The sequence below is a fragment of the Zingiber officinale genome, chromosome 2A, assembly GCF_018446385.1.
Source record: "Zingiber officinale cultivar Zhangliang chromosome 2A, Zo_v1.1, whole genome shotgun sequence".
Lineage (NCBI taxonomy): Eukaryota > Viridiplantae > Streptophyta > Magnoliopsida > Zingiberales > Zingiberaceae > Zingiber > Zingiber officinale.
This window is the reverse complement of record NC_055988.1, coordinates 148,439,304-148,511,392: the sequence shown is the minus strand read 5'-3', so window position 1 is coordinate 148,511,392 and position 72,089 is coordinate 148,439,304. Positions and strand designations below refer to the sequence as shown.

General features: G+C 34.7%; 3 protein-coding genes across 10 annotated transcripts in view; 2 read left to right on the top strand and 1 right to left on the bottom strand.

Moving 5' to 3' along the window:
- LOC122042611 (pentatricopeptide repeat-containing protein ELI1, chloroplastic-like) overlaps positions 1 to 3,859 on the top strand; it is a 3,913-nt gene extending 54 nt beyond the window's left edge. The window contains exons 1-2 of one of the 2 annotated variants that reach the window (XM_042602805.1): positions 1 to 2,187; positions 2,778 to 3,859. The exon at positions 1 to 2,187 is cut by the window's left edge and continues 54 nt beyond it. In XM_042602805.1, the coding sequence (XP_042458739.1) occupies positions 20 to 1,579 (1,560 nt within the window). In that variant the 5' untranslated portion in view covers positions 1 to 19 and the 3' untranslated portion in view covers positions 1,580 to 2,187; positions 2,778 to 3,859. Of the gene's footprint in view, positions 2,188 to 2,765 lie in introns of both variants that reach the window. The other variant, XM_042602804.1, reaches the window with a different exon arrangement.
- An 11,765-nt stretch (positions 3,860 to 15,624) lies between these two features.
- Positions 15,625 to 43,392, bottom strand: LOC122042610. Of its 7 annotated transcripts, none has more exons than XM_042602799.1 (13): positions 43,245 to 43,369; positions 42,516 to 42,820; positions 41,391 to 41,587; positions 40,439 to 40,567; positions 35,897 to 36,048; positions 27,860 to 27,953; positions 26,918 to 26,988; positions 26,748 to 26,854; positions 20,806 to 20,927; positions 18,736 to 18,824; positions 17,752 to 17,811; positions 17,118 to 17,222; positions 15,625 to 15,979 (listed from the first exon to the last, which is right to left on the bottom strand). In XM_042602799.1, the coding sequence occupies exons 3-13, from the start codon at positions 41,560 to 41,562 to the stop codon at positions 15,869 to 15,871; spliced, it is 1,212 nt and encodes a 403-aa protein (XP_042458733.1). In that variant the 5' UTR covers positions 41,563 to 41,587; positions 42,516 to 42,820; positions 43,245 to 43,369; the 3' UTR covers positions 15,625 to 15,868. The 7 variants fall into 7 exon arrangements, with proteins under 7 accessions (XP_042458733.1, XP_042458734.1, XP_042458736.1 ...); XM_042602800.1 differs by having other exon boundaries at positions 42,528 to 42,820; XM_042602802.1 differs by having other exon boundaries at positions 42,548 to 42,820.
- A 27,273-nt stretch (positions 43,393 to 70,665) lies between these two features.
- LOC122042609 (LRR receptor-like serine/threonine-protein kinase RPK2) overlaps positions 70,666 to 72,089 on the top strand; it is a 7,664-nt gene continuing 6,240 nt past the window's right edge. The window contains exon 1 of the mRNA XM_042602795.1: positions 70,666 to 72,089. This exon is cut by the window's right edge and continues 2,138 nt beyond it. Coding sequence (XP_042458729.1) covers positions 70,845 to 72,089 — 1,245 coding nt within the window. The 5' untranslated portion in view covers positions 70,666 to 70,844.

Genomic DNA, 72,089 nt, shown 5'->3' with positions numbered 1-72,089 from the left:
GAACTCGAGCCAACATTCCATGGCGAGCAGAAATCGCCGCCTCCTCCTTCTTCTAGAGAAATGCCAGAGCATGCGACACTTGAAGCAGACCCAAGCCCAGCTCGCCGCCGCCGGCATCGCCGCCCACCCTTTCGCCGTCAGCCGCCTCCTGGCCTTCTGCTCCCACCCCGTCCGCGGATGCCTCCGCCACTCCCGCCTCCTCTTCCGCCACGCCCCCGCACCGACTCTCTGCATCCGCAACACCATGATCAAGGCCCTCCTCCTCCGCCAACACTACGCCGAGCCCTTCCACATCTACCGCCGATTGCTGCGCGACGGCCTCTCCCCGGACAACTACACCCTTCCTTACGTCCTCAAAGCGTGCGCCGGATTGAAGGACGCCGTAGCCGGCGCTCAGGTCCACGCCCACACCATAAAGCTTGGATTTTTCGCTGACACCTTCGTCTGCAACACGCTCGCTCTGGTGTGCTTCGCATGCGGTGGCGATGCCGTTTCTGCCAGACAGGTGTTTGATGGAATTCCCCAACGAGATGCCGTGTCTTGGACTGTCATGATTTCTGGCTATGGTCAGCTGGGGGACGTCGAGAATGCCCGGTTGCTGTTTGACGAATCTCCACTTAAGGATCATGGGATTTGGGGGGCTATCATTTCTGCCTATGTGCAGAATAACTGTTTCAAAGAAGGTCTGTCTATGTTTCGTCTAATGCAGGCAGCAGGCTTGGAGCCTGATGAAGGAGTTTTAGTGACCGCACTCTCTGCTTCCGCTCAGATTGGAGCACTGGATATTGGTATATGGATTCATCAGTATATGAATCGATCCGGATTGAAAATGAGCATCAAATTGTGCACTGCACTGATGGATATGTATCTAAAGTGTGGGAATTTGAATTTGGCTAAGAAACTATTTGATGCAATGACATCAAAAGATACTGTTTGTTGGAACGTGATGATTCTTGGACTAGCAATTCATGGCCATGGAGAGGATGCACTTAAACTGTTTGCTTGCATGATGAAAGAACAGGTGAAACCAGATGATGCGACATATATTGCCATATTGACGGCTTGCAGTCATTCAAGACTAGTGGAAGAAGGCTTACAAGCTTTCGACAGCATGAACAGCTATGGAATTGAGCCCAAAAGTGAACACTATGTATGCATGGTAGACTCTCTTGGCCGAGCTGGGTATTTCAAGGAGGCTCAAGAAATCATTGGAAGGATGTCTGGGGATGTTAGTCCTGCAGACAAGGCAATCGCATGGAGGGCACTACTGAGTGCTTGCTGGAATCATGGTGACACACGATGTGCTGAAGTTGCAGCAAGGCATCTCCTAGAGTCGGAAGTCCGTAGTAGTGGTTATGTTCTTCTGTCAAATATCCATGAGACATTAGGGAAAGATGGTGAAGAAGCAAGGAGAATAAGGAAATGCATGAAGGACAGAGGAATACTTAAATTGCCTGGCTGCAGCTCTATACAGGCTGGTGGGCATGTTCATGAATTTATTGCAGGTGAGCAGATGCATCCAGAGATAAAAGAAATACATTCAGTGCTGGAGACAATTCATGAGCAATTTTTGGGCTAGACTATTGATGAAAGGAATATATTAGGTACTGGAGACGATTCGTAAACAATTTTGGAGCTAGATTAGTGAGGCTGATTTACATATGATCTAGGATATGTGATGTTTAATCTGCAGGCCTTTGCTAAATGCTAAGTATAAGGTTGGTTCTGTGTTAAACTCCTCGTTGCCTGCAACATAATAGTCCCTTCATAAGTCACTGAAACAGGTGTTTCCAAGTGAAATTTGTGTTCTTAGATAATTCTTGCAACATTCATTTTCTTGGTCAAGCTGGATCATTAGTAGAATGGCCACCAATACTACTACAGGAAGGGAGTAATGGCTAATGGCTCGGAGTGCTCTTCTCCGCACTCGCTGGAGCTGCAAAGAGATGCAGATTGGCATTGCTTCTGGAGTTTTACTAGAATTGGATGTCCATAGAGGGGTTTGTGTTGTCTGTCAATTATTATGTTACATGAAAGTAAAGCAAGTAGAAGAATGAGTGGGAGGAAGGACAAGTGGGTGCTTAAAATAAATAATTGCAGCTTTATACAACTTAGCAGGTACTTCATGAATTTATTGCAGTTGACCAGATGCATTCAGGGTAGAAGAAATATGTGAATTTACAGAAGGTAAATTGTTACCATGTATCATGCATGATATTAAATTTTTGAACTTTAGGTGCTCGGTGCATGCAATCAAATAAGCTCCTAAAATTTGTTCTTTAGTAGGCTGAAAGAAGAGTATCTATGGCAAATTTCATCTTTATATGAACTCATATCTTTTATGACACCTATGTTGGTAAAAATTTTATTTTCTCTCACTTGAAAAGCTATACCGTTTCTTACAGTTGCTTTATTTCATTGTTTTGTTCTTTTTATAGAAGCTTAGTGCTTAGTTGCAATGTTAACATTGTCTTTTGCATTACCTTTAGGTGTTTATCTAATAAGTAATAACTTGTATCTTCCTTGTTGAATTCATAATCTTATCGTTTCATCCTATCTGAATTAATTTGTTTTCATTTGATGGATCTTAATCGGTTAGCTCTGGATCTCTTCATGAAAAGCTCTCAAAAACATAATTCCATGATAAAAAATAATAATGCCAACCAGAAACCTAGAGACATCATCAACCCTCAAAGCAGTAGCAGCATAAGTAATGGTTAAAAAAAGTTGACGACTGTACTTGAAGCTTACAACCTCCATTGTAGTTTCTTTCACAGGAAGAAGACATCGAAATGCCAAGGACACACATCGAGAATCTCAGAAAGAAAGAACAAGAGAGGATGAATTGCCTACCAAACCTACTCTGCATGCAAGAACAGATGAATCAGGAGCTAACTATCCACAAGCTGGTGGCAGCTGCAGTTTTTTTCAGTTGTGGAGCGGGTTCGGCCCTGTGTGGACGAGCCGCTTCTCAACTCCATTTCTCGAATCTATATCCCCAGAGACCGGTAGAGGTGAAGGCACACTCATTACTTGATGGCGGTGCCGGCGGTGATGTAAGAATTCCCTCGAGGATGCCTTTGAAAATCTAATCCATGTTGTCAAAGAGAGGAAGAGGACGATGAAGGCAGCGACACGAAGAGCTGCCAAGGGGGAGCAAGAACACTTCATGGCTCTCAGTGGGAAGTCTCCATTGCAAGGGAAGGCTAGAGGAATACAAGAGCAAAAGGTCCATGAGGATGTTGGAGGTCTCTAATTAATGCAACAGTCCAATAGAATAGGCCAAGACAAACAAGCATGGCACTGAAATCTAGATTGCATATAATTGAATGGTGTAATCACTTGTCTGGCCACTTGTGTGTCATTTGGCAGAGTGGGCATTTGGTTGTAATGACTAATGAGAACCCAAAAGAACATCTCTGACTGGTTTGAGATGGCCTAATAATGATGGGTGTTTCTTTTGTTCATTCAGAAACTGGACATCAAGTAGCTCCTGTGTCATCAGTGAAGGGCATCCGACCGAACCGATTTTCGGCCGGCTTAGTCAAAAGCATCGAGAAGCAACGGAACTTTCTTTGATCGGTCAGATATCGAAAACAAATGTGCACGTTTTAAGTTAGATGGAGGAGACTAGAATGGGCTTAAAAGAGGTGGACCATTTGCTATTGCTGATTGAAAGGATCATGTTAAATGCGACAGGTTGTAGAAAGGACGAGAGGACCATTTTGTTGATTTCTGTTTTGGTTTAGATTGAAGAAGGAAAGACGAGAGGAGAATTGTTTTTTTTTTTTTGGTAAAAAAATTAATATTAAAAGTACTCTTTTTAATTGAAGGGATAGACTGTGACGGTGTGATTGCATGTTTTATTTCTAAAATATCTTTTATTTTTATCGTTATTGTAGCAGATACGAATAATTATAATAATGTGGAGAAGTTTTTCTGTGTCTGTTATAACATGTAACACTTAATAATAATATATTATTGTAAATGTAATGCTGTAAAATAATTTACACTTACTCAACTTTAATATATTTTTTTAATATTATTTTAGTGGCCAAAACGGTTATATACGTAGCAATTTTAATAAATTTTTAAGTTATAGTAATTTTAGTTAAAGTTTAATATGTAGCAATTTTTATTATTTTTATTTTTTTAAATTACTTTTTATCTTTAGTAATAATAGATGAGTATTATTTATTCTTAATATGAGTATTATTTCTTTTGTCAACTCATTTATTGCATGTTTTTACCTTATTAAAGAGAAATTTTAATTAAAATATTTGAAATAATACATAATAAATGCAAATGTTGTTTTTATGTCAATTTATTGCTCATGAATAAATTCTACTGAGCTATTTTAATTAAAACATACCATTTAGATATTTAATGTTTCTATATTATGCATTACATGAATTATTAATTGTTTTATATTTAATTATTCAGTGAGATAAAATTTGAATCATAAGAGTTATATAATTCATGTATGGATTTATGAACATCTTATTTTTCAAATTTTAGACCAATATATCAAAATTTTATTTGCTCTTTTTAAATAGATAAAAACATCAATCAATAGGATCTTTTCAAATTTGAAAAATGAGAATAATTTTTACACTAGTTCTTGATTTTTTTTCCCCCTCTTCATTTTAACATCTCAACTTTAATTAATTTGGATTTTAATATGTTAATGCTATAGTTATTTTTCCTAATATTTAAACAAAAGTTTTAAGAAAAAAACTGCTAGAATTAAATTGTTTTAATTAATTAAATTAATGCATAATATTTGCATAGTGGCCATGTAGAAACATAATTGTGATATAAATAAAATTGTAACATAAAAATAATTTTGTAAATTTACATGATTTAGTTTTAGAAACCATAATTTATAAATATAATTTCTTATAATAAATCTATTCTATTATATATGCTAAAAAAAAATTCAAATAGTTCAAATTATGTATTTTAATTACGTGTTGAATAGCCAACTATAAATTCTCATATGTTTTTCTATTTTTAATTAATTTAGATAACACCTCATCCTTTTTAATTAATTTGAAATGTAAATGTTGTTGGAGGAAATTTAAAATTAATTAAATGGCCTCATTTATTGTGATAAGATTTTATTACATTAAATAATATAATGCAATTAATTACTTACGTTCAAAGTAATTATTTTAATTTATCTATAGGCACATTAATAATTTTTGATTAAATCATATTAATGACCTTTTTTTAATCTAGAATCAAGAATTTTAAATTCATAAGAGTGTTAGAAGAGAACGATTAAAGCCTCTAGGTTTAAGTTAGAAATTCTCCATAAGAAGAGAATATGGGAGAGAATATAAAATCCTCATTCATGCTTTGACATGAAAAAGTTGAGGATATGAGATTAGTCTAATTGAAACGTATTATCAAACATAAAAAAGAGGGAGATTATTTGTGTAATTTTCCCCCGAGTCAAAGTTGATCAGGTTGGCTAAGCTTGAGTTAACTTAAACTTGAGGCTATGTAAATAGCTCGTCTGGCTTCGTGAAAGATGACTTGCAGTGGAAAACATGAAGCGAAGCTTCACTAATATTAACGCAAGGATTTACTTGGTACCCACCTCAAATAACTTGTCTCGCTTCGTGAAAGATGATTTGTAGTGGAAAACATGAAGCAAAGTTTCACTAATGCTAACGCAAGGATTTACTTGGTATCCACCTCAAGAAGAGGTGACTAATTCAAGGATCTCCTCTCTCACATATCCACTATGAAATAACTCCTCGGAAATACTCCGGAGATGGAGAAACTTTGTACAAAACTCTAATACAACAAGAAGAAAGGAGAAGCATATATAAATGAAATCTTACAAGATTTGCAATAATGAAAGTCTAGCTTGCTCTCTTCTTATTTGGAAATGTTTCTTGATGCTTGGAAATGCAACAGTACTTTGCTCCAAGAATCTTCAAGAACCGGCGATCAGAATTGGAGAAGATGCAGAGAGGGGAAGTTCTATCTAGCTGTTTGAAGCGTCGAAGCTTTTATCTACGTTCCTGCGTCAACAGTCATATCTCAATCGATCGGTTGATCGATTAGGGGCATCTGGATCGATCAGCTGAATCATCCAGATGGCTTCTATGGTCGTGCGAGATACTCGAAATCGATTGGAAGCCTTCCCAATCGATTCTACATAGTATATACTATTCTTCACGAGAAAGCCTTCCCCAATCAATTAGGAAACCTTCTATGCTCAAGCGATTTCCTCTCAATCAATCACCTGATCGATTGTGATCCTCGCATTAAAAGGCACTGTCCAATCGATTGATCTAATCAATTAACATGGTCGGAACCGATTGACCAATCGATTCTACCACCTTCTGTTCTCATGACAACCTGTCCTAATCGATTGGTCAATCGATTAGGTCAAATCTAATCGATTCAGAACTGTGTTCTCCCAAGAATCTCCTAATTGATTTCCTAATTGACTAACTTAGGAACAATCAGTTGCTCCAACCCTAGCTTACTTAATTCAAGTCTAGGGTTCGCTTGCCCAATATCTGGTCAACTGTGACTTGCTCGGACTTCGTCACCAAGTGTTTGATCAATCCTTTGACCTACTTTGACTTTTCTTCTCGTGATAAGTGTCTAGTCAAACTTGACTCACTTGGACTTTCGAACACCAGATGTTCGGTCAACCTTGATCCACCAGGATATCCACTACCTGGATTCACTCACAAGGACTTTCTCACCGCCTAACTTTGCTCACTAGGGCTTTTCATCTGTTTTCACTCACTAGGATTTTTTCCATCTATCTAATTTCACTCACTAGGGTTTTTCACCTAACTTTACTCACTAGGACTTTTCTCATCTACCTAGTTTCACTCACTAGGGTTTTCACATGACTTCACTCACCAACGCTTTTCACATCTTCCTAGCTTCACTCACTAGGACTTTTCAACTGCCCAGTTTCACTCACCAAAACTTTCCGTACTAAGTGTTTGGTCAACACTGACCCACTAGGTTTTTCTTCTTCTGCACATCAAAACTATCCTAGGGTACTTATAATCTCCCCCTTTTTGATGTGCATCAACTCAAGTTCAAGTTAGGGTTAAACATAACATAACTAAAATGTTAACAATGCAATAATATAACTAAATTAGATAAAATGTTGCTTGCAATTTTAAATCCAAAAAAATCCTAACTCACTCTTTGATCACATCAAAAAATAGGAAAGAATACACTAAAGTGTTAAATGACTTTTAAAAAAATATTTCTAGGGGTACTTTACAAATATTAATAGTAGGATAATATTTATCAGAAATAATTTTCAAACATATAGTTTTCTAAGTATTCAAATTTCTATTTACTTTTAATTTTTAATTTAAAAATATGATTTTCATAAAGCAATAGATAATATTTGAAAAAAAAATTTAAAAAAATTATAGGGATAGAAAATATTATGTTTCACCGTAGAAGAAAAAAAATTTCAAACATAAGCCTGAAATTTTTTTAATTTTTAATATACCGTTTTTGTTAAAAAAAAAAAAAAAAAACCTTAACAGAAAAGAGGAAATTTCAAATATTAATACTTTTCGTTAAAAATTTACTCAACATTAAAAGAGATTTTGAAAAAAAAATATGTTTGTAGATTAAATCATTGGATAGTATAGAAAGAGATCTTAATTCAAAATACGAACAAAAAAAATATTGAGACAATTTCTATTGAATGAAATTTAATCTAAGAGGAATTTCGGAACCCAATATAGGTTCCTACTTATTAGATTTATTAAAAATTTAGGAAATACATAATTTTTAGAAATTTTCCTAATTTGTCCTTTGTGATTTCTAAGATATCAGTAGATTCTACCATAATTTTTAAATTTTAGCTTTTTAAAATCATTTGAGCATGCATGATCATTTTTTAACTTTTCAATTTGTATTTTGAATTTTTCATTTTCTATCAATTAAATTTTCAAACATATCTAATGTACAAAATTTTGCTAAGTTTAATTTTAACCTAGCATTATCTTTTTCTTATTGTACTATATTCTTTGAAAGTATTTTAATAAATTGAAAAGACTGTTCAGGAGAAAGTGTGCATACCTCACTTACCTTATGTTGTGATGCTCCCCTTTTATCGGAGTTTTCTTCTGAGGAACCTCCCCCTTCATCGTAGCTTTCTTCTGAGGATCCTCCCCCTTCATCGATATTCATTTTTGTACTACTTTCATCGTCATCTTTAGGTTGGTATTCGGCTATTAGCATTATTTTATTGTTCTCCTCGATCTCAGATTCCTCTGAAGCGATGTCCATCGAAGGGTCAGATTCTTCTTTTCTTGACGCTTCATGGTGTTCCAAGAACTTTTCCCAAAGTTCTTTTGCACATGTATAGTAGCCAATTTTTCGAGTTCCTGCATAGGTAGAACATTAAGTAGATGAAATTTAGCCTTACCATTGGTCATGAATTCATTTCTTTGTTGTCTGTTCCATCGGTATTCCTCGAGTTCTTTTTTGTCTGTTGTTTTGTGTACTTTGAAATCATTTTTGATACTTAACATGATGTCGAAGTCTGTTTTGAAGAAGACCTCCATTTTGCGTTTCCAGAACTCAAACTCCTCCTCAAAGGTTGGTGGATATATGCTAGGTCCGATCATCATCTTTGTACTTCAGTCGACGGTTAGTCCTTCTGAAGTAGTTGGGCTCTGATACCACTTGTTGGTACAGCAGGGGTCGGCAAGAGATGGGTGAATTGCCTGTATAAGATAAAATTAAAAAAAAATCCTTCTCGTTCTTTCAAAGTAGATTAGTAGAACGATAGCACAATTATAATAACAATAAATGAACAACTAAAAATAAAGAGTAGGTAAAAGGCTAGAGGTTTACTTGGTTACAACCTATATAGTTGTTAATCCAAGGCGTTGAAACAACACTAGCAGATCTCCTTCGTTGAAGGCGGAGAAGCCTTTTATACATTTAGAACGCTCAGAAAGTTACTAGGAAATAAATACAGAAGTTGTTCAATATTTTCTAGCTCCAGGGGTCTTTTTATAGCTCCTGGAAAATCCTATCTGCAGCTTGAAGGCGCCTCCAAAGAGGTCCAAGGCGTCTTCCATAGGATAAGTTTTATCCGCTGAGGATAAAACTCTATCCATGGTTAATGGCTATCAGAAGGCACCTTCTTACTATTCATTGAAAGCGCTTTCCAACCATGGAAGGTGTCTTCCACAGAGAGGCGCGGAGGCGCCTTCAACCCTATTGCAAGCGCCTCCAGCAGCTCTTACAGCATCCCATTTGCTCTTCCGATGCTCCGATCATCTGGGTGATTTATTTCTTTCGAAATTGGGCTCACCCAGACTCATCTTCCAGCCTTCTTCTCGAGCAGGCTTCCTCCCCGGCTACTCATCCCTCGAATGCCGCGCACGTTCTTCTCATCCACTGGTGTACTCTTCCGCAGCATTTTGTCCCTCGGATGTACCAAACCCGTTAGCTCCTTTCCCGTGTCATCCTTCTCGCTTGCTGCATCTTCCGCTCAACTTCTTGTATTTCTAAACTCCTGCATACTTAGACACATGAATCAAAATGCCACAGAACCTAATTGAAATTAGTTGATCACATCAAAACTACCCTGGAGTACTTGCACCTTTAACCGTCAATCTCTCATATGAACAATTGCACCTGCAATCTATTGGGATATGTTCGATGTCGGTACGTGCTAGAACATGTTTCGTAAACATGTGCAGCAGAAAATAAAAATAATAATAATTTCTAATTATTATATCACACATACCACACACACATAAGGATATAATATGCCAAATATGATCGCATAATTAAAATTTTATAAAAAGTAAATTTACGCTAGGTATACCTTACGAATGACTTGTAACGAGAAGGATATTAACCGTAGCGATGTTGTCGAACCTCACCTTTATTCGTATTCCACTACTAGAAAACTAGGCTTTTGAGACACAATAAAATATGTCTTAAATTATAAATTTAGTGTCTCAATGATTTTGAGACGGTGATGAGACAGTAATATAGTCGTCCCCAATACAAGCTTCTCAAAAAAATATTGAGACAATTGTACTGTCTCAAATGCTATTTAAGACGGTGATGAGATAGTTTTTCAATTGTCTTAAAAGTATTTAAGACAGTTTTTGTTTTGTCTCAAATGTTATATCTTATTCCGTGAAAAAAACTAGAGATACTAAATTAAGATAGTAATGTGCTTCAAATAGAAATGAAGATAGTACATTACTGTCCCTAATGTTTTAACTTGTTAGATGCAACATTTACGATGAAAATTAATAATCTTAAAAGAACATTTATTATACAAATTAATCTAAATCAGATTTATTGAATTGTTATTTCAAAACAAAAGGAAAAACTTTCTCTTTATAAATTAAAAATGATATACATAATATAAAATTCTACAACATTAATTGAATTGCATCCAACATTCATCCAATAATAGAAATATCTACATATCCATCATTAATTTGATACGAAAAAAAATTACTACTCCCATGAAAATTACAAGAGAGAAAGTCTAAAAAACAACTCCTCATGATCTAAAGATAACTTCTATAAGCCTTTTTTATCAGAATCTTGAACATTAAAAAAAATCTTATTAGAGGTAAAGATGATTTATAATATATACAGTTCAGAAAAATCAATAAATAGAATTTTTCAATAAAAATCTCATCATCTAACACATAGTCCTCTTTCTTGCAACTATGTATATATACAACACAAACAACTTTAAGTTAAACAAACATATTCATCTCGTAATAAGAAATGATGGTTCATGTGTTTGTCAATATCTTTGTGCCCTTCAAGTTGTTGCACCTGTAAAATAAATTTATCTACAACTTAAAAATATGTACTAGTACACCAAAATTGTTAATAAAATAAAAAAAATCTTGTGAAAACAATTACCAATGTACCTGTTGGTTACCCATTCCTTGTATATGTGAAATAATATTATCTGCAATCCAAATAAAAAATAGTGTACGTATCACAAAACTATCAAAATTCATTATAAAAGTCAGTTATTTAAATAAATTAAAAATACCTTTTGATTACTAAATATTCACTAGATTCCATACGAAGATGAGTCAATGGGGATTCATGATTCTCTAACTTTGATTAAAGTGCATCTATTTGGGATTTCATTTGATTTAGAATAGGAGTCACTACTTTCATACACTCTGCTACAACTTTTTCTGTAGCCATTATTATTAACTCATTTGAATCATTATATGATCGAATAAAAGTTACTTCTTATATCACAACTAAATATTTACTACATAGATAGCACTTACAAGTACAATTAAATTTTAACTAATGAAAGAATAGTACCTTTTCTAGAAGTTCTCTCAAATGTGATAAAGCTCTAACTTCAGAATTATCAATATTCAGTGCCTACAAATGAAATTATAAAAAATTAAAAGTACATCATGACATCAAAGGATTGACCACCCATCTTCAATTGTAATGCAAAAAATCATCACTAGATTTATTTATTTTCCAACTTCTCGTGTATGTGAAGTTTTTCCTCTAGTAAAATAACACAAACTTTCCATTTCTAAGAGAAATACTAAAACTACTATTTACTTTCGACTATTGCAAGCTAACATTTGGGGGGTGTATCAGGTAGATTCACTTAATGGTTCTCATTAGTTCTTAAAAGTATGCTTGCTTTGTTTGGTATATAGTTAGTAGTAATATTAAAATTACTGAGTTTGTAAAATTAATCATACTGACCTTTTATCGAAAATCTTCATTACAATAGGATGAGGAACTAAATTTCTTATCTCTCCCTCGCATCCAGTCAAACTACTAAAATCAAATCAAAAGTAATAAGAGATATACCATGTAAATTGATTTACTCGGTACAGATCCAGGAATCAGAGTTAGGAGAGGCTTGACCCGTGCTCACAATTTTAAATCTAGAGTGCAAGAGACAAAAATGAGTGCAACAAACAAAAATTCAAGTGAATAATAAGACATAATAATACTTTCAATTTAGCCTTTTTTTTCTTTCAGTAGCATGTCTATTCTTCACCGAGTACAATAAAAAAATTGATAGCATTTGCTATTCGTTTAATAAATTACCAAACAAACCACTCTGTTTCACATGTTGATAAAAATGAAAAAATAAAGAAATACTTTTAAGCTAGCTAAAAATTATCCACACAGACATTTTATACATAATGCCTTCAAGTGGGTCCACCAAATTCTAAACTTGGTTTTCATACATGGAATCTATTTCCGACTTCATGTTTGTAAATCACTTGTCCTTTTCTGAACTATTTAGAGCCTCTTTGTAATCAGCAGGTTCCTCATCCTCAATGAGTAGCACGTCATTCGATTCTCTCACAAGAGATCCATATCTCTCGGGAATATTGCATGTCCTACCTAATCTACGAGGAGGTTGTATCATAATCGGTTGTAGTTCTTGACTAGGCATCTCATTAATGTTTATTGGAGTCTCTTGAACTTCATCAAGTTCAACCATACTTTCACTTTTCTTCCTGTAAGAGAAATTCTTTCTCTAGGAAGGTAGCATGCCTTGAAACAAACACCTTTTGTTCCAAGGGGTGATAGAATTAGTAACCCTTAGTTTCCTTAGGGTATCTAAAAAATAAACACTTATCAGATTTTACGTCCAATTTGTTTGATATAATTCTCTTCACATAAGCAGAATACCCTCATATCTTCAAAGAAGATATGAGGGGTTTCTTATTAGTCCGTACCTCATATGGAGTAGTTGAGATTGCCTTCGTCGGGACTCTGTTTAGCAAGTAAACAACTATCATTAGTGCATAACCCCAAAAGGTTTTGGGAAGATTTGCACGATCCATCATTGACCTAACCATGTCCAACAAGGTTCGGTTACGCCTTTTCGATACACCATTATGTTGTGGCGTATATGGCGAAGTCCATTGAGACAATATATCATTCTCCCTTAGATAATCTTGAAACTCTTGCCTTAAATGCTCACCACCTCGATCAAATGGAAATATCTTGATATTTTTACCAAGTTGTTTTTCTACTTTATTTCTGAATTCTCTAAACTTTTTAAAGGCTTCAAACTTGTGTTTCATTAGATACACATACCCATAATGAGAATGACCATCGATAAAAGTAATGAAGTAGTTATAACCTCCTAGTGCATGAGTTGGCATTGGTTTACATACATCGATATGTATGAGCCCAAATAATTCATCAACTCGTTCACCCTTTCCAGAAAAAGATAACTTTGTTATCTTACCATTAAAATATGAATCGTATGTATCAAATGTATCTAATTCAAATGATTTGAGAACTATAATCTTTTATAATTCGGGCATGCATTTCTTGCTTATATGGCCAAGACGGCAATGCCACGAGTAAGAGGTTAATTGATTATCTAATCGGACGTATTTATTGCTCGTATCTATATTAAATGCGTCACTAAATGTATCTAACGCGTAAATGTCATTGCATAAAGTTTCAGTGCCATAAAGAACAACATTCAACGTTATATAATAACAATTATTACTAAAAGTCAAATGGAGATCTTTTCTATTTAAGCAAGAAATAGAAATAATGTTCTTTATTAATGCTGGAACAAAATAACAATTATCTAGTTCTAAGACAAGTCCACTAGGAAGCTCTGACAAGTATGTTCTGATGATAACTGCAAAAACCTTTTTTCCATTTCCAACTCGCAGACTTGATTCTCCCTTGACAAGTCTTCTGCTATTCCTTAACCCCTGTATGTCATTACATATATGTGAGTCACACCCAGTATTCAATATCCAAATGTCAGAGGAAATAACATGACAATCAATAACGAAAATACCTGAAGAGGATGGGGCATCAGATGCCTTATTCTTCTTCACGGAATCAAGATAGATCTTACAGTTTCTTCGCCAATATCCCATCTTGCCACAATGATGGCATGAACCCTTTTGTGTCGGTTCTACTGTCTTGGCTTTTTTGCTCTTCCCCTTAGCCTGATGTTTTGGTTTCCTCTTAGAACCTTTCTTGGAGGAGTCTACTAACATCACAATTTTCTATTCACCTTTAACAGAAGGCTCCACAGTCTTGAGCATGTTAATCATCTCGGGGATGGTCGATTCTAAATTGTTCATCTGATAGTTCATTACAAATTGTAAATGATTTTTCGATAAACTATGTAGAATTAAGTCAATACTTAACTCATGATCAATCATAAAATCGAGTGATGCTAAACGCTCTATGTAGCCATTCATCTTTAGTACATATTGTACTGCAGACAAACCCTCCTGCATCTTTAAGCAAAAGAGAAGCTTAGAGATCTCAAACCTTTCGGATCTAACTTGCACATCAAATAGCTCACGAAAATGATAGATACTATCATAATTATTTTGTGTTATCCATATTTTATTTTATTCTTTTGCATGTAATTTTACTGTAAATATAATCAAATTAAGGTTCGACTGATTTGATCGGGCTCAAATTTAAACCATTTCGAATTAAAATTCAACTCTACTCAAATCAAAGTTCAAATCATATGAATCAAAATCGATCATAAATTTCATTTTAAATCGAACTCAAACTAAAATTATTTTTATTTTCAAACTTCAAATCGAATTTGAATATCATTGTCAATATTTCCATACTATTGGGGGAGTGGAGAGGAGCTCCATCACTCATTGCCCCTTCTCCACCACTTTCCTTTTTTTTCTTTTCATCTTCTCATGCAAGATAATTCACACTAAGATTATGCATGCTCAGGAGTGATCTGCTGTGCGCCCAAGTGGCAGAATTGGCCGATGACTGCCACATAGGCGTGCACGTGGGCACGCAGCAAATCACTGCTCTATGCCTAGGCAAGATTCCAGTTCTTCGAAAAATAGAGGAATCAAGTCTACCTTTTCTACTGTTTATCTAACGGACCGAATGGGAATCCGCAGATGATAGTGCAGAAAGAATGTAGGTTGATTTTGCTTCCACCGAGATATAGATGAAAAGAAAAGAAAGGGTTGACCAATGAACAGAAATACCATGACACCCTTGACTTCCATGATCAAAATGGTGCTTGGTAACGATGACATCGCGAATGTAGGAGTGGACGACAAGCAAAGTGACCAATATCACCATTGCAACAAATCTGATAATGTCAGTCCTGAAGAAGCAAGCACCGGAGACAATCATTGGCTAGGAAAAACATCTTGACCACATGAAGGCTGAGTGACTACCCATGTAGCAAAAGCAAAAGATGTTGCTCAAAGCTTGATGAGCATCAGCCAACATGTCCAAGGTGGACTAGGCCCCGTCACCCTTCTACACTATGACCAAGACAAGAGGAATCTCAAATCAGAGGGAGGGCTCTATTCAAACATTGCAACGGAGCCAAGCGAGGGGGAAAAGAGCTGACGACTGGAAAGAATCACAGTGCCACGAGCTACGGCAAACTGACGAAAGAGGTCAATACTTATGTCAAATGTGAAGTTGCCTTGGACAATCAAGGAATTTTTTATGAGCGACAAAAGAATGAGTCACCCCTTTTCTCTCCCCTCTTCTTCTTTATTCTTTCGTCCAAAGTAACGACACCATAAACATAAAGTGACCGCCATCAAGCACATAACGAGAACATCTCCATAAGATTTCTATCCAACAAAATGCTTGTGCTCAAATAATTGGGGGATTGAGAAGCCATGACAATAAAGATATCAATATTAGGCCCGGGGCCCTTGGATGTCACCACCAACGCAACACGCGGAGCTACAAAATTATTTTCATTTGCATGCATTAAAATCTAAAATTGAAAGCTCTGATTAGCACTAGGAGCTATGGATGTAGATGGGTTTCTCCAGTTTAATTGCAAGCACCAAAGTCGATCCGAGATTGTAACTCATGTTTCCAGTGGGTTGAGTTTGTTTGCATCCACAGGAACATCAAGCCCAAAACTTATTAAGGAGTTGAGCATCGCAGGGATGTCTCTGTTTAAGGATTCAGCTAGTGCCTGGAAAGTAAAATGGAGGGTTTAGCCAATGTAAGGAAAGCTAGAAGTTATAAACAAGTGAAATATTTACAGTTACTATCAAAACAGACTGACAAGTTAGGCAGTTGATTAAAAGATCTACTTTTGGAAGGTACCAAAATTAACCAATAATAAAGGGGAAAAACAAATGGGCAAAAATGGTACACAAATAGACCTTCATTGAGAAATTGGCAAACCATGTCATATTTTCAAAAACTCCCTATATGGGAAAAATAAAATAAAAAATTGCAGGCTTGCCACCACTGTACGAAAGGATCTGGATCATTTGCCCTAAAGCAAACAATTTGATGTAAACATGGGGTTGCTGTTTGTTGGAGCTTTGATGGGTTCTGCAAACAAGAGGTTTGTTTGGGTGTTTACTGATAAGGTGTTTGGAACAATTATGTCAAGACAAACTGAAAGTTTCAACAAAGGTCGGTGCTATGTGTACAAGACAAATTACAAAGAAGTGGGCCTGCTTTCTCACTGTGGCTACAATATTATGCTAACCGTTTTTAGGCACTTCTTGCAAACCTTGCAACGAACACGACTCAAAAATTTACCTGTTGTCAGATAAATGGGTTGAAAACAACAGAAACCAAATGACCCATGTGTCACATTAATAGAAACTAGCTTCTATAACTTCAAGTGAGGAATTGGAGGCATGCTACTTTCAAGGAACCATGCAAGTATCAATAAACAGAAACTGAGAGAGGTGGGTGTTTCATGATATTTTGATTGTACACATCTTTGCTATTTTCTCTTTTGCAGATATTGTATGAATAAATGGCTCTAGCACAGAAAAACAAAAAAAAAAGATTGAGGTAAAGCCAAGAGAGGTGGGTGTTTTGTGATATTTGATTGTACACATCTTTGCTATTTTCTCTTTTGCAGATATTGTATGAATATATGGCTCTAGCACAGAAAAAAATAATAATGAGATTTGAGGTAAAGCCAAGAGAGGTGGCATGTTATTGTTCCTGAACCAAACCAGGAAAGGTTCTTCAGATACCAACTATTTCAGGTAAAGCATGAAGAATAGAAAAAATAAATTAAAAAATAATAATAATAAAAGGTAGATGACATAGTGAGATTTGAGCCAATATCTCATCCAGATTACCTGTTTGTTTTCCTTGTTTTGAATCTTTATAATGTCCAATGGCCATTGACTAACCAGTTTATGCAGTTCCTCTGCTACTTGTGGCTTCTTCGTTTCTGGCAGATTCTGTGGAGCATGGAACAGCAGGTGTCACTTACCATTAGAAAGAATTTTATTCTGGAAAAATAAATAAAAAATAAAGAGACTTAAAATTGAAGGAAAAAAAAAATCTGCTACTTTACTAATAATTTGTTGTTCAAATAGTTGTTTTCTTTCAAAAATTTAAACTGTAGCTTGAATTTCAGTTACAGATTTGAGGGTAAATAAAGTTTCTAAAAAAGTCACACAAACAATGAGACTTTTGAATGAGTACAATCTCACATAAATGATGAAAAAGACAATAAGAACAACACTAAAACTTTCCACATCTTTTCTTAGATAAATTTACTAGAGAATTACTGTCAGAGGCACATGCCTCAGACAACATATACATCATATATTGTCTTAAACTTAAAAGAGTACTCGTTAGGGTACATCCTCATGAGTGTATGATAGGAATGACTTCAACCAATTGTTATCTTTGGCTAACATACTACAATGTAAAAATAAATTAGGATATTTTGTCTGAACAAAAGTGATCAAAAGTTGGTCAAACCTGGTAAAGGAGATGAATGGTAGCAGCAGCAGTCTCTGGGTTATGTTCAAGTAGATATCCCTGCAATAGTTTTATGAAAAAAGGCAATAAACTAAGTTCATTCCCAAAAAAAAATAAAACCATAATGCAATAGACACAATATTTGTTAGTATCAAAATTACTGAATAAAAGAGGCAATGATTTTACTTTTGGAAGGAAAATTATCCATGATTCAAAAAAATAAGTAATAGTAGAAGTCAATTAATTTTAAAAAGGAAACTAAAATAAGAAAAACCCTGGATTTGTTAAAATTGACTATGCCACATTTATTAGAAAAAATTATTGGTCATACCAACAAACTTGTTTATTCACCATGGCCCTAGTTATTTTTCTAAGTAAATGAAAATGAAGTACAAGACAATGCAAAATCAAACAGAGAAAAAGCAATTTAAAAAGAGTGCCCATGAGATCTTCGTATGTTTAAAATCTTGTGACATCTTTCTCTATAATAGTGCCTCTATCTCTCAAGTTGTTAGTAACTTGGTAAAATTACTTTCATTCTACAATTTATTTTCCTTAGATCAGCAGTCAGCAATATAATGGTAGATCTAGATGCAATAGTTGAAACATATCACATAGAGAACAATACTAGTTTATTTTATGTACTTGCTCCTCTAACTTCATTACTCTTCCTTTTACTCCTCTCCATTTTTCCTTTATTTGATTGTCAAATTTGACTGTAATAGGCAAAAATTGAACAAATTCAGATGATTTTCATTTATAAAAAATGCAAAAACATCTGACATGATAATTCATAAAACAGTATGAATTAAATCAGATAATAATTACAAAAATTGAATGATACTGTGAAGTTACAAGAAACTGGTTGTCTACTACAACAGATTCGAAGTACACTGACCATACATAAATGTAGGTCACACCAATAATATATAAGTACAAACAAACAATAATTAGGAACCGTAGGTATCCAATAAGGATAGTTACCATAGCACAGGAAAGCCCACTCAAAACTGTTGGTTCTTTCCAAGATTTTGCTCTCAGCTTCTCAATTTTCCAAATAGATTGAGCATCTCCTGTGTACACAAAATCAAAGGTAATATTGACAAACATCTAATGTAGACATAACAAAATTAGTGTTATCAGAATCACAGATTTTGCATTTAATTCATGTGATTGATTCAATTCACCCCCAAATGATTTGAATTGGTGGGGTTAATTGGAAGTGGTCATGAATTGATCTGAAAATGGTTCCATCTCGATACCAATAGGTCTGACTAGATATGAAGCAGTCTGATTAATGGGCCAAAATAAATTAGAATCAAATATCAAAAAAAAATATATATAAACAATATTATAGGGTTAGCCCACATCTCGTTTGGTCTCATGTCCCTCTTCATGTGGTTGATTCCACGAAGTCACGGCTCCTCCGCCAGTCAAATCAACCTTCAATTGCCATCACAGCTGACCATCAGTGTCGGTCATCACCACTTGCAATATAATTGACCTCCACAGATGCTCCTTCCACATGTAGAAACAACAGCAACAGCATTTGTCAAATGTGAGACCAGAAGCATTCTCAATGCCAGTGTCCTTCAGTCCATTTTTTTTTTGTTTGTCTAAGAAATGCTAAATGCTAGCATGTAGTAGACACTCCAAATCCATGGTGCTTCTTCACATTCCAGCTACAGTGCTTCTTCACAAACTGACCATGGTGCTTCTTCATGTTCTAACTTTTGCACTTCATAACATTTTACCTGTGATGCTTTGCTGTGCAATAGAGTGGTGCTTCTTCACTGTGCATGTTACATCTCTTCGTGAAACAAAATTCGTTGTAAATTGATGTTATTCTGTTTTTCCAATCTTCTGGACTGGTGACTGATAACTTTGATGTTATTCTGTTTTTCCAGTCTTCTGGACTGGTGACTGATAACTTTGTGTCTTCACAGTTCACATAAATGAATCACCTTTTTGTTTTGTTTTGTTTTGTGTAACATAAATCAAGTTTATTTTCTGTTTCACCTTAAACGGATTCAAGAAATCAAAATGTCTCCAAAGAAATAGAAAGTTAATGTTACATGGGAACATTGTAAAAAAGTTGCTAAAGGAAATCAAATGTGATTGGAATGTAATCACTGTGGAAACAAATACTGGGTTGGGAATCAAAAACCATTTGACTGGCATAAGACATGATGTTCTACTATATTCAAAAGTTCAAGCGGAAGATAGAAATCATTTCTTATAGATTTTAGTAATACCCACTCATTATAATTGACTCATTTACAGGAAAAATTATATTTGTTTCCAATTTACTACATTCTCATACTTTCTTTATGGCCATTGTATAATGGTAGCAATGGGTTATTGTGCTTTATTATCAATCATAATATGGTTTGAAACAGGATATTCTTTCTTTCAACTTTAATAAGATAAGAGTTTTTTTCACTTATTCATGTGTTTAATATGAACCTTATGATCACAATTTGATATGATTTATAATTTGCAAAATACCAAAACGCTTTATGATTTGTGTAGATAGATATAAACACAGTGTTCATGAGGTGCTTCAAAAAATCATTGTGAACATCTAATCTAGATATACAAAAATGATCTCATGGTATCATGCTTCAGATATATAAATAATGGTTTCCTGAAGTGCTACAAAAATCAGTACCTTCAAGAGTTTATTCATGCAAAAAAAAACAATCAAAAATAAATCTTTTCAAAACCTGCTACAGAAACAGAGAAAGGAAGCATACAAACAAAGCATGCATGTTTGTTTGTATAGCATGAAGTATGATGTGAGGAAAGAACCCCATGAGATTCTTAGTTTAAAAAAAAAATAATAGCAATGAACACTATATTTGTCCATAACAATTCCAAATCAGTAAATTGGAGAAGTGTGAAGAACATTACCCCACCCTTACTCCAAAAGCACTTTTATTTTAGTTATTCTAACATCACTTTGAATAGTAAATCCAAATTGAATCATATTGGTGCAGGAAACATGGGCATATCTATTACTCCTACAGGAAATAAAAAGGTAGAGAATCATACCAATTTTTGCAGCAAATTCCATCCAAATATCAAATGTTGATGGGCGAAGTCTTACCCTAGCACTGATAAACTTTGTTGCATACTTGGAGATAAGAGCCCAATTATTTGTGTTGTAACAGATGCTGTAGCCAGCCACCGGACATTTTGCATTCATATTAAGAACATTAGTAAATCTTAAAACATAATGCAAAGTTTTTACTATGGGGCATGAAATAATGCATAAAATTCTTCACATGCTTTCAGCATGTCCAAGCAAGATAGTTCATTCATATGTATTGAAAAATATATGATATGTAGAGAAACATGTAAAGAACCATGTATCCAAAAAAGGGGTTAGATATTAGAAGAAACTAAAATTCTGAGAGATTTAAATGAAAAGTTATCTGTACCAGGAATTAGAATTTATTTACAGGTGATGAGTTATTTAGCTTTACAAGAAATGGCCAGCTAGATCAAAGAGGTAGAATTAGTTGTACGTCATACAATAATATCAAACATTTTGCCCACCACTGTAATCAATATAGATTTAACAACTGCAGGGATTTAAATAATTTTCTCACTCCAACCATGTAGTATTCTACTTTTAGTTTTCACTAAAGGTGTAACGGGTACTGCTATTTGGGTCATCTTCTTTCAACAAATTAGCTTGAATTTCAGTTACAGATTTGAGGGTAAATAAAGTTTCTAAAAAAGTCACACAAACAATGAGACTTTTGAATGAGTACAATCTCACATAAATGATGAAAAAGACAATAAGAACAACACTAAAACTTTCCACATCTTTTCTTAGATAAATTTGCTAGAGAATTACTGTCAGAGGCACATGTCTCAGACAACATATACATCATATATTGTCTTAAACTTAAAAGAGTACTCGTTAGGGTACATCCTCATGAGTGTATGATAGGAATGGCTTCAACCAATTGTTATCTTTGGCTAACATACTACAATGTAAAAATAAATTAGGATATTTTGTCCGAACAAAAGTGATCAAAAGTTAGTCAAACCTGGTAAAGGAGATGAATGGTAGCAGCAGCAGTCTCTGGGTTATGTTCAAGTAGATATCCCTGCCATAGTTTTATGAAAAAAGGCAATAAACTAAGTTCATTCCCAAAAAAAAAATAAAACCATAATGCAATAGACACAATATTTGTTAATATCAAAATTACTGAATAAAAGAGGCAATGATTTTACTTTTGGAAGGAAAATTATCCATGATTCAAAAAAATAAGTAATAGTAGAAGTCAATTAATTTTAAAAAGGAAACTAAAATAAGAAAACCCCTGGATTTGTTAAAATTGACTATGCCACATTTATTAGAAACAATTATTGGTCATACCAACAAACTTGTTTATTCACCATGGCCCTAGTTATTTTTCTAAGTAAATGAAAATGAAGTACAAGACAATGCAAAATCAAACAGAGAAAAAGCAATTTAAAAAGAGTGCCCATGAGATCTTCATATGTTTAAAATCTTGTGACATCTTTCTCTATAATAGTGCCTCTATCTCTCAAGTTGTTAGTAACTTGGTAAAATTACTTTCATTCTACAATTTGTTTTCCTTAGATCAGCAGTCAGCAATATAATGGTAGATCTAGATGCAATAGTTGAAACATATCACATAGAGAACAATACTAGGTATCCAAATGATTAGGAACCGTAGGTATCCAATAAGGATAGTTACCATAGCACAGGAAAGCCCACTCAAAACTGTCGGTTCTTTCCAAGATTTTGCTCTCAGCTTCTCAATTTTCCAAATAGATTGAGCATCTCCTGTGTACACAAAATCAAAGGTAATATTGACAAACATCTAATGTAGACATAACAAAATTAGTGTTATCAGAATCACAGATTTTGCATTTAATTCATGTGATTGATTCAATTCACCCCCAAATGATTTGAATTGGTGGGGTTAATTGGAAGTGGTCATGAATTGATCTGAAAATGGTTCCATCTCGATACAAATAGGTCTGACTAGATATGAAGCAGTCTGATTAATGGACCAAAATAAATTAGAATCAAATATCAAAAAAAAATATATAAACAATATTATAGGGTTAGCCCACATCTCGTTTGGTCTCATGTCCCTCTTCATGTGGTTGATTCCACGAAGTCACGGCTCCTCCACCAGTCAAATCAACCTTCAATTGCCATCACAGCTGACCATCAGTGTCGGCCATCACCACTTGCAATATAATTGACCTCCACAGATGCTCCTTCCACATGTAGAAACAACAGCAACAGCATTTGTCAAATGTGAGACCAGAAGCATTCTCAATGCCAGTGTCCTTCAGTCCATTTTTTTTTGTTTGTCTAAGAAATGCTAAATGCTAGCATGTAGTAGACACTCCAAATCCATGGTGCTTCTTCACATTCCAGCTACAGTGCTTCTTCACAAACTGACCATGGTGCTTCTTCATGTTCTAACTTTTGCACTTCATAACATTTTACCTGTGATGCTTTGCTGTGCAATAGAGTGGTGCTTCTTCACTGTGCATGTTACATCTCTTCGTGAAACAAAATTCGTTGTAAATTGATGTTATTCTGTTTTTCCAATCTTCTGGACTGGTGACTGATAACTTTGTGTCTTCACAGTTCACATAAATGAATCACCTTTTTGTTTTGTTTTGTTTTGTTTTGTGTAACATAAATCAAGTTTATTTTCTGTTTCACCTTAAACAGATTCAAGAAATCAAAATGTCTCCAAAGAAATAGAAAGTAAATGTTACATGGGAACATTGTAAAAAAGTTGCTAAAGGAAATCAAATGTGATTGAAATGTAATCACTGTGGAAACAAATACTGGGTTGGGAATCAAAAACCATTTGACTGGCATAAGACATGATGTTCTACTATATTCAAAAGTTCAAGCGGAAGATAGAAATCATTTCTTATAGATTTTAGTAATACCCACTCGTTATAATTGACTCATTTACAGGAAAAATTATATTTGTTTCCAGTTTACTACATTCTCATACTTTCTTTATGGCCATTGTATAATGGTAGCAATGGGTTATTGTGCTTTATTATCAATCATAATATGGTTTGAAACAGGATATTCTTTCTTTCAACTTTAATAAGATAAGATTTTTTTTTCACTTATTCATGTGTTTAATATGAACCTTATGATCACAATTTGATATGATTTATAATTTGCAAAATACCAAAACGCTTTATGATTTGTGTAGATAGATATAAACACAGTGTTCATGAGGTGCTTCAAAAAATCATTGTGAACATCTAATCTAGATATACAAAAATGATCTCATGGTATCATGCTTCAGACATATAAATAATGGTTTCCTGAAGTGCTACAAAAATCAGTACCTTCAAGAGTTTATTCATGCAAAAAAAAAAAATCAAAAATAAATCTTTTCAAAACCTGCTACAGAAACAGAGAAAGGAAGCATACAAACAAAGCATGCATGTTTGTCTGTATAGCATGAAGTATGATGTGAGGAAAGAACCCCATGAGATTCTTAGTTTTAAAAAAAAAATAATAGCAATGAACACTATATTTGTCCATAACAATTCCAAATCAGTAAATTGGAGATGTGTGAAGAACATTACCCCACCCTTACTTCAAAAGCACTTTTATTTTAGTTATTCTAACATCACTTTGAACAGTAAATCCAAATTGAATCATATTGGTGCAGGAAACATGGGCATATCTATTACTCCTACAGGAAATAAAAAGGTAGAGAATCATACCAATTTTTGCAGCAAATTCCATCCAAATATCAAATGTTGATGGGCGAAGTTTTACCCTAGCACTGATAAACTTTGTTGCATACTTGGAGATGAGAGCCCAATTATTTGTGTTGTAACAGATGCTGTAGCCAGCCACCAGACATTTTGCATTCATATTAAGAACATTAGTAAATCTTAAAACATAATGCAAAGTTTTTACTATGGGGCATGAAATAATGCATAAAATTCTTCACATGCTTTCAGCATGTCCAAGCAAGATAGTTCATTCATATGTATTGAAAAATATATGATATGTAGAGAAACATGTAAAGAACCATGTATCCAAAAAAAAGGTTAGATATTAGAAGAAACTAAAATTCTGAGAGATTTAAATGAAAAGTTATCTGTACCAGGAATTAGAATTTATTTACAGGTGATGAGTTATTTAGCTTTACAAGAAATGGCCAGCTAGATCAAAGAGGTAGAATTAGTTGTACGTCATACAATAATATCAAACATTTTGCCCACCACTGTAATCAATATAGATTTAACAACTGCAGGGATTTAAATAATTTTCTCACTCCAACCATGTAGTATTCTACTTTTAGTTTTCACTAAAGGTGTAACGGACTAACGGGCACTGCTATTTGGGTCATCTTCTTTCAACAAATTGGCATATGTCATCCTCGTGGGCAGAGATGAGCATTCAGTTAAAACTGAACTAACCGAAACCAAACTTTTTTGGACAAACCGAACCAATCGAAGTTTGCCACTAAAACCGAACCGATATAAAATCGATTAATTCAATAACCAACCGAATTAACTGAACTTTTTTTTTAAAAAAAATAACAAGAATTTATTGCTATGTGGACAGTCAACTGCACCAATTGATTCCTAAACTTACTATGCTAAATTTATGGATGTCGATTTGCGCCACTTCCTGTCTGTTTTATCACAAACTTGGACCAGCAATCAATTGATCATAATGCATTAGTTGACTGCCATAAATTCAATTTGGTTTAATCAGCCGAATTTTGGGTTTTATAATGGAGACCGAACCAAAATAGTCGAGATTCTTTTTTAAAAAAAAATGAATTTCGGAATTAACCAAACTGAATTTCCAAATCAAATCAGTTCGGTGATTGAGATTTTGCTCAACCCTACTCGTGGGTCCTGGCTGTTGCTTTTTACTCAAACATTGCTTAACTACGATAACTAGAGCTAAGCATGGCGATGGCAGCCTAGCATTACTGGTTAACACAGTACTATTGTCTATTCCTTTTTTGTTTTAATTTGCTCAGTATCATCTTTCTGATGCTTCCTCATATAATAAGTTAGAAAGCAAAACTCATCCTTACAATTAAACTGACAATCAAGTACCACATAAAGTTTTGTTGCAAACCAGTATCGCATTATTCCCATCTATTCAACTCTAATATATAATATAATCATGTTTTAAGTTTGTATGGATCTGCTGAAATATGATCTTTCAGACATATTTTTATCTTCTTATCCATTGTCATTGTGTAGCTAAATTGAATTGGAGAAAAAGTACAGGAGACTTGAACAGTTGACCTTAGGTAACATAAATAAACTGTGTATATTTATCATGGTATGTAAAAGTGAGTAGAACCATGACCACAGGAAATTGCTGCCAAGATAAAAATGCTCATGGTAAAAACCCCACTTGGACTGCATATTCAGTCACCAAGGCGGATTTTATAAAGGATCACATAACAGCCGCATATGGATTGTAGTTAAAAAATAAATAGATAAATATCTTATTTGGATTAATTTCACATATTGATAAATATTGGTTGTTATATTTCATATGTTTTGCTTCTTTGTATTGTACAATGATCGTCATATTTTGTTCTATAAAGAAGTATGAATTGGAAGGCTATATCAATATATTTTATTGGATATTAGTTATCTTTTATAAATATAAATGTTTTTAATATTGTGAAAAAAAGTTTGTGTATTCCCATCTATGTTCCTGCACATCGCATGTGCACTATGTTCAGTTGGTCACCTACTGACTGCATGCTTTTTGAAACTATACTGTGGTATGCATATTCTTATGACCCTTTTCTTTCTTCCAGTAAATAAGTAAAATAATGAAATCATGAGAAATCTCCTCTTTACAATGATTAAACCTCATAATAAGAGGCAACATAAGAATACTGTGGTATGACCTCAGACTTTCCATTTTTACCTAGAATGACAACAGAAATTGTGTACTATCATAATACCTGAATACTTTGTCTGCTGTACCTGCTTGAAGTGGCAATGAGTTCCTTTCTAGAATCCGCATAATCTTTACCATAAGCTGATCGTCATTGTGCTCCTTGGCATATGACTGTAGAAAAAGATTTCTCAAGCAAACGAAGTAATGAAACTACCAGGTAAGTGCATTGCATACCAGTAAATAATGAGCAGAACCGATACTTGGAGATAAACCGTAGATATTGTGCTTCCATAAAGTCTTTAACCCTGCAGATGCCATGCTAGTTACCTCTAAAAGGTTGGTCAAATTGATAAAAAAATATTTTTTTTGGCAGTTTCTCTAATTTTATATAGCTTCCCATAATTCTTCCCTCATAAACAACATTAATGCATTGATAATATGCATAAATAGTGCAATTGCCGATATCACCATGAACCCAAAAAATATTTAAAATATTATAATCGCTAATCCCAATCATAAGCATAGTATAAACCACACTAAGAAAACATACATCTGCTGTGACTCTTTTACTTAGTTTCATCAGCCAACACTCCATTTAACTTGAGTTAGAAACTCAAATGCCTTCATTGTTACCTCCACCATTGTCACCATTTCGTTGAAATATATGCAACATATTGCAGAATGGAGTACGTCTAATGAATCCCTTTGAATATGTGCAAAATGAATAAAGCTAAAAGAATGTTGCATTTTATTCACAGGCCAATTTATGTTGAGATTCATAACCTTAGGGGCACTTGAACCTGAGGATGTAAATATCTACCTCTGTGCCTCCGTCTAGCAGACTGTTTCTAAGATTTACTAGGTGTTCTGGTATTTGCATTTACCAAGCAAATATGCTCTAAAACCTTTTGAGAGAAGTGATAGCTCTAATTCATCATAACAAGAGCTGAAAGATTAAAAGTGTTCCAAGACAGCAGATGGATTGTATATTAAAGAGCTTATTTAAGTCAATCACAAGTAAAATTTGAAGACTTCAAGTCTTCACCATCATGGATGGTAGTTATGCAGAAGATATCCAGTAAAACATTTGAAGCACTTGAATGCAATGTGTTAGTGTCAAGCGAGCAAAATTTTGACTGAAGATCCATAGCCTGCAAGTTCATGTATAGAGCATACCATAATCAAGGGCATTTGCACGAGCGCATGCCTCAGACACCTTCATACAAAGATGACAATTGAAATTTGAGTGTATCCGAAGGTTGGATAACCTCTGCATCCAAAACACAAAATCAATGACCATATAATGTATCATTTTCAAGCCTCAAGCAATAAACCTTGAATTTAATCATATTAAATGGATTATGCTCAAGTATGTCTATTCATTCTGTTCTTATTCAACTCGAAATGAGCTTGAGCTTTTTTCAAGAACTAAAGACAAGCTTATGCTTATAACTAAGCTAACTCTATTCAATATATGAAACATAGCCATCTATAGTTTTCTAAGCATGTTATATATTGAAAAAAACAAATAAATTTTACTTCGACTGTTTCTAGAGTTGTTTATAAGTGATAAATTATACTAATGCTACAATTATTATATTACACTTAACAGATATTACTTAAACACATACTTGATGTGGACAACAATTATATTCAATCTAGATATTTCAATCAAATATTGTGGCTCTGCTAAAAGTTCTTCATCATAAAGAAAAGGGTCTTTTGTGCCAAAACGTCATATGATACCTTTAAGTCATGTGATTCAACTAAAGTTAACTGATTTTAGATAAAGTGGGGCTTTCGGTGACGTACTTAACCTACGTTTCATTTTTATGAAATTTACTTTTCAACTTGGGTTGTGCTCCTGATATGTGCAATTTTATGTTTAGGATAGTATTTCTCTCTTCATCTTGTTCAATAGAATTTGTTTTGCTTAAGGTACCATTCAACCTTTACATCTTTTGATAAACCTTGTCTGTCAATGTAAGAGAAGATAAAATACCTTATTTAAGAACTTTTGACCCAAGACATTAATCTATGGGACAAGGATCCGCCTAAGTCCATCTAATATTACAACACATGTAAATTTTAAAATTAAAAGCAGTATTCTACTAAACAAACTTAAGAAATTGTTTGAGATTTATCCATTTGCGATATAGTTCATAGGTAAACTGTTTATGAATATCTTTCTTTAAGTTTATATGGCCAATATTCAATAGATGGTTATCCAAATTAGTCTAACAAGCTTGCACACTTTGCTAAAATTCCTTAATGGCTCCAATAGATTTATGTTTGGCAAACTATACTCATTCGATAGTGATCATGTCATATCAATCAAAAAAATCTTCTATTTTAATTAGTCAACTAAAAAGATATCAAATCTTATCTGTCAAAACTAGAAACTTCTGCCTTAGCATGTTTAGGCTTGCATTTCCAAGTAATATGATTGTTGGTAAGGGTGCATGTTATCCATTAAATCATCTAGGGGCATATTCATTAAAATGGTTCGCACCTATTTCCAATGAATTTAAGCCAGTGTAAACATGTGTCTCTCATATTTCTAACAGTAGTAGCATTTCTTCTTATCGTGCATATCTAAATATATTGACAAGTAACTATGCTTATTAAGTAATGCAGTGAACAAAGGTGCAATAAAAAAATATGATGGAAGATATATTTTTTTGTAAATTACAATATGATAAATGAAGAACAAACTAAGATACAAATTTAAAAAGTTATACATATGTTGGTATTTTTAAAGTAAGATATAATAACACCTAAAAGTTTTGTGGGGAAAATTAATTAAATAGAGAAAAGTTAAATTAATCAACTAACTAATAAAAGAATATGTTGTGACTTTACTAGAAAATGCAAATGTCTCCTGTTGAAGTTGTCACGTATTCGGACATCATTCAATCAGTAGAGTGGTTGCACTTGGGATCTCCTTTGCAATCTTGCCAATAAACTTTGTGTCGATTTTGGACCACACTTGTAGTAAATCCCAAACATCTTCAACTCTTCTAGTTTTTAATGGATCCAATCTGCCCTTATACCAAATCTAGTTAAATTTGAGCCCACTACTATTAATCACAGGAGCCTAAAGATGAACATACAGGTGGCATGAATCTCTTCCACAATTGAGGATTGTGATAAAGTCCCCTAGGTTAGGGCTCGAGCTCTTAAGTCAACTGTGGATGATGTGCAACTTGTGGAATAATAACTTCAAGAAAAAGCATAAGTTGGTCAAGGAAGGAGGTACTTTGTGTATAGGAAGTTTCGATTGGAGAAGCATAAGCAGTTAGAATTTGGTCCTCAGCTTAGGCACATGACCAGGCTTATGTAGAAAGTTGATGATGGTGCAATCGTACCTAAGTGGTTGTACTCGATCTTGGATTTGGATGTTTGAATAAAGGGTTTAAGTTAGACCTTGCTTTATATGTTCAATGTGTTAAATCATGCAAGAACTTGACCAGACACAAATGGATCTTGCGAAGCTCATGACTTAACGAGATTGAGCGTGGATAATCACTTGCACGACAAGGCAATGCACTCAATGGCTTGGAGGTATGATGGATTAAGGAGAAGGTTGTATGAAGCATTCAAGGGGACTTTAGGACAAGAAGTCTTAAGATAGTGTTAGAGTAACTTATGGAGCTTGACGTGGCATGGCAAGTTAGTTGACTCAATGGGTCGAGGTCCACTGGAGATCAAAAAAGGATAGAATGGAACATTCGAAGGACAGCAGAATGAGGAGCATCAAGACACAACATTGATGGTAGCTAGAATAACGCAAACTACGTAAATAAAAGTGTGAAGTATTGCACATGGTGCAAGCTAAGAGCTCAGTGCATCTGAAGGATGAGAACCTTGCAAGAGATAACCTTAGTAGCCAAGTCAAGCTACGGAAGGTAAGCGCTTGTGCGAGTTGTGAGAGTTGTCCGAATTGGGCAGGGGCCAACTCAGGGTGTCATTGCCTGTGGTACTGCCCGCTATGCGCCTTCCATATGTGTACTTGAATTTTCCTCTCTTCATATCCATAGGACCGGCTCTAGGGGGCCGATGATTTGGAGGTTTCACATTTTTTTTTTGTGCGAGTTGTGAGAGCGGAGGGACTTGTATTAATGGATGATCATAGTCAAAGCTCTAATTGACTAGTGTGTTCCCAGTCCACTAGCACGAGTCAGTCAATGAATCTAACTCAAGCTTGATGGCTACCTAAAAGAATGCCTCTGTTATAAGCATAGTCAACTAGGTAGTCAAGTGATTGAGTTCAAATGACCCATGTTAATGTTGGAATCTAATCGACAAATGAGCTAAGTCGATTAAGGAGTCAACTCAAGATTGATGGTTTGGTGGCTCGTAAGAATATTTCTATTTGGAACCTAGTCAACTGATCAAGTTTAATCATATGATGTTGGAATTTAGTCAACTGACTCAATGAGAGCCAAAAATGGTTGTTGATTTGACTGAAGTTGCAATGGTCGAATGAGCTAGGGTTTACAATGGATCATTCAACTAAAGGTGGAAACTAGTCGATTGAGGTAACTGTTGGTAACCTACAAACAAAAGTAATCCAAAGATACTAATTGGCAACATAACAACAAAACGTAAGTGAAGGTTGAAGACAATAAGTTACAGCTAAAGAGATTAAAGACAATAAAAGGACTAAGAGGAGTTTTTAAAAGCTAGTGTAAATATTGATTGAACAATACTTAGAATTTTTCCCTTGTATTCTTAGCCTAGTCCTCTAAGTTTTTATTATAAAATTTATTGTTGTAAAAGGTTTCTCCAGTCCAAATGTTATATGCAAAGGAGAAAGATAGTGAGCTTTCAAGAGTGATTCACTTATGAGTCATAGGCCTCGGATAGGAATGAAGGTTCCAAACCACATTACATGCTCGTGTTAATGATTGGTAAGTGTAAATTGTCTTAATGCTTTATTTTCATTGCATAACTTTATTTGTATGACATGGCTAAGGCATTGGCGAGAGTAGGATGATTGAATTATAGGTCAATCACTTTTCATCCCCTTCTAATCAATTCCTCAAGGCCTTAATAATTGGTCGGTGGAAATGGAAAGTTATACCAAGTTTAAAAGAAAGAATCTGCTTAGGTAGGGCACATTGGCATCTAGACCAACAAAAGACAAGGTTTTGCCTTCGCTTGCAGAAGTGTCGAGGAGCAGGGCTACAAATGACGAGTTCAGGACTATAGTTGCAGTGGTGGCTGCATTGCAAATTGATGATGAAAGAAGCAGTTCCAAAACCATTGTTAAGGAGGATGGGCCCTCCTCTCTATGGTACCGAAGAAGAGGAAGGGAAGGCTCACTCTTACAGTAGATTCCTCACAGCGCTGGTAGGGAAGAAGATATCAATCCTATTAAGGATAATAGAGGATGTTAGAATTGACTCTAATGGAGATTTTTATAAAAGAAGATTTATACAAATTGATCTGCTGAAGACAGAAATCACCACTTGTGTGCAGCAATGATGAAGGTGGAGATCTTGAATAGGAGATATCATCTTCTGCATGTAGAGGTGGACAGGTTCTAAATCTGGCAGCAGCAGCCGTGATGCTTGTGATTTGCACAACCCACATCTAGGGTAAATGATGAAAGCGAAAAGACAAAAGGAGGGCTGCCATGGAACTAGCAGAAGAGGAAGACAAATCCAACACTGGGAGATTTAGGAGTTGAATGTTCAAAATGTTGTATCTTCAAACACAGCTAAAAGGGGTGCTAGCAGAAAAAGGGGATGAACTGATGAACAGGGAAGGAAGTGATGTTGCAGGAGAAGGTAACACAAAGATAAAAATTGATGGAAAGGATGGATTGTGCATGGGTGTAATCGAGCCGAGCCGAGCCGAACTCTTGGATGTTTGAGTTTGGCTCGTGTATAATCGAGCCGAGCTCGAGCTTTATTTAACGAATATATTCATGGCTCACGAGCTTATTCGAGCTTTTATCGAACCTAAACGAACTTAATAAATATAAATTATAAATTTAAATATTCATTAAAAACTAAATTATATATTTTAAAAAAATTATAATATTCTTGTTAAAATTTATAATTTTATTCTAATAAATAAATTTAATATATTTGTCTATGTTTTTCATAAGTAGAGTGTAAAATCTATAAATTCAATATCAAAACTATTTTTTTTTATTAAAAAGTTGATTTATGAGCTTAACGAACATGTTCACGAGCTAATGAGCCGAATATTGTGAAGCTTGAGCTTGGTTTGTTTATCTTAACGAGCCTCATTAAACGAGCTCAAACGAGCTTTTATCGAATCGAGCTTCGAATAGCTCACGAGCGGCTTAGCTCATTTACACCCCTACAGAATACCAACCAGATTCAACTTTAATAACAAATGAAGGAATACCAAAATAAAATTCTCAAAAACTCAAACTTTATGATGAAGAAGATGATTATCTTAGGGATCAACCCAAACATAAATAGAAATAAACAAAAATATTTTTAATTGGAAATAATTCTAATATTATATCTAAATGGACTTTGAGAGGGAAAGATTTAGTTTAAAATCCTAGGTAGTCCCTTCTACCTGCATATATATTATCCATAAAAGTAATATTACATTTTTGTCATTATAATGTATACTATTTATGAATAAATAGATCTTTAACACTCCCTCAAGTTGATAAAAAAATGTATGAAAGCCCAGCTTGCTACAAATATGTTGATCCTAGGACTTTTAAAAGAAAACTTTGTTAATTGATCATTAGAACTAACAAATGATGTATCAATCTCGTCATACTGTATATTCTCATTAACAAAGTTGCAATTAATCTATCTCTGTTATTCTCTAGCTAATTCTTTCTACCTATATATATATATATATATATATATTATCCATCAAAATAATATTAAATGTAGACCTATAACGTATATTGTTAAGACTCCATTAAAGTTGTCCGAGGGTGCCGAGTTGACTAGAGGGTGGCAGATTTGCTACAATAAGACTCCATTAAAATTGAAGTTGGTAAAGATATATGAAAGTGCAACTTGATATACTCAATCCTAAGACTCTTAATGTAAAAATCTCTTTGGATTGCACCTCCTCTGATAAAGTGTAGAGGATGACCAGGTGGCTAGTCATGAAGTGAGCAGCAGTTATCCCCAACATGGCTAACTTTCCACTCTTACATTTCGGTATGTGTTGTCTACTAGTAAGACCACAATTTTGCCAATAATCTTCTCTACCACCCTGAACTCTACCAACATTAACTAGGTGTTAAGAGTGGATCTGTCTACAAGTTATACTGATGATGCTATGGATCTAGTGACTGAATGCCCTCAACACTCTCATTTAGACTTTTGATAGATGTAGAATGGAGGCACCTCCTAAAATTTGAGTTTGCACGAACTCTAGTAAGGTTGAACTATGTGAGCAATGTAATAGTCAACAATTGGTTGAAACACTCCTTGTGTAGCTCATACAGTAAAGATAATTGAAAAGATATCTAGAAGATCAACAATGATGATCTGGAATCGACCAATGTGTTGTTATCTCTATGTCATGATCTCTATGTCAGACTATCGCAACTGAAATAGACTTCTAATCACATCATATGCTCAAGAAATATCACCGTGTATGGATCTCTAACATATGTCCAAATCCCATAGCACAAAAAGAAGAATCAATAAAGGCTCATGAGAATGGGGTTGATGGACTACCAAAGAAGAGCCAATGGTTGTGCGTCAGCATGCTACCATGAAGCTTGAATGAACTGAAAAATATCAACAGTTCAGGTAATGAGTTATTGTAGCTATCCTTGACCCATGGTCTAAACAAGAACTGCTATAACCATGTTGCATAATTTCTTCTGTTGAGATTTTCCATGGTGATATGCATCGACCCCAAGAGATTCAAGTAGCAGAATAAAACATGCTTGATGATGCAGTTAAGAAACTTGTCCTTTTCTTTTTTCTTATAGGTTACTGCTTCAGTAATTTAATCAAGAATAAAAGAAAAGGTAGATGTGGTTTCATCGCTGAGTAGCGAATCAAAATGATTCTCCTCTAGCAGAGACAAATTGTGATCGTCAATAGTTGTTTTCCTTCGCTCCAATGGTGGCGAAGGTAGCTTTGTCTCATCAGAAGAAGTTGAGACAACTTCAGGGTCTTATGAGAAAAGGTAGAGACATTGTATCGAGATTTAGGCGAAAGAGGGGAGACATCACTCACTGTTTTCACATGCTCACTCAATAAGAGGCCAATGGGAAGTGGGTGGCCGCATCAAGGCAAAGGCGAATGGGAGCTTGAGCAGATCTCAAGAAACATTGTTGCCGCATTAAGAGGAAGGTCAAGGCACCAATCGACTGATGGAAGTCAAGGTAAGTCTCAGGAGAGGCTGTTACAATGTTGAGAGGAAGGAGAGAGAAGAATGGTCATGCATCTTAATAGAGAGCTCCACATTCCCAGATGAATAGGATCAAAAGGTCTCTAGTCTTGAATGGGGTGACATGGCACCATTTGACACAGAAGGGAATATGTGATCTCAGCAACACACCTTCTCAATTCTAAATCAAGGACCATACGACTCTGATATTAGATACGGGAAAGATTTAGGTTCAATGCCCTAGCTAATCCATTTTAACTATATTATCCATCCAAGTAAAGATTACATTTAGGCTCTTGTAATATATAGTATTTACAAATAAGTCCCTAACATACTCAAAAGTACCTTAATTAGTTTATTATCCTAAATAAAAAGATTTAGCAAAATAAAGTATTAGATTTAAAAAACAAATTCCTAATTTGTACTAGAACATTAACAAACCAAAAATCATCACATTCATGTTTGGGTTTAATTGAGTCTTTAAAGAATATTGAAACTTATTTTCTTAATATTTCTGAAGGTTCACAGGTGAGCTCTTAGGAAGTGGATACAAACCTATTCATGAATGTTGATAGATTATAATACTATGGTTAATGTGGTCACATGGACATATGGGATCCATAAACTCATCACGTCAGCGAGAAACATCTTTGATTCTTCTGATGGATGATTTTTACCATATGAGCCACATCCTTTCATAATCATAGTCAAATAATATCTTTATTTTTTTTCTGGCAACTCAAGCAAGCTTTGTGCTTATATTCAGAAGCAAACAATGTGCCCATAAGTATAGCCAGGAAGCAGAAAGGAGAGGAAAAGGATTAACTCTGTCAAATAATCAATAGAACTTACGAATATACGAAGTTTGTGTAATGCATCCAAGAGAAGCTTTATATCATCTCTGGTTGAACATTTACTTATTAGAGACCATAACCAAGCATTTGGAGACATAGTCCGAGCTTCAATAGACATGAGTATTTTTTTATATAACTCCTCTACCGTTTCTGCAGGAAGACAAATAGAAATTTGAGCATAACAGTTCTTGTAAAAACTAGAATAATTGTTAGGTTATTGGACACAATCAAAATAAACCAATAATTATCATATCTAAGTAGATGGAAAATTAACCTGCAACGAAGAAGTCAAATACCCAAATCATCACTTGCCCCAGCTTTTATGATGTTTATTTTTTTCTCCTTGTCGGATGATAAGTTTCTAAATCCTATCATTATGAAATATTTTTATAAGCTGTCTTAGATGTGACAACTTATCCTCAAGGTTGTCAAATTGAGGCTCATGAATCATTGCGATGATCACATCATGAAATCGTATACAACCATAAAGCAAGATCCCTATAAAAATTATATATGTTGAAAATAATTCTAAAACTATGCAACATAATATAAATTTTATTTAATAACGTAATGGAATAGATGAAATAAATTGATGTTGATTTATAACAAAAAAATATAAGCTAATATTCTTAATGTTCAAATTATTATTTATTTAATTCCATTAAAAAATGAAATGAATTGAGTAATAGGAACCTTCCTCACCAAATATTTTCCACATACAAAAAAAATATTATCATCAAATGAAAGATAATTTAGACATGACATGACTTCTAAATTGCTATTATAACTTAGACATGACATAACTTCTAAGTCGCTATTAATTTCACCCTTATTATCACTTTAGATATCATATGACAGGATTGACTTTTATTAATCATTCTACAATGTCAAGTTCATATTGGCTGTCAACAACTTGTTGTCTCCACTTGACAAGATTTATGCTTCTATGTCATTATTAACTTCAAGATTCCACTCTTTTAGCTATTGTATTCTATTAAATAATATAAAACTCTTAGTTGCTAGAATCATATAACATAATTCACATATAAATCAATGCAATTCTTACATATGAATCAAAAATGAAAAATTATTTGGTTTGATATGAATCTTTCTAAAAAAAGAAAGTCCATGTTATATTTAGCCAATTAAAATTATATCTATTTCATTAAGAAATTAAGTTAGATGCAATATACTAGAAATTAAACCAAATTTAGTATAATAAAAAATATGAAATGATATACAATAGAAGTATTAAGGTTGCCGGACTAAAATCTTAAAATTTAAAAAAAAAAGATAAAAAAATCTTATCAAGTTAAGAAACAAAACTGATGATAGCCAATATAATTGTGACACCTAATAATAATTTAGAAGAATTAATTTTGTAAATTAACAAATAAAATGACAAGAAAGATGACATCGTGACTTAAGAGTCTAAGACTCTAAGTTTTCTTACATTTGATTCCAATAATTTATCACGGTCAAAAACATTTGATAAAAAAAAAATTCTATTGCTTATTAAATTACAATTCTTAGTAGAATAAAATAAAATAAACAATAATCTATACATTTAAAAATATGAACTTATATAGTTTTTATGATCCAACTTACTCCATATTGTCAAAGCCAAAGTGGAAACCATAGTTTGTAGAATCGCGATCCTACGCAGGATCGATTTAGGGTCAGGATCGGATCGGTCAGGATCGGATCGTAGAATCGTACGATCCTACCAAAAACCCTTAAAATTTTATCATACATGATTAATAATTAGAAAAAATACCTAAAAACTCATTTACATATAAATAAATAACTAATTTTGTATATATATGCAATTATTTACACTCAACACATCAAATTACATTACTACATGTACAAATTTAAATTAACTTGTAATTCAACTATCATTCTCGCATAGTAATAATATTTATATTTTCATATCATAAAATAAAAGAATATAAAATATCTATTAACACAATAATAATAACACATACAATGTCAAAAATATTCCTTGATTTATAAAATAATTCAATTTAAATGTCAACAAAGCATCTAACGTATATAACAGAAGCTATTGAATCCTTCGATTCAAATATGAATGTCGGAAATAATCTTCTAAAGACTGGTTGATGTCACACAATACTAGACAATAGACATTCAAAAACTTATTGTTTTGAGAAAAATAAATGACAGAATATTATTGATAAAAAACTAACTCAAGAATAATTAAACATATATTTAAATAATTTAAAACTCTAATAAGATGAAAAAAAGATAATGGTTAAGGATAAACTTTGAAATTTATTAAAGATCTCTGAACGAGCTTTAATTTGATATATTATAGGCCCCGTGGTTCAATCCGAGTCAAAAGTTATGACCTCTCAAAGCTTCCACCGATCCTACTCCGATTCTGCTCCGATCCTGCTCCGATTCTACCGATTCTGCTCCGATCCTACCGATCCTGCTGCGATCCTACTGCAAAAATGATTCTGCACGATCCTGGATCGATTTTGGGTTTCCGGATCGTAGGATCGTACGATCCTACGATCCGGATCGCGATTTTGCAAACTATGGTGGAAACCCAATCTAAGCTAAAATGTCAAGGCACTTATGTAGGGACCTTCTAAAAATATTTTAAGAACCATTATTTGAAGATGTGAAAGGGTAGAGTTTATCTTCCTTTTCACATCTATCTCTTTTAACACACCTATTCTATTATGCTATTAAATGAAATATTATATTACTTTATAGATATTTTAGATATCACAACTATTCTAAATAAAATAAAATTATTTTTGAGCATATTTCCTAATATTTTATGTGAACCTTATAATTCATAATTCCTCAAAACAATTCATGATATAAATTCCGATTTGACAACCTTGTTCATAAATTGTAGGGAAGTGAATAGAAGACTATATATTGAGAGAAGAATGGACAAGCACAACATGTTTACATCCTCAAAGTTGTTAGTCTATTAATCCATGAATTTTCCAGCTTGAAAGTGCTCACAACTCCTAGAATTATGATAGGCAAAAAAATAAAAGAACATAAGAAGTTTGACTACCAAATCAATTACCAAGTATCTCATCATGAGCTCTGGTCCAGGTTAGTAAGAATAGGAGCATCGGCAAAGTGAATATGAGTGAGCCTAAAGGTAGAATTTCAGATTCAAAATAAAGTTAAAGATTCACAAACGTAACAAAGATTATGTTGTGATGGACCTAGGATCCTCTTCCTCCTCCAGGATTTGGTAGAAACGGAGTTTTTCACTTAAACAGTACTATTCCAACCATAAAAACATAATGTTCTAAACAAAGATTAAAATTTTGAATCATGTCGAAGTTTCGATTTATGACACGATACGGTTTCAGTATCTTATCGTGTTGTGCTGATACGGTATTGGTTTAGATACTTTTTTAAATATAAAATCATCTAATTAAAAAGCATTTTATTAATATTTGATTGATATAAATGTTTATTATTGAGTTATATCTGAGATGTTGAATGTCTTATTTAAGTTTTGATATTATCTCGTGAAATGCTATCGAGTAAAAATTGATTTAGGGTTAAACGAAATCCATCATGGCGGGATCAAGTAGTTTAAGTAATCTAATTTGGATTTATTTGATCAATTTAAATTAAACCAAATTTATATATAGATTAATTTAGTTCATTAATAGTAGTATATTTTATATAGTTAAAAATTATATTATATTTATTAATTTTATCTTTCTTAATAATTTATTTTTTTCTCTCTATGTTTACCTCGTAGACGGATGAAGAAGGGAATAAGAAAGATGATCATTCTTAAAGAGCTTAAGAGTTTTTTTTCTCTATTTACCTTTGTAAAGAGATGAAGGACAGAGAAAAAATAATCATCCTCAGAGAGATTATTAAAGAGGTTTTTTTTCCTCTTTATTTAGCGTCATGGACCGATGGAGGGAAAAAAATTAATGAATGGTAGGAAAAAATTAATGAATTTTCAATGGAAAAAAAAATCAACATGGGAAAGAAACAAAAAAAAACTATCTTTTAAAATATAAAATTTAAAATTAAACAAAAAAAAAGGAAACTGAAAAAAAAAACTGTAATAAAAAAAACGCAAGTGGTCACGGCCTCTTGGTGTCGCTCAATGAGCAAAACAATAAATTTTGCCCGGCATAGCTCGGTATTTAATACCTTGGTTCTAGAAAGGTGAGTAAGCAAACCCTAACGCCTAAACAAGGGTTTACTTTCAGTTATTCTATTTTCTAAGGACTTAATCTTATATTTAAAAATGAAGAAAATATAAGCAGAAAAGTAGAAAGACATATGAAAAATGGAAAATAAAGTTCCCATGGTCTTTTTTGAAATTCTTTATTCTCCAAAATTAACCATGTTTTATATCGAATTTTCTTTGAAGTGTTTTCCTTCTTTAAAATAGTGAAGCACGGTTTAAAAATAATCATTCCTAATGCATGTACCACTAACAATGGTTAACTAAGAAGGATAACAAAAATGTGTAATGTCTTGGTATGAAGCTTACAAAGGAACAAGAAATAACCTGTAGTTTGAACATCATCTTTATTTGCCACTGATGACAAAAATGTTATGGCAGTATTAGAGAAAGATGCACCATGTTCCCGTTGCTGAATTTTAAAAGTTGAAGTCTCTAAAATACCACAGGTAATCCCTGGAGTACATATAATATAAGAACTATTAAGACAACATAAAATAAACAAACAAATAAATAAATAAATAAATAAATAATTGATAATAATTGTAAAATTCATTTAAGTTTGATTTCAAAGAGTAAGCACATGATTAAAGGCATGCATATCCATGTAAAACATCAAAGTAACTAAACATTTGTGCATCCTCATTGAAGTATCAGAACCAAAGTTTATGCAGTTGCAACAGTTTGACCAATTAACACTGAGGTAATATTAAAATATTCATCAGTTATAACATGAGCTACTAACACAGTGAACATGCCAAAGAAAACATTCTAAATAGAAGCAAAAGAAAATGCTACAAACCATGGAATATTTAGGATGCAAAGTACTATCTGGAACTCATGAATCTTCACCGTTCACAAAGTAGTGTGCAAACACAATATCTTTTGAAATATTTTAGTATTAATGATTCAAATGAAAAATTCTTAGTAGTACGCATTGTTTATGGTTGGTCATGAACAACTACTATATATTGTTGGTGACATCTTGTTAGTGACTAAGTGCAAAAAGCAAATCAACATCAAGGATAGAGAAATACTCTTATTGTGGTTATTGTTGGCTCGTCTAAAACCAATACATATTAATCAAACAAGCTCTCTGTACCCTTCACCTATAAATACTCTTAGTTAGTATTGTGGTTATTGTTGGCTCATCTAAAACCAATATATATTAATCAAATAAGTTATCTATACCCTTCACCTATAGCTCTCTGAAAGTTGAGTGAGTGCAAAATAGCTCCAAAATTAGACAAAAGATTATATCATGAAACAAATTAGTCACCTCTAACATTGCCAACAAGGGTTGAATGAAAGAAAAGTAGTTGTGTAGAATCATCATTAGTCGATGAATACACAATGCCAGGGAAAGGATTTCGCAAGAAGTTGGCAGAAGTAGCAGGACTCGACCGCAAGGAGAGTTCATAGATCCTTCTTCTGCCAATACTCATCATCATCACTACCAATTGATGATTTGTCGATCTGCAATCACCACAATAGAAGCAATAGGGATAACCATAGTATCAGAACCAAACCATAAATTGTACAGAAAATATTTCAAGTCACTAGTTCCCTAATCGAACATTTAATTTCTATAATTGCAATTCTAAATATTTATAAAAAAACTAAGAATATGAAATTCTAAAATTGTACTAATTGTAAGTCACTTGAATATTTTAAAAGTCTAATATAAGATGCAACTTGTAAATCATACATCTCTAATATGAAAATTTAACAACTTACATTAGTTACATAGTTATCACAATACAAGTAATGTATAAAGGTATTAAACCATTCATGGCCATCATAACATCTAAAGTATCAAAAGTTAAAAACTTCCATCAAAACATAAGAAACAAAACTATGCATAAACCATACATAACAATCAAAATATAATCATCAAACCTAAGAAAAACATAACTACCAAAATCATCTTCACTATCAACAGTTTATAACTTCCATTAAATTATAGCCATGAAACCCATCCAAATTATATGTAACCATACATAACTATTCATGAGTTTATTAGCCGCTAGATACCACTTATCAAAATTTAATTCTTAGGAAAATGGACTCAATTTTTAATATATGTATACTGTAACAATAGAGGAAACACAAAAAATATGAGGTCCAAACAATTCATTTCACCTAACATATTTAGTTGTTAATTCATTTATTCACAAGCTTTCATTTCTTTGACAACACAAAGTGATTAAAAAGGAACCAAAAAAACAGAGAATTCTCCGAAACTTTGACCAACTGAAGGCGTGGCTTAATGTCCAAAGCAACATGAAAATGCCAAATTCTAAAGCTAAATTGGCATTCATTAATAAAGTAAAACACAAACCAGTTTAACTTTTTTACTTTTTTGAAAAAAAAAAATCCGTTGAATCAATTCAATAGACATTACAGAGCAATATACTAGATTGGACAGGAGCAGACAGCAGTTAAAGCCTAGCAGCACGTTGGCTTCGCCAGAAATTCACGCGAAAAATAGGACTTAAGAGAAAACAGGCCAACTGCTGGAGCTCGCACAGCCACGTAACCACGACCCACAGAGTAATGCGCCTGCGAACTGCGGAGAATGGGAACTGAGACTAGATCCCCGAGGCTCGGAGGACAGTAGTCGACCGCTAAAACCTTTGGATATTTCGGAACGCCAGCGGCGGCAGACGGCATGAGTGGAACAAGAACGAGAGAAGCGAGATTAGGGCTCTGGGATAAAATTAAATTGTGAAATTATTTATTATTATCAAATAAATGATGGTAAAAGTTAAACGGCCTAACATTTTTCCTATATTTGCTAAATTATCAAAAACCCTTTTTTCATTTTAATTATTTATTAAAATTCATGACCAACTTCTCGTTCGAGTCCATCTGACCTATCTGCCGCGGCCTGGGGTGGCGGCGACCTGCCGGCAGCGGCCTGGGGTGGCGGCGACCTGCCGGCAGCAGCCTAGGGTGGCCGCGACCGGCCGGCAGCCGCCTAGGGCGGCCGAGGGGGCTACCACCGGCCGAAGTGGCCCAGGCGGGCCGCGACCGGCCGGCAGCAGCTGAACTCGGTGGGCCAACGGCCGGATCTGGCAGGATCTAGAGGTCTGCCGGAGAGGAGAGAAGAGATGGGGAAGAGAAACCCTACCTGACGGAAATCGTCGCCGCGGAAGAGCTGCGCCGCCGCTGCCAACGGTATGTGAAGATGGAAGAGAATAGAGGTCATCGGGCTAGGGAAAAGTTTGCGACGAAATTAATTTTCTTGCCAAATTCGTCCAATTTCAAAAAAAAAAAACAATGTGTATAAAATATGGAAGATTAATTAAAAAAAAATCGGATTGACATAAAACAAATTTTATTGGATTTTTATTGAATCATATTAACGGCTTCAAATACTTTTTAACCCAATATTTTGAGTTTATAAATTTTTTTAAACAAATTTTTTAATTGTTGTTCAAAAATTTATGAACCTATATTATGTGAAAAAATGTTTGAATCCATCAATGTAATCAAGATCAATATGAACTTATAGAAATTTTCATATCATTCCGAAGTTTTTAGATTCATCTTCCGTATTTTAGACATGTTTATTCAGATTTTAAAAAAAATCTAGAATTTAGGATGAATTTTGAAAATTTGTCACAAATCTGGGACGAAATTCGACGAATTTTCAAATTTATCCCAAAAATTAATTTCTAAAAAAAGGAAAATAAATGTGTCTAAAATATGAAATATGGACCTAGAACGCTCGGCATGACACGAGACAAGGTCCTATATGTCCATATCAATCTTCTGATCACATTGATGGCCTCAAATATCAAAATTTTTTTCTTAATTAATTTAACTAGATAGACTTAATAAATCTTAAGACTTAGTAAAAATGAATTAGGATTTGAAAAGATTAAAATCATTTCATTTTCAAAAATTTAAAAATCTCAATATATTTCATGAAAAAAATGTTTGAGGGTATCAATATCATCAAGAGATCGATACGAACACATATAAACTTGTTTCGTATCATTCTGAACTCTTTAGGTCCATCTTCTGCATTTTAGATGCATTTATTTTAGAAATTTAATTTTTTGGACAAATTTGGAGATTCTTCGTAAATCTAGGATGAATTTCCAAATTCATCCTAGATTTGCGACGAATTTTCAAATTTCGTCCCAAATTTCTGATTTTTAAAAAATTAGAATAAATACATCTAAAATATGGAAGATTGACTTAAAGACCTCGAAATAACACGAAACAAATACATATACATTCGTATCGATTTCCTAATCATATTGATGGTCTCAAACATTTTTTTACCAAATATATTGAGGTTCATAAATTTTTTAAAATGCAATATCTAATTCTATTTCAAAAATTTTATGAACCTAAAAATATTGGGTGAAACAATATTTAAGGCTATCAATGTAATCAGAAGATCAATACGAACACATAGAAACTTATTTTGTCTCATTATGAGATCTTTAGATCCATCTTCCGTATTTTAGATGTATTTATTTTATAAATTAAATTTTTGGGATGAATTTGGAGATTCATCACAAATCTAGGATGAATTTTCAAATTAGTCCCAGATTTGAAACAAATTTTCAAAATTTGTCCCAAATTTCTTTTTTTTAAATCAGAATAAATATGTCTAAAATTTAGAAGATAGACATAAAGATCTTGAAATGATACGAAACAAATTCATATTTGCTCGTATTGATCTCCTAATCACATGATGGCTTCAAATATTTTTTCACCAAATATATTAAGGTTCATAAATTTTTTAAAATGAAATATCTAATCCTTGTTCAAAAAATTTATGAACTTCAAAATATTAATGGGATCAGGAGATCGATACGAATACATAGGAATTTGTTTCATGTAATTCAAAACTCTCTAGACCCATCTTTCATAATTTTAGGACTAATTTATTTTTTGAAAAAAATAGAGATTTGGAGTGAATTTTGAAATTCGTCCCAGATCTGGAATGAATTTCTATATGTCACCAATTGACAACGAACAATTATTCAAACAAGATTTGGGATAAATTTCAAAATTCGTCCCAAATCTCTATTTTTTTTAAAAAAAAAAAAGTGAGTCCTAAAATTACGGAAGATGGACCTATAATTCTCGGATTGACACTAAACAAGTTTCGATGAGTTCATATTGATCTCCTGATCAATTAATGTCATCAAACATTTTTTCACCCAATATTTTAATGTTCATAAATTTTTGGAAACGAAATTTTTAATTATTGTTTAAAAATTCATGAACCTAAATATATTCAGTGAAAAAAATGTTTGAATTCATCAATATGATCAGGAGATCGATATGAATATATAAAAACTTATTTCATGTCATTCCGATGTCTCTATATTCATCTTCCGCATTTTAGACGTATTTATTCTGATTTTTTAAAACATCAAGAATTTGGTACCATTTTTGGAAATCCGTCGCAAATCTGGGACGAATTTGTAAATTTGTCCCATTGCGATGAATTTCTAAATTCGTCCGCAAAAATTAATTTCAGAAAAAGGAAAAAATAAATGCGTCTGAAATATGGAAGATAGACCTAGAGAGTTCGAAATGACACAAAAAAAGTCCTATGTGTTTATATCGATCTCCTGATCATATTGATGATCTCAAATATCAAATATAATTTTTTTCTTAATTTATTTAATTAGAATGACTTAAGATTTACTTAGTATAAAAAAATTAGAGTTTTGAAAATATTAAAGTCATTTCATTTTCAAAAATTTATGAACCTCAATATATTTGGTAAAAAGAATGTCTGAGGTTATCAATGTGATGAGGAGATCGATGTGAACGCATACACAGATCTCTAGATTCATCTTCCGTATTTTAGACATATCTATTTTGCTTTTTTAGAAAATCAGAAATTTGAGACAAATTTTGAAAATTCGTCGCAAATCTAGGACGAATGGAAATTCGTCCTAGATTTGCGACAAAACTAAATTCGCCCCAAATTTGGGACAAACTTATATTCATCGTCAATTTGGAACAAACTTGGATTTGTCGTCAATTGACAACGAATCTAGAGATTTGTCACAAAATTTACTGTATCTTTGTGATGAAAATATTTTTTGTCGTAGATTTTGTAAAATTTCTAACGAATTTCATATTTCGACCCAGATTAGTAACGAAGTTTGCAATGAAAATTTATTTGTTGCTATTTTCCGACAATTTTATTTCGTTTCTAATTAGGGACGATTTCAATTTTCATTGTTAAATTTGTCGCAAAATTATGATGAAAATAATTTGTTGTAAAATTTCATCCCTAAAAACCTATATTTTTTTTTTTAGTGCTAGCTGAACTTGGGATGTGATAAGAGATACACTTCTGGCAATTAGTTTTTAACTATCAGTCTCATTTTAACTCAACTTTGTGTGAGTTGAACTTCTACTTTATCTGTGCTATAAGTTATAAATTATTGAACTTTTATTTTATCTATTCTTGTTTACTTTTATTCTATCATGTATTTTTATTCTGTTTTCAATTATTGATGAACTTGCTATTCTACTTTGACCATTAGTTTCATTGTTTTGTTTTTTTATTTTATCTACGTTGTGTTATCGAGATTTCACATTTTTATTTTATTTATGTTATCATAAGCATCCAAATGTTTATATTATTTCTGTAATTTAGAAATCATAGCAGCTAGCATAATACAACTTGAACTTGTAAATATAAAATCATCCTTATGTTTTTGAAAGACCAACAATTGATCCGCAATTGCATTGGCATCAAGATTTGTGGGAAGAGGTTGATCAAGTACATAAGCTAGTTTCTCAACTTTGAGAACATTTCCAAACCAGTCCAAGAAATTCGACCCAGTCAGTTTGTTCGAGTTCAAAATCGAACGCAGATTAACAAAATTCATAATTAAATTATTAACCTAGAAATATAAAAATAAGAATGTATGAGAGATATGATATTGTTTATGTAAACAATTTATATAAAAGCTCGCTTATTTATCAAATTCAAATACCCTTATTTTTGAATTCGGAAGATTGTAGGTTTTTTCCAAATGAGTTAATATCCACTATAGATAAGAATAACTTTGACTTTAGCCAACAAATCATTCTTAGCTATAGCGGTAGATAATAAGTTTATCGATTGCATATCACTTATATGCAACTATCACATTATACTAGCAACTGATTGATATTAGCATAAACATCGGGTTGTTAACATATCAAATGTATATCACCTAACTTTACTTTTATCCACATTGATCATGGTTTTGGCATAATAAATCAACGCTTCAAATTTAAAACTGACTCGTTAATCATGAGATTGCATCTTTATGGTCTGAACATATTTAATTTCAAGTTGAGCTTGACTTTGGTCAACAACTCAAATAGAAACTTAAATTCTGGTTCTTACTATATTAATGGAAGATGTAGATTTTAATATTATGTAAGGGATTTGGTCTCATCTGCACCATGCAAATCTTCTATCTACATAATATTACACGCATGACATAAATGATGACATGACATGTCATAAGCATAACATAAATGATGACATGACATATTGCACGTATGACATAACATGACGCATCACACATGGTAAGATCTAAGCACATCGCACGCATGACAAAATCTAATCATGTCAAAATTAATGTATTTATATAACATACAATATGGTATGAATATGACATAAATTTACATATGTCATAATTATATTTTAGAAATAAAAATACGTTATAAATATATTTTAATAAATTAAGATTTATCTAATCAAATTAGTAAACAAATTTATAAATTTAATTAACATATCTCATCTAGAATCTTTGAATCTTTAATTATTTTAGAAATAAATATTCAAATTAATTTTCTAACAATTCAAAAAATAAAGAATTAATATTTTTTTAATTTATTACTAAATAATTCAAATATGTATTTTTTATGATTTTTTAAATCTTTACAAATTTAGTATTTCCTGTTAGGAAACTTTTCAAAAATATAATATTTTAATAAATCTAAAATTCCATAAAAGATTAATTCTATAATTTAATTTATAATATCTAAAATCCATATTTTTTATTATTTTTAAAAATCTTTCTAAATTTGATATTTATTAACAATTTAGGAAATTTTCTAAAAATAGAACATTTTAATAAATAAAAAAATTCCATAAAAGATTAATTTTATAATTTAATTTACAATATTTCATATCTAGATTTTTTTAAAATTTTCAGAATATTTCCATCTTAGCCAAATAAAATGTATTAAAGATAAATGTAATAGGTATTAGTAAACGAAGGAGAAATAAAAGAGCGGTGGAAGAGTTATTTTCATCAACTTTTTAATGAAGGTTTAGGTGACCAACTTAACTAGGTAATTTAAGTAGATCAAATGAACATAGAAGTTTTAATTTTTATCATAGAATTCAAACTTCAGAAGTAAAACAAACTTTAAATGAGATGCACAATGGAAAAGTCGTTGAACCAGATGATATTCCGATAGAGGTATGGAAGTGCTTAGGTAAACAAGGTATTGAATGACTTACAAATTATTTAACATGATATTGAAAACGAAAAAAAAGTCTGATCAATGGAGGATAAGTATTTTAGTTCCCTTATATAAGAACAAGAGAGATGTACAAAATTATACAAACTATAGGGGTATTAAACTAATGAATCATACTATGAAACTTTGGGAAAAAATAATATAAAAAAAAATTAAGGAGATCACAGTGACAGAAAATCAATTTGGGTTAATGCCTGGAAGGCCGACAATAGAATCCATACATCTTCTTAGATAATTAATTGAAAAATATCGGGAGCAAAAATAAGATCATTGACTTAGAAAAAACTTATGATAGAATTCCAAGAGAAATTATATGGAGAATTTTAGAAAATAGAGGTGTTAGCGTAACATATATTGAACTAATTAAGGATATGTATAAGGATGTAACGACAAGAGTAAAGACTTCAAGCGGAGTAACTGAAGCATTTCCAATAAAAATAGGGTTACATCAAGGATCAACTCTAAGTCCCTATCTTTTATACTAATTATGGACGAACTCACTGCGCATATTCAAGACACAGTATAGTGGTGCATGTTGTTTGTAGATGATATTACTTTGGTAGATGAAACACGTGAAGGAGTAAATGCTAAACTAGAATCTTGGAGGGAAACACTAGAAGGTAAAGGTTTTAAGCTTAGAAGATTAAAGACAGAATATATGAAATTTAAGTTTAGCAATATTAAAAGTAATGAAATAATTGTTAAGATAGGAGAGGACCAGTTTCCCAGAACCGAGAGATTTAAATATTTAGGATCATTTTTGCAAAACGATGAAAAGATTGAGAGAGATGTATTACATAGAATACAAGCAGGATGAGTGAAATGGAGGGGAGCATCGAGTGTTTTATGTGACCATAAAATACCTCTTAAATTTAAAGGTAAGTTATATAAAATCGCAGTTAGACCTGCTATGTTATATGGAGCTGAATGTTGGGCTATGACTCGATCACATGAGCAAAATATGAGAGTTGCAGAGATGAGAATGTTAAGGTGGATGTGTGAACCAACGAGGATGGACAAAATAAGAAATTAGAGCATTAAAGAGAAAGTTGGAGTTGCGTCTATTGAGAAAAAACTTAGAGAGACACGTTTAAGATGATACAGACATTTACTTAGATGACCAATAAATGCTCTAATTAGGCGATGTGAAACTACGATAAACATGCATATCAAACATGGAAGAGGAAGACAAAAAATGACTTGGTTAGCAATAATAAAACAAGATAAAATTTATTTAACTATAGATGATGATATAATATGAGATAGAGCTCGATGGCATAAAATGATCCATACAGCCGACTCCGCCTAGTGGGAAAAGGCTTGGTTGTTGTTGTTGTTGTTGGTATTATCTAACAAATTAAGAAATTTTCTAAAAATAGAATATTTCTTAAAATTAAAAAAAAAATCAGAAATGATAATTTATAAATTAATAGAATATTTCTAAATTTAATTTTCTAAAATTATATCAAAAACTTTCTAAGAATGGAATTTCCTAACAATTTAGGAAACTTTCAAAAATAGAAAATCTTAATAATTCTAGAAAATTTTTAAAATTAATTACAACCTTAATTACAAACCGTAAAATAATTTTACGATCATGTTAAAGCATGATCAGACTCTGATACTACTGTTGGGATATGTCCGATGCCGGTGCGTGCTAGAACACATTTTATAAATATGCGCAGCGGAAAATAAAAATAATAATAATTTCTAATTTCTAATTATTATATCACACACACTACACATATACAAGGATACAACATGCCAAACATGATCACATAATTAAAATTTTATAGAAAGTAAATTTATACTAGGTATATCTTACGGATGACCTGTAACCAGAAGGGCATCAATCATATTGACATTGTTGAACCTCACCTCTATTCGTATCTACGCCGAGCTCCTCAAAACAACTCCTTGAGTACAAGCATCTTTTTTGGAAGTTACTAGCCACGAGCGAAGAAGAGGGATCAAGAGGAAAAAGAAGCAAACAAGGAAGATGTCTCTTCCTTGCTTGGTGGTCACGACAACAAGGAGAAGGACCTCCTTATTAGCCAGTGGTAAAGAGAGGGGAGAGGGAGAGGAGGATTGAATTTCCAAAAATTCAATCAACCAAATAATGAAACTTGCATTTAATTCTCTCCCAATTATATCTATATATAATCCTCTGTAATGAGTTGGATTAGAAAGCTCAAATCTAACTCATTATCTCTTAACCAAAAATTAGTCTATTAACCTCTTGGTTTAGTTCACAACTAAACCAAGTTGGTTCATGACTAATTCATAATTAAACCAGATATGATCCAACTCTTCCATAAGAGATGTGACCCATCATCGCTTCTATCACGACAAATATTTTCATATTTATCTTATATATTGTTCAACCAAACATTTATCTCTTGATCTAAGAATTTTATTTTTTAAACTTATTTTACGTCTTTTAGAAACTTGTTAGGTCATATTCTCTGTTTATGTTGGTTATCCATAATTAACTACTTAATTATAAAACGATCATGAGTGACACCTAGTAGTACATCATGATCCCCAATTAATCGGAAAATTATAGTTTATCTTAAAACTAATTCTAAACTCTTTAACAGCTACAGTGAGTCGTGCCTTGTTCCTTTCACTCGTCTTATACCTACTTGGTTCAGGGCATGGTTTATGTGTCCGTCTCCACTAGACTGACTATGTCACACCTACCCCAAGTAATACTTCCTCGTTCAACGGATTCAAATTACTCATACATGTGTACAAGAGTCTCGTACTCTTAACATATGATATTTTGGTCAAAGACTTTGAGTAATAATTCTAACGAGTGACCATAGGGTATATGTCTCCTCAAAAAGAGCAGTGAATCCTCTGTGGGCTATTCAAATATCTTCGGGCATTTCTGTAGGACCGTGATCGTTCGATAGAGGGGGGGTGAATATCGATTCAAAAACTCGAGTGTAAAAGTACGCAGCGGAAAAGTAAATGAACACAGTTGATTTTACTTCGTTCGGAGCCTGTGACGACTCCTACTCGAAGGCCCGTGGTCCTTGACCACTTTCGTTGGGCAATCACTAGCAATTCGAATATGATTACAAAAAGCGTACAATAAATGCTAATGAAACAAAGTGATACCGACAAGGAAATTAACCAAAGAAGAAGGAGCACTTTGTCAGAGCTTTGTTAGCGTCGTAGGAGCGTAGAGCAGCAGGACTAGCAGTCGAAGAGTTCTCAGTTGTGTTTGAAGCTCCACCCCTGGGGCTTCTTTTATATGCTGCTCCGGGCGCCTGGATCCCATCCGGGCGCCCTGGTGCGACGTGGCAAGTCCAGTCAGGATGCTCCACGTGGCGAGGCGACGCAGAGGATAAAAGTTGCCTCCGGGCGTCCGGACCACCTTTTTCCAGAGATTCCTTCTCCTGCAAAACAAGGTTAGTCTGAGGTAAAATATATCCTGCAACACAGATTGTTAGCACAATTTATAAAGTATGAATTAACAGAAAAAGTATGACTTAGGTTCCGTCTTTCCGAGACCGGAATCTAGTTACGATCTCGACTTAGATTTCCGAAATGGATCTAAGCCAGATCGACGCCTAATGTTCCCTTCCCGGGAACGCGTCCTCGCAGTCACTCCCCTCCGGTGACTTACCTCACTTACCTGCCAGACGTCCAGTCAGCCCTTCGACTCGTCTGGACTTCTCGCCAACTATCCGGACAGCCCATCGACCTAGCTGGACTTCTTGCCAAGCGTCCGGTTAGCCCGTCGACCCGCTTGGACTTCTCGCCAGCTATCCGGTTAGCCCGTCGACCTGTCTGGACTTCTCCTGCACACTCGATCAAAGTGTCAGACAACAACAAAACTAACTTAACCCATTTGTCATTCATCAAAACCTAGGTTAGACCGTTAGTGCTACCCGCACCAACAATCTCCCCCTTTTTGATGGAATGACAACCTGGTTAAGTTAGTGAAAAGACTGCAAAAAATAAGTAAAACAGGTACATGGTTTTTTAAAGTTAGTTTTGGTGTTTTCAATTTGGTTTAGCTAACTTAACCACCTAACCCTCCCCCTTTGGCATTCATAAAAAAATAGGCAATGGTAAACAAGCATAGTGTAGAGTTACTGTAAAAATTTGTAAATTTAAGAGACAGCGAAAAAAAGATACTGATAAAAGTACAAATTTTTTAAAATCAAGTTAAAAATAGTTAAGTTGACTTGGGGGAGTCTAGATTAAAATAAATTCGCTTTAAATTTTACTTTTTAGCCTTTGAAAAATAGCTAAGTTATTTGCAATAATGAATTTTCAAAAGATAATATTTGCAATAATGAATTTTAAAAGTTATAAGTTTAAAGTTGATAATCTTTTCAAATGTGTAAAATTTTTCAAATCAGGTTTTTCAAATTTAGAATTTAAGTAACATATACTTTTCAAAAGGTAAAATCTAATTTTCAAGTCCAATTTTCAAACACTAAGTTGAATCTAGTTTTAAGTAAGTAAAATTTTAGCCAAAATAAATTTGTTAAAGCTAATTTGATAAAAACTAAGTTTGGAAAGTTTAATTTTCAAGCATATGTTACAAAACTGAATAAGTTTAAATTTGTAACAAATTTCAACTTTAAAATCAAGTTTTTTTTTTAAATTAGGTGGGATTTTCAAGCTTTCAATTTTTCAAACACTCAGTTAAATTTAACTTCTTGAAAACTAGTGTTCAAAAATAAGTTAGTTTTAAAATAGATGTACAAAAGCATTTTTTAAACATACAAAATTTTAATTAATTTCTCCCCTTGAATTTGATACTTAAAATTAAACAGGTGTCTAACCAATTAGGTACTAACTAACTATCAGAAGATAGTAGCTTTCACTTGGTTAGTCAGATTAAGTTGATTATAAGTAGCCAGTGTTTGACTTGACTGATGAACTTAATCTGATTAATGTCTGATTTGTATTTAACGTCCAGACTTATGCCGATGCACTGAAATAAGCATCTTAAGTCCAGACAGTTGGCCTATGCATCTTACCCCTTTCTATGTTTGTCAAACACAAACAAGGTAAACCTAAGGTGTTGGTGAGATGCTCAAAAACTAGTCCTATGGGTACATGCTTTCTAAGGATTCAAAACTAGTCTAAGGCCAAAACTGATTTTGAAAATCTAAAAATGAAAAGTTTTGAAAACAAACAAGTTTAACTTATAATTTGAAAACAATTATTTTTGAAAATATTTTTGAAATTCAAAATTCCTAGGCTACCAAGATAGAACATAATCAATGCAAGTCTGAAATATCACTAGATAGATCCAAGGTATTTTACAGGTAGTGTAGCTACAGAAGTGAGTCATAACTAGAGCTACTGAGATGATGAAGGGGGTGGTCTAGATCCCAAGGATCGGAGAAGCGCTATCAGCTCAGTGTGTCAGGTCTCCCCGGCAGCTCGTAACTCGGCAACCTCTTGCCGTATGTCCCGATGAAAATCAGAGTTCTCCTGCTGGAGACTCGCCATAGCTCTCTCTAGTTCGGTCATACGGTCGGCTAGAGTGCGGGGAGGGTGACGTGGTGCTCGAGCTGGGGGCGGTGGTGGAGCCGGTGCGGCTTCCTCTGGAAACAGTGCAAGCATGAACTCGTCCACCTGTGCGTCTGGATCGGGCTGGTGTTGTGCCCCCCTCCGCCAAGACATAGTCCCGTCATCCCTATCTATGTGGATACCAGCTAGGGAGAAGTTCCGAGCTGCTATAACATCGAACTCGGTCATATAGGCAATGTCTCCTCTAGTGACATCAATGTGTAACGAGGACATATAGGCTGTCAGAATGTGACAGAATGACATGTGGACTCGTCTATCAGTCACGTATCCAGCTGAGTAGATAATGGTGGAGAAGATATGTAGGCTGATGTCAATATCTAACCTATGATTCAGGGCATAGAGTAAAAATGAATGGAATGGGCGCATCACGGCGATGTCCCGAGTAGTCAGTGGTAAAATGCAAAGGACTAATACCCTATAAAGAGCGTAGTCCTGGACTCGAAGTTCTACCGACCTAAACTGGGTCACAGTGGGATCTCGCTCTCCCCAAAAAAAATACAAATAAATCGTATCGAGAGTAATATGTGAGTAGGGATCTCCGAATGGTAGATCCCTGGGAGGATAACACAAAAAAGAACAAGTAGATGGACGTAACTCTAAAAACTCTCGGATAGTCGTAGGGGAAAATGTGATGTCAGTACCCGCTGCCCTAGTGGTATAGGTGAGATCGTCTACTTTCACTAGGTTATTGCAAAATTCAGCACACAGACTTATGTTTACTGGACTGGTACATTCGACAAGGTTCTTTAAGTTATAGTGGTTTATAACCTCTATAACGGAGGGACATGAACCTAGAAAGAACGATCTATCTATACAGGTAGTCCTAATGACATTATAAACGGTTGACTCAAACTTAATCCTTAGTTCATCTGTGGGAAACCTAGGGTCAGTGCTAGCATTAGAGGGTCCAGCACCAGTATTTGTTCGTTTCCTACTGTATATATATAAAAAATATTCTAAGAGAAAATGAGAGGACAAATTCTAATAAATTTTTAGAGAGGGGAAGAAGTTTTACCGAGGAGCCATCGACAAATATATATCTGACGACCTCGGTTGAATCGCAGCAGCGTCTTCACCGCAAGAAAATTTTGATTTAAAATACTCTCGCACTGAGGTTCGGAGTGAACCTTGGCAAAAGTGAAGTTTTTGTGGGGCAAATGTTGGGGGCGCCTGCTGCCCCCTATTTATAGGGAGCTCCGGGCGTTTGGAGCCATTCCGGGCGCCCGGAGTTTATTTTAGGCGGGGCGCCCGGATTCCCTTCCGGGCGCCTCGGAAGTGAATACCAGGGGCGCCTTTTTTTTTTTTTTTTTTTAAGATTTAGAGATTAGGTTTAACATTATTTTTTGAGTTCAAAATGTTGAAATTAATTTTTAAAATTAAAATTTTGAAATTAATTTTTAAGTTTGAAATTAAAATTAATTTTTAAATTTAAAATTAAAATTAATTTTTAAGTTTGAAATTAAAATTTTGAAATTAATTTTTAAATTTGAAATTAAAATTTTGAAATTAATTTTTAAGTTTGAAATTAAAATTTTGAAATTAATTTTTAAGTTTTAAAATTAAAATTTTGAAATTAATTTTTAAGTTTAAAAATTTTGAAATTAATTTTTAAGTTTAAAATTAAAATTTTGAAATTAATTTTTAAGTTTAAAATTAAAATTTTGAAATTAATTTTTAAGTTTAAAATTAAAATTTTGAAATTAATTTTTAAGTTTTAAAATTAAAATTTTGAAATTAATTTTTAAGTTTAAAATTAAAATTTTCAAATTAATTTTTAAGTTTAAAATTAAAATTTTGAAATTAATTTTTAAGTTTTAAAATTTTGAAATTAATTTTTAAGTTTAAAAGTAAAATTTTGAAATTAATTTTTAAGTTTAAAAATTTTGAAATTAATTTTTAAGTTTAAAATTAAAATTTTGAAATTAATTTTTAAGTTTAAAATTAAAATTTTGAAATTAATTTTTAAGTTTTAAAATTAAAATTTTGAAATTAATTTTTAATTTTAAAATTAAAATTTTGAAGTCTTATTCATCTCACCCGATCTATATTATCAATCAGGGAATCCTATGATTTTGTGAGATGAAATTGGATTTTTAATTATGGTGTTTTGGTTTAACTTGTGTTAGATTCAGATTTAGCTTTGATCTCCACAAATAGGCAATCTTCGGATAAACTTCTAAGCTTGGTGAGTCACATGGACGTCATTAGAAGTAACCAACCTTTCGAGGTTTTCCGAATAGTCCTATCCACGGAGCTTAGTACTAAATCTTGGTCTAACTGGTTAGGATTCATTTAAGGGTAGCTTCGGTCAGTTCCACTTGGCCAAATACACCAGATCGAAACCATATCTTTCTAGACATGCGATGCACAAGTTTCCCTAACGTACTATCATCCAAAAACTTCACCAGTACCATGATTCAAGTTAAACTTGGTCTCTAATCCTAATTACCCTACCGGGTTAGTTTATTTTAGGTTACCCTGTCGGGTAAGTTAGTTTTGGAGGTGCCAGCTATTCTGGAGCCTCCCCCTGAATTATTGGCCATTAATTTAAATTTTGGTTTTAGGTTTATGTCGATTCCTTTTATAGTTATGGTTAACTTGGTGATAGTTTTGTGTTAGGACCAAAAGTAGCTAGAGGGGGGGGGTGAATAGCTCGTCGCGTTCGCTCGGTGCTCGTTCCTTCAAAGATGTGCAGTGGAAATACAAAGAAACAATCACACAACGCTAACACGGTTGGTTTACTTGGTATCCACCTTACAAGAGATGACTAATCCAAGGATCCACACCAACACACACATCCTCCACTATGAATAACACTCCTTTATGGTAACTACCAAAGGCGGAGAAGCCCTACAACCCTCTCAATACAAGAAGAGGAAAGGGAAATACAAGATAAGCAAAAGCTTACAAGATATGCAATAAAAACCTTAACCCTAACTTCTTCCTCTTGCAATAGATCCGCCTCTTGACTTGGAGAACTTCCAAGATCCTTCAAGAACTGGTGATCTCGAGCTTGGAGAGAGCTGTGGAGGAGCTGGTGAAGATCTGAGTTGAATTGGTGAAGAGTTTGTGAAGGAATCGCACGCCAACAGCTATAAACGACGCCAACGGTCGAATCCCAATCGATTGGATTGCTCCCAATCGATCGGGGAGGCTTTGGATCGATCCACGGATCGATCCAGAGCGCCTCTATGCTCTGGAAACATGCCTGGATCGATCCAGCGCTTATCGCGCGAAGCAGCAGCGTCCCAATCGATCCACTGATCGATTGGGACCTCTGGATCGATCCACGGATCGATCCAGAGGGGTTCTGTTCGCGGGGACTCACCGGATCGATCGGCGGATCGATCCAAATCTTCTGGATCGATCCACTGATCGATCCAGATCTGCTGGATCGATCCACGGATCAATCCAAACCTGCTGGATCAATCCACGGATCAATCCAAACCTTGGTTTTTGCCCAAAACCAAGTCCAAAGCCCCCTAAACCAACATCTAGTCAACCATAACTTGTTGGTACATAAGACCTAGCATCTGGTTACCCTCGACCAGCTAGGACTTTTTCACCAAGTGTCTGGTCAATCCCTTTGACCCACTTGGACTTTTCTCTTCTTGCCAAGTATCCGGTCAGTCCCTCTGACCTACTTGGACTTTTCTTTCTCGTGCCAAGTATCCGGTCAATCCCTTTGACCTACTTGGACTCTCACCAGATGTCTGGTCAACCTTGACCCATCTGGATTTCTCTTTCCTGGCTTCACTCACCAGGACTTTCCCAATTGCCTAGCTTCACTCACTAGGTCTTTCGCCTGGCTTCACTCACCAGGATTTTTCTCCTGCCTAGCTTCACTCACTAGGACTTCCCAATTGCCTAGCTTCACTCACTAGGTCTTTCACCTGGCTTCACTCACCAGGATTTTCCTCCTGCCTAACATCCCAGTTAGGACTTCCCAGTCAAGTATCCGGTCATCCTTGACCTACTTGACTCTTCTTCAATCAACCTTGCATTGTCAAACATCGAAACCCAAACCAAGACTCAAGCTTGGTCAACTAGGTCAACCTTGACCTGAGGGATGTTGCACCAACAATCTCCCCCTTTTTGATGTTTGACAATACCAACACTATCACTTACAATACCACATGTAAGTTAGGCTAATCCCATAGCCTAAACCTTCTTCATGCCACTAGGTAATGAATACATAAGTTAAGCCCTTCATTCTCTCCCTAAGAAGGCAAACTCCCTCTAGGTAATGAAAGCCTAACTTACTCCCTTTCATTCTCCCCCTATTGGCACACATCAAACCATCTTTGAGCACACATCAACCCGTGCCTCAATTTTGGGCACTCTTCAACAAATGCCCCATTGTTGAAAACTCTCCCCCTGAAGAGTTGCTCATCGTTGTTCACAACTTCACTCGTTGTGACCAACACGATAATGAAGGTCCCATACCCTTCATTAACCTTAACCCTACATTCTCCCCCAATGTAGGCAAATGCCCATCCTTGAGCATTATCCACTTGAAACCACTTGAACAATGAGGATATCCACTCCCCATTAAAAGTTTAAACGCTCAACCTTTAGCATGTTCTTAACGGAAGGTTAACCACCTTCTAAGGTTCATGAAAAATATAATTTTCATGTCTTTAAAGAGTCCCTCCCCCTAAAGACATGGTGGTAACTTCTGTCATTGCACCAACAATGACTTGGAATCCCTAAAACTTTAGGAAACCCAATTTTAGAAGTTTTGAGGTTCAAATATTCAAAATTTGAAACAAACCTCAACCTAAACTTCAACTTAGCCTTTCTTAACCAATCCATCCTTGTTTTCCACACGAAAACACCCTTTTTATGTATACAAATGTATTTTCAGGGGTTTGGAATGGTTTCCTAGACTAAAATAGGTTCAAAATGCTGAAAATAAGCTTTCCCAGCCAAAATCAGCATCTTCAATCGATTGGAGTTGGGTTCCAATCGATTGAACCCTGCTGAATCGATCCACTGATCGATTCAGTCTTCTTGGATCGATCGGCTGATCGATCTAGAGAGCTTCTGCTCGCGAGAAATGCCTTCTCAATCGATCGGCTGATCGATTGAGGCACTCCAATCGATCCACTTATCGATTGGAGGTCTGAAATTGCTGAAATTCAATTTCAGCCAATTTCAGAAACCCCTAGAAAATTCTATAAAATTCCAAAAATCGTAAAAATTTGTGTAGACATTATTTAGGGTATAATTTATCATGGAAAAATAGTTTTCTATGAAAATACATCATATTTTCAAATATTGACACAAACTTGAGAACTTGCAAAAACTTTAGTGTTTTCTTCAAGTTTGTGTCTAACTATTCAATGTTGATTACTATCAAAAGATAGCCTTCACCAAGGTTTTCCAAAATCACTTTAAAAACATTTTCAAAACCAATATCCCACCATGTTCCTTGGGCTTAATGCACATGACTTGTACATTAGCTTTCCCAATGATGGGAAAACACATAACTATGTGTTTTGATGAACCTAAAACTCAAAAGAATGCACTAAATCAACATGTTGAGTTTTGTTCATCATCCTAACATCTCACTTGTATCTATTGTGGACAAAACACATACAAGTCATCTTATAGGTCTTTGTGAGATGTAAGATTTTGGTTTTGCCCTATTCTAGGGATCATGCATATCTATCTAGGCATTTTAGAGATATCAGACATCCACCTAGGATGTCACTTGTTAATAAGTGTTGTTAAATGTCATTTGTCCTTAATTACAAGGAATTAAACTTAATGCATGATTATGTTATGGCATACATCAAAATGAAAGAACTTTCAAAATAAAGATTCCTATAACTACATGATGTATGTATGTCATGACATGGTATTTTTGTATTTTTCATAATAAGATATGAATGCAAAAATAAATATCATGTCATGCCATATGATGGGCAAACAATCATGGCAAAATTTAGCATAAATAAAATATACCTAGATTACCTATCTAAGTATCCTTAACCACTTAGCTAACTCAAAATATACAACTTGTGTTTAACTTAAAACGTTAAACCTAGATTGCCCTAAATGCTTCAAAGAAATGGCAAAGCCTAAATTGACATTTATATTTCTCTTGATTTATTTATGCCACTTAAAAATTAAGCATATCCTCAAATGTTGGCATATTCCATTTTTCCTCAAGAGTAATCACATAAATCAAGGCCCGGATTGCCTTAAATTTCTAAGAGAATACCAAAATCCCAACTTGGTATTTCTCTAGGTTTTCCCAATTTATGCCATTTAAGATAAAATCAAATTTTCCACCATTAGGCACATTTTACTCTTTCAAGGAGTAAATAATAATTTCATTTCATTTTCAAAGGTTAACAAAAACCTTGAAAATGCTCCTTGAGTGTCAATTTCCTCAAAGTTGGGTTAACTACCCTTCTAATCGGAGTTGACACTCTCTAACCCATCTATGGGGTAGAGAAGATGCTCTTAGGAACCCAACACCTATTGGTGCTCCTTGGATGCTCTAGGTACTCACTAGGGATAACTTCCCTAGATACCTTCCTAATGACCTTGTTGGGCTTCTTAGAAGCCTTGGTCACATTTTCTAGGTAAACTCTAAGGATAGCCTCCCTTGTGGCCTTGTTAGTGACTTTCTTAGACTTCTTAGAAGTCTTAGTCACTTTGGTTGCAAAGATACTTCTAGGGATATCTTCCCTTGTATCCTTGACTTGACCTCTAGACTTAGGGTTTGTTCCATAACTATATGGAACCCTATGATAAGAGGGCACATCCTTCTTAGCCTTGGGTTTGTATCCCAAACCTCTATGACTATTAGATGACCTTTGTGCTCCTAGACCTAAGCTATGCTCATTTTGCCCTTTTAGGATATTTTCCATCCTTTTTAGGGTCTTTTCCATTTTATCAAGCCTTGACCTCAAGACTTGATTTTCTATCATTAAATCCTTAGATTTTGATTTTTCATTACACCCATGAGCATTTTTGTTTCTAGATTTATAACTATGGTCCTTAGTGTGATTGCCTAGATTTTTATCTATCTTCCTAATCCTAGGTGTGGTAGTCTTAGCATGTAGGGCCACATGCTTTTCCTTAATGCCCTCATGCTTTCTATTCTTATGGTAAATTGCATTAAAATGATAAAAATTAGAACTATCATGCTTTTTACCATAACGTAAAGGGGTAGGCTCAATAAATGTTACCTTCTTCTTTACCTTGGAGGCTCCCCCTTGACTAGTGTCTCCTTGAGCCTTGACCATCTTCTTCCCCTTGGGGCATTGACTTCGGTAATGCCCTTTTTGTTGACACAAGAAGCACACAATGTGCTCCTTGCTCTTCTTTGTCCCGGGGGTGGTCTCCTTGGGCTTCTCCTTGCCCTTTTGTGTCACTTGGCCCTTCTTCTTGGCCAATTTAGGGCATTTACTTTTGTAATGCCCATGTTCCCTACATTCAAAGCATATGATATGATTTTTATTATTAATTGAAATGTTTATACCTTTGCTTGTAGGGGTGGCATCTTCTCCTTTTGATCCGGAGGTAGAAGCTTCCTCTTGATCCGAAGATATTCCTCCATTCTATTTTGCTTGACTTGCGAAGGTGGAAGCTTCTTCATCCTCATCTTCTCTTGACCCGGATGTGGAGGATTCTTCTTGCTCTTGCTCCGGTGTCAATGAAGATTGCTCCCCCTCAATCCTAGAGGTGGAGGCTTCACGTTATTCCTCATCCTCTTGAAGATGAAACAAGGAATATGCTCCTTCCTTGCTCTTTTGATTGCACTCCTTTGAGGATGAAGCTTCTTGGACTTCCTCTTCTTCGGAAGTTGAGCATCTCTCAACTTCGAAGTCCTCCTCTTGATCTTGCTCCAATGAGTCACACTCTTTGGATTCCTCTTGATTCGGTACAGTGGAGGGTTCTTCATGGATTGTTGCCAATTTGCTCCAAAGCTCCTTGGCATCGTTGAATTCTCCGATTTGAGCCAAAATGTGGCTAGGCAATAGGTTGACCAAAAGCTTGGTCACTTTATCATTTACCTTGCTCCTTTGAATTTGCTCCAAGCTCCATTTGCTTTTCTTGAGAGGCTTACCCTTGGAGTTTGTTGGAGCTTTGAAGCCTTCCATTAGAGCAAACCATTGCTCTATCTCCATCATAAGAAAATTTTCAATTCTTGATTTCCAAGAATCGAAGCTTGTGGATGTGTACGGTGGAGCCACCCTTGTGTCAAATCCAATTCCATCTTGGAATTGCATCTTGAAGTTGAGCTTCTTGAAATCTTTGACTTTTGATGAATTTGCTTCAACTTCTTCACCCTCTAGCTTTGCTTGTTTTGTTTGCCCCTTCCGGCGATGATTCCGGTGAAGAGCGACCTCGCTCTGATACCACTTGTTAGGACCAAAAGTAGTTAGAGGGGGGGTGAATAGCTCGTCGCGTTCGTTCGGTGCTCGTTCCTTCAAAGATGTGCAGCGGAAATACAAAGAAACAATCACACAACGCTAACACGGTTGGTTTACTTGGTATCCACCTCACAAGAGATGACTAATCCAAGGATCCACACCAACACACACACCCTCCACTATGAATAACACTCCTTTATGATAACTACCAAAGGCGGAGAAGCCCTACAACCCTCTCAATACAAGAAGAGGAAAGGGAAATACAAGATAAGCAAAAGCTTACAAGATATGCAATAAAAACCTTAACCCTAACTTCTTCCTCTTGCAATAGATCCGCCTCTTGACTTGGAGAACTTCCAAGATCCTTCAAGAACTGGTGATCTCGAGCTTGGAGAGAGCTGTGGAGGAGCTGGTGAATATCTGAGTTGAATCGGTGAAGAGTTTGTGAAGGAATCGCACGCCAACAGCTATAAACGACGCCAACGGTCGAATCCCAATCGATTGGATTGCTCCCAATCGATCGGGGAGGCTTTGGATCGATCCACGGATCGATCCAGAGCGCCTTTGTGCTCTGGAAACATGCCTGGATCGATCCACGGATCGATCCAGCGCTTATCGCGAGAAGCAGCAGCGTCCCAATCGATCCACTGATCGATTGGGACCTCTGGATCGATCCGGACCTCTGGATCCTCTGGTCAACCTTGACCCATCTGGATTTCTCTTGCCTGGCTTCACTCACCAGGACTTTCCCAATTGCCTAGCTTCACTCACTAGGTCTTTCACCTGGCTTCACTCACCAGGATTTTTCTCCTGCCTAGCTTCACTCACTAGGACTTCCCAATTGCCTAGCTTCACTCACTAGGTCTTTCACCTGGCTTCACTCACCAGGATTTTCCTCCTGCCTAACATCCCAGTTAGGACTTCCCAGTCAAGTATCCGGTCATCCTTGACCTACTTGACTCTTCTTCAATCAACCTTGCATTGTCAAACATCGAAACCCAAACCAAGACTCAAGCTTGGTCAACTAGGTCAACCTTGACTTGAGGGATGTTGCACCAACATTTTGTTGATTTTTAAAGTGTTTAGATTTTGAATTTGATTTAGGTTTGTATTTTGGATTTTGGTTTGGTTTATTCGGTTTTATATAATGTATTTTTTCTTTAGGTATATAATATTGATTAAGTCCTATTTGCGTGGTTAAGCATGCTTTCGGAACTCAAGCTAGATTGGTTGATTTGTATTGGGTTATTAATGATTTGAAGGTTTTATTTGAATTCGACTTGTATCCTAGTCCGGTTTTATTATAGCATGCTTTTTGATTATTTATGATTAAGTCTAGATTTTTTGATCTTGTTGTGAATTTTTCTAACATTTCTTTTAAATTGTTAATCTCATTTTTTAATGATAAATTCTCCTCCTCAAGTGTTAGATCTTGAGTTGGATTTGAATTTTTGATTTGTTCCTTGAGGTTTTGATTTTCCTCAAGAAGTGATTTGTTTTCATTTTCTATTTTAATTAATTTACTATTTAAACAGGAAATAATTCTAAAAAAAATTTTGTTTAAATTAAAATATACCTCATTCGGGTCTTCGGAAACGAGTACGGACTCGTGGCTTGTTTCGGGTTCATATCCGTCTTCATCTTCCGACTCGTCTTTTGTTTCAGCTTCGTGGGCCATCAGTGCGAGATGGCTCTGATGTTTCTACTCTTCTTCCTCTGATTCGTCCGAGGAGTCGTCCCACGTTGCTTTAAGTGTCTTCTTTTTGGTTGGCTTTGGTTTGTCGAACTTCAGTTTTGGGCATTCGTTCTTGTAATGTCCCTTTTTATTGCAGCCGAAGCAAGTCACGTTCCTTTGTTCTGAGGGAGAACTGATCTTTTGAAGGTCCTTTTTGCTGAAGCTCCTTTTTCTCCTGGTGAACATTTTTCTTACCAAGTTCACCAGGTGTTCTTCGTCTTCGGAGTCTTGGTCGGAATCTTCTTCAAATTCAGGCTTGCTTTTCTTTTCTTTGGAGGAACCTGCAAATAAAGCTATACCTTTCTCGGCTCCAGCATTAGTTTGTTCATGTAATTCTAATTCACAGAAGAGCTCGTCTAATTTTAACTTAGAAAGATTTTTAGAAATTTTGTAGGCATCTACGATTGATGCCCACAAACTATTACGTGGAAAAGCATTTAATGCGTACCTTATTAAGTCTCTATTTTCCATTTGGTGGCCTATCGCATGAAGCCCGTTGAGGATGTCTTTGATCCTCGCGTGGAGCTGATTCGCCGTTTCACCTTCCTGCATTTTTATATTAAGAATTTTATTCAAAAGCAGGTCTCGTTTTGTTACCTTGACGTCACTCGTTCCCTCGTGCAGCTCGATCAATTTGTCCCACAGCTCTTTAGCGTTTTTGTGTGGACCGACTCTGTTCAGTTCTTCTCTTGTTAATCCGCACTGTAGAGTGTTGATCGCTTTATTTTCTGTTGACGCCTTTTTCTTCAAATCTGTTGTCCAGTCTTCAGGATCCAGTATATTCCCGGAGTTGTCCGCTGGAATTTTATAGGGTCTCGTAATGCTCATCCACTGGTCGAAGTCTATTTTGAGGTAAACCTCCATGCGCTTCTTCCAGTACGGAAAATCATCCCCGTTGAAGAGTGGAGGTCGTACTATGCTGAATCCTTCTGTCTGAGACATTTTAGTCCTGCACACAGAAGAAAGAAAAGAGAAAGAAAAAAGATCCCAAGACTTGGTCTTGGATTAGTAGTGCGGAAGAAGAAAAATATAGAAGTATCTAAATTGGTGTTGCACCAATTTAGATTTAATTGCAACGAAAAAAAATTTCATAAAACTGAAAATCGAAAAAAATTAATTTTTCACCCCCTGTCTGATTGGTGGTTGCACCAAATCAGAGCGGTACCTGCTCTGATACCACTTGTAGGACCGTGATCGTTCGATAGAGGGGGGGGGGTGAATATCGATTCGAAAACTCAAGTGTAAAAGTACGCAGCGGAAAAGTAAATGAACACAGTTGATTTTACTTCGTTCGGAGCCTGTGACGACTCCTACTCGAAGGCCCGTGGTCCTTGACCACTTTCGTTGGGCAATCACTAGCAATTCGAATATGATTACAAAAAGCGTACAAGAAATGCTAATGAAACAAAGTAATACCGACAAGGAAATTAACCAAAGAAGAAGGAGCACTTTGTCGGAGCTTTGTTAGCGTCGTAGGAGCGTAGAGCGGCAGGACTAGCAGTCGAAGAGTTCTCAGTTGTGTTTGAAGCTCCACCCCTGGGGCTTCTTTTATATGCTGCTCCGGGCGCCTGGATCCCTTCCGAGCGCCCTGGTGCGACGTGGCAAGTCCAGTCAGGATGCTCGATGTGGCGAGGCGACGCAGAGGATAAAAGTTGCCTCAGGGCGCCCGGATCCCTTCCGAGCGCCAGGACCACCTTTTTCCAGAGATTCTTTCTCCTGCAAAACAAGGTTAGTCCGAGGCAAAATATATCCTGCAACACAGATTGTTAGCACAATTTATAAAGTATGAATTAACAGAAAAAGTATAACTTAGGTTCCGTCTTTCCGAGACCGGAATCTAGTCACGATCTCGACTTAGATTTCCGAAATAGATCTAAGCCGGATCGACGCCTAATGTTCCCTTCCCGGGAACGCGTCCTCGCAGTTACTCCCCTCCAGTGACTTACCTCACTTACCTGCAGACGTCCGATCAGCCCTTCGACCCGTCTGGACTTCTCGCCAGCTATCCGGTCAGCCCATCGACCTAGCTGGACTTCTTGCCAAGCGTCCGGTCAGCCCGTCGACCCGCTTGGACTTCTCGCCAGCTATCCGGTCAGCCCGTCGACCTATCTGGACTTCTCCTGCACACTCGATCAAAGTGTCAGACAACAACAAAACTAACTTAACCCATTTGTCATTGATCAAAACCTAGGTTAGACCGTTAGTGCTACCCGCACCAACAATTTCCACGTATACCCAATCATCATAGGTTCACACTTCAATGAGATGCTTGCTTAAGATGTCAAAATATAAGTCTCCATGACCAAGATGACTTGTATACCTCAAGTCAAAGGAAACTTGTACTCGAACTGCAATAAGAGTTTCACAGACATATCCATATATGTAGATAACCATATGAAGTTTTACAATGAGCCATTTCAATGAACTAGTTACCATAACTAACATCTACGTTTAACTCTCGACATCCCAATGTCTCCAACCAGTGAGAAAATAGCTGCTTAGCGAACCAAGGAGTATAACTCATGCTAGTCTTACAGAATTGATGATGTCCAAATATATCAATTCGTCGACTAGGGAAATTCCAATACGTTTATAATTGCACATGTAGAGATAATCACTAGTTGTGATCCAATCACAATTTCTTGTTGGAGCAATCCCGATGGTCTAGTGTGACCATGTGTTTTGGTGTTTGGGCAAAGAGTTTAAGTTAGGTTCACCCTTGTATTCGATATGTGTATTTGAGTTGTGCATGTTTGTAGGATACACATATATCTCAGCTTGATAGTTTCAGATCTGGTGAAGGATGGAACATTCGAGGGACCGTGGACAAGGCAGTAAGGACAAGGGTCGAGGGAAATGACTTCGAGGCATACGCGAATGATGACATTGGGGACGAGCCGAAGGACTAGAGCCAAAGGAAGTAGGCTTTAAGGCAAGAGATTAAAGCTGTGAAGAAGAATCAAGTGAGTCATGAGGGTTTGAGAGAAATGTGCTCGGGAAAGGAAACCCTAGGTTTAGGATTGTGCGAGTCAACTAGTATTGGGACCAGTTGACTGGGGGTGAGTACAGAGAGGTTCTGTGACCGAACGGCTGGGATCAGTCAACTGATCGATGTTGATACCAGTCGACTGGTAAAGAACCGTTGAGAGACTTGTTGGCCAGACACCAATCGACTGGTAATAGTAAAACAACTTTGTTGTTTCTTCCCAAGCTCTATAAGATGGAGCTTGGGATGACTGGCCAAGTTGACGAAATTGGGCTTGGTTAAAGTCTAATTAGAGTCTCCAAGCTCTTGTTGCAATCCAGTGTTCTTGATCGAGTTGTGGCGAAGCTTCTCCATTGACAAGGAGGATTGCGCTAGCTGAAGTTTTTGGAAACTAATTCACCGACAGATAGGGATTGTCCACCTTACGGACAGCCGTCGAGTAGGAACAAGTTATCTCCAAATCACGTAAATTGGCATGTCGATTTATTTGCTTATTCTTTAGCTTTCGTATTCATATTAGTATTGTATTTCTGCTTGTGTACTAACGAATACATAGGAAGCGATCGATTGGGGGCAACGTCGCGACCATAAGATCCTCAACATTTATTTCATGTTATGAATTGTATTGCGAACATTCAGTAAAAATATTTAAGATAATCAAACATATAATATGTACTCAAATAGTGAATCTATATTTAGTAAGATTTATAAGACGATTGTCTTACGACATCCCTTAAAATCTAACACAATTTCCATATATTATCATACATCGAAACTTAAATAATAAGACTCAAACTTGAGCCAGCTGAAGCTTAATCAACCTGGTTAACTTTGACAAAAGAGATTGCACCAACTAGTTAATATGATATATATACATTAATTAATGAGTTTTAATAAAAATTTATTAATGGTTAAAAATTAGATCAAGAAACTTGAGAATATTCTCAGGAAGTGTTAGAAAAAGAAGATTCAAATTTGAATAAGTAAACCTAATTCATTAATGAGTTTTGACTCAATTAAAATCAAGAAATTTAGCATGTTTAGAAATAAAAATAAAATAAAAAAAGAGAGAGAATGATTCAAATATGATGTGATTCCTTTTTTTTTTCACCAAAACTTCAAGTTTCCACCGTCAAGGTTAATAATTACTCTTAATAATTGAAACTTTTTCCTAATTGTTCCACCGTCAAGATTAATAATCACTCCAGCTCACCAGAACGTAAAAAAGGGCAAAAGTTAAAAAAAAAAACGCTCTTTCTTTTTACCAAATCGTCAGGTTGATTTTTTTTTATTAAAAGAATAATTCATTCCAATAAAATAATATAATTATCTTTTAATATTGTATTTATTATCATCTTCTATACATCCTATCTAAATCAGATGTATTGTAATGGATTCGAAATTAACTATAAACACTGATAGATCTAAAAATTTAAGCATGAAAGGATATGTTGAGCACAGATAATTTTTATACCGAATAAGAAGTGATATTTTTAATTTTTATCAGTGGAACTCCATAATACTATAGATTATACTGTCGACGAAAAGGGGCGACAGCCGATGCTATCCTCTTGGATCTGCCCCATTATAAAATCATAACTATTATATTATAAAAATTATTTTTAAAGATTAAAATTATTCTGAGCATTTAAGAAAGATTTAAAATATGTTTTAAGTCTAAAATCAGATAATTACGAGTTCACTTCATAACTGTAGTTGTAGATCTGAATAAATTTCGATTTAATATATTATGTGTCTCATAATTCAACCAGAATAAAAAATTCCGTCCTCATAAAATTTAGGATTTAATATTCATGTTGTAACAACTATGATTTTATAATAAAACTATAACTACTATATAATCATAGCACTTACGAAATCATAATTGCTAATATACAGTTGGAGATAAATTTTGAGAAATTATAACTTTTGATTTAGATTGAACTACGAAACGTATAATATATCAAATCAAAGTTCATTTAAAGATTTACAACTGATTATGAGATAGAACTAGTAACTATCCAATTTCAAGTTAAAAAATATTATTTAAATTTTTTTCAGAGGCTCTGAATAATTTATCTTTAATTTTTTTTTTTTTATGTTATAGTAGTTACGAATTATAGCTATTATAACGGTATGATAGTTTAATTGTAATAATTAGAAATTATAATTGTTATAATTGTATAATAGTTATAATTTTATAATTATTACAATATCTCCGATTTAGATGAGAAATCATATAATAATGAGAATGGTAAAAACACAATTATATCATCTGCCGCGATAAAAAGAAGGACAATTTTTTTAATTTTTATAAAATAAAATAAAATAAAATATTGAAAAACTTACTTAGTTCTTAATTAACAACTCATCATGATTCCACCCATTCTTTCATTGTAAAACAAAAAAACTCTCCGGGACGTACAACGGTAAGAGTATTTAAAATTTACAACTAAAGGATACTAAGTTTTTTTTAATGAAAAAAACAACGAGGCCCCACATGGTTTGCCCGAGACCGCAGTGCGGCTGGACCGCGGACACGTGGCCTCCCGCGCGTGTATAGTCCCCGCTCACCGCTCCGTCCCCACCCAAGCTCCCGTGACAACCTTCGCAACCAGAAGTTTCACCTACCCACAAATGAATGCTCGCCACGTCAAGTCTTACTGATCTCTGCGTAGCACTTGACGCTATTTTGTCACTGGGATTGTACACCGGATCATTCCTAGGGAATTAACGAAATACAAAATTTATTTAAAAAACGAGGCCTTAAATTTCAACGGATCCCAAAGCCAAAAGTAATGGCGTAAATGAATTAAGAATTATTTGAAATTCGATCTGATAAAAATATTTGAATTCATTTAATGAGACTTGTTAAAATAAATAATCAAACTTAAACTTCGTAATACTTGACTTATTAATTAGTTAAAATTATAAATTAATTTTTAAATAAAAATAATAATTTTAATATTAAATTTATAGATTTTACATTTATATATTAAAAATATAAATAAATATATTAAATTTATTTATTAGAATAAAATTATAAATTTTAATAAGAATATTATAATTTTTTTTAAGTAGATAATTTAATTTTTAATAAATATTTAAATTTATAATTTATAAGTTCGTGTGTCATAATATATTGGTTAAGTAAAATTTAAGTTCGACTTAATTATAAATGATTAAGTTCAAAATTCAAAAGCTCGACACTAATCGATTAGTCCTGCCTGCCTTAAATTTGGATTAATAATGAATAGAGAAATATTTGAAGGGGGAAAGGGAAAAATGATGTTGTCGTCTTCTATATTTCTCTGTCTTTTCCAGTCTTCTTAAAAGAAAGCCCTCGAAATTCTACAATATTAATACTTCCCTGCCCTCGTCGTCGTCGTCGTCGTCGTCGTCCACGTCCTCCTCTTCCTCCTCGGCCCTCTCCCCCTTCCATGTGAAGATTAAGGTTAGGACTGTGGGAAACCTCGACGTCCTTCTGTCCTCTCTCTAAGATTTCTCGGGCCAAAGCCGATGAGCCGCCGGAGATCCCCCTCTGCAACCGCCGCATCCTCGCTTCTGTTTCTCCTCTTGGTGGCGATCTCCTGCTCCGATGGGCGTGGAGTTACGGGACCAGACCCTCACGGGGTGGAGAGATCCGCCTTGCTGCAGTTCAAGAGCTGCGTTACTTCCGACCCTGCTGGGTTGCTCGAGATATGGGGCTCCGACTCCAACCACTGCTCTTGGCCTGGCGTCGCGTGCGATGGGCAGTCACGGGTCGTCTCCCTTAATATCTCTGCGAAAGGCGATGCTTTTGAACTCCCCTGCTCCCGCTCAGGCCCACGCCGACGCAGCTGCGGCGATTTTGACCGCAGGTTGGCTGGGACACTTGGTGTGTTTCTCCGGAGCTTGTCAGAGCTCAGGGTACTCTCCTTGCCGTTCCACGACTTTCATGGCGAGATCCCGGACGATCTCTGGGGCTTGGAGAGTCTGGAAGTGCTTGACCTCGAGAGTAACTCGCTTTCTGGTGGCTTGCCCTCACGCTTCCCACGTCGGTTACGTGTGTTAAATTTGGCTTCCAATTTGATCAAAGGTCAGATCCCTCGTTCCTTCTCGAGATGCGTGGATTTAGAAATCCTAGACCTATCCGGCAACAAGGTCAACGGAACATTTCCTAAATTTCTTGGTGGCTTCTCCAAGCTTAGAGAGCTCTATCTTTCTTTTAATCGTCTTGGCGGGCCGATTCCTGATGAGCTAGGATATGGGTGCCGGAGTTTGCAAATATTGGACTTGTCTGGAAACTCGTTTAGGGAAAGCATTCGGTCCAATTTAGCAAATTGCACTGAGCTGCGAGTTCTAATGCTGTTTTCTAACCTTCTTGTGGGTTTTATTCCTCCTGATCTCGGGCGATTGAAAAAGCTTCAGGTGTTGGACGTCTCGAGGAACAGTCTTAGTGGATTTGTACCTGCTGAGCTAGGAAACTGCTTAGAATTGTCTGTCATTGTTCTTCTGAATCAGTATGATCCGATGCCAGATGAGGAAGTCTCGAGCTCTGTTGATTTTGATGAATTTAATTGTTTCCAAGGAAGACTTGTGGAAAATATCACAGCTCTCCCGAGGCTTAGGGTGCTTTGGGCCCCAAGGGCAACGTTTGAAGGGATGATTCCTAGCAATTGGGGAATCTGTGAGAATCTTGAGGTGGTTAATTTAGGCCAGAATCTTTTTCAAGGACGTATACCACAAGCATTTACCCAATGCAAAAAACTTAGATTTCTTAAT

Excerpts from the sequence above, each read along its gene's own strand:
- LOC122042610 (XM_042602798.1), bottom strand. The coding sequence starts at position 41,562 with ATGATGATGAGTATTGGCAGAAGAAGGATCTATGAACTCTCCTTGCGG. Across the intron at positions 26,855-26,917 it reads GTTCTGCTCATTATTTACTG|TCATATGCCAAGGAGCACAA; the intron begins GTATGCAATGCA and ends CTTTTTCTACAG. Across the intron at positions 22,580-24,516 it reads GGAATTTGCTGCAAAAATTG|GAGATGCTCAATCTATTTGG; the intron begins GTATGATTCTCT and ends TTGTGTACACAG.